The 65,034-nt window shown below is 36.0% G+C and overlaps 3 protein-coding genes and 1 pseudogene across 4 annotated transcripts; 2 read left to right on the forward strand and 2 right to left on the reverse strand.

The window, feature by feature from the left end:
* The first annotated feature begins 36,369 nt into the window (after positions 1-36,369).
* Positions 36,370-43,531, forward strand: LOC114285416 (enoyl-CoA hydratase 2, peroxisomal). Its single transcript, XM_028228456.2, has 11 exons — positions 36,370-36,558; positions 37,528-37,550; positions 37,885-37,990; positions 38,406-38,476; positions 38,688-38,760; positions 39,250-39,289; positions 39,752-39,824; positions 39,898-40,048; positions 41,394-41,464; positions 42,895-43,068; positions 43,185-43,531. The coding sequence occupies exons 1-11, from the start codon at positions 36,499-36,501 to the stop codon at positions 43,270-43,272; spliced, it is 930 nt and encodes a 309-aa protein (XP_028084257.2). The 5' UTR covers positions 36,370-36,498; the 3' UTR covers positions 43,273-43,531.
* A 6,495-nt stretch (positions 43,532-50,026) lies between these two features.
* Positions 50,027-52,138, forward strand: LOC114285405 (uncharacterized). The gene is made up of 4 exons (XM_028228441.2): positions 50,027-50,217; positions 51,252-51,407; positions 51,559-51,698; positions 51,817-52,138. The coding sequence occupies exons 1-3, from the start codon at positions 50,065-50,067 to the stop codon at positions 51,631-51,633; spliced, it is 384 nt and encodes a 127-aa protein (XP_028084242.2). The 5' UTR covers positions 50,027-50,064; the 3' UTR covers positions 51,634-51,698; positions 51,817-52,138.
* Positions 52,139-54,769: 2,631 nt separating this feature from the next.
* On the reverse strand, positions 54,770-55,575 carry LOC114285415 (uncharacterized). Its single transcript, XM_082920600.1, has 2 exons — positions 55,383-55,575; positions 54,770-55,192 (listed from the first exon to the last, which is right to left on the reverse strand). The coding sequence occupies exons 1-2, from the start codon at positions 55,429-55,431 to the stop codon at positions 54,978-54,980; spliced, it is 264 nt and encodes an 87-aa protein (XP_082776726.1). The 5' UTR covers positions 55,432-55,575; the 3' UTR covers positions 54,770-54,977.
* Positions 55,576-55,952: 377 nt separating this feature from the next.
* On the reverse strand, positions 55,953-60,620 carry LOC114285414 (uncharacterized; annotated as a pseudogene). Its single transcript, XR_014364441.1, has 6 exons — positions 60,392-60,620; positions 60,020-60,239; positions 58,631-58,829; positions 58,414-58,484; positions 57,555-57,717; positions 55,953-56,398 (listed from the first exon to the last, which is right to left on the reverse strand). The product of XR_014364441.1 is annotated as an uncharacterized LOC114285414 (transcript).
* Between the last annotated feature and the right edge of the window lie 4,414 nt (positions 60,621-65,034).

Raw genomic sequence — 65,034 nt, forward strand, 5'->3', positions numbered from 1 at the left:
AGCATCTCACTGGTATGGCAGCTGCGCTCAACCGGTTCATAAGCAGGTCATCAGACAGACTACGACCATTCTTCCAAGCTTTAAAGGCCAAGTTTGAGTGGGATGAAGAATGCGACCGAGCTCTGGAAAGCTTGAAGGAATACATGTCTTCCCCACCACTACTTGTTACTCCAGTACCTGGTGAATAACTCTTTTTGTACCTGGCAGTCTCTCAACACGCAGTCAGCGCAGTGTTGGTTCGTGCAGAAGGAATACAACACTTGCCCATCTTTTATGTCAGAAAGACAATGTTGGGAGCCGAAACAAGGTACTTGCCCTTGGAGAAACTAGCATTAGCATTAATGATGGCATCTAGAAAATTGGCGCACTACTTTCACGCCCACACCATAGTCATCCTCACAGCCTTTCCACTAAAAGCTCTGTTTGAAAGGGCGAACTTTAGCGGGCGAATTTTGAAGTGGGCAGTAGAGTTGGGACAATTCGACATCAAGTTCCAACCCAAGACCGCAATAAAAGCCCAATCTTTGGCAGACTTCGTCGCAGAGTTTACTCCTGGAAGTCATCATATCTGCCCAGTCGACCTAACCGACACAACCGAACTAGGGGCGGAAGTTGACGCCGGAATAACGCAACCCCTAGTGGAAGGTAGTCAATCAAGCACCAAGGCAGACCATACTAAGGACAACAAGGAAGAGACAAACAAAGGCTCACCAGCAGTTCAAACAGAGGACGAAGGGCAGACAGCCAACATGGACCTTGAAGAAAACACCATTCTTGACCCCGCGACATCATCTGATCCTTCCACTTGCTGGAAGCTATTCGTTGGAGAGATGTGGAAGCTCTTTGTCGATGGAGCATCCAACCGACATGGTGCAGGGCTTGGCATAGTCCTCATCTCTCCAGACGGCCTGGTTGTAGAGCAAGCAATCAACCTTGGCTTCCCAGCATCCAACAATGAAGCGGAATATGAGGCGCTTCTCGCAGGACTTAAGTCGGCATACTACATGAAGGCCACCGAACTAATGGTATACAGTGACTCTCTGCTGGTGGTAAACCAAATTTCTGGTGAATACGAAGCAAATGACGACAGAATGGCCAAGTACCAAGAGTTAGTCAGAACAGAGATCAAGAAATTTGATGTAGTAAGGATAGAACAAATTGGCAGGGAGGAAAACAGCCGAGCGGACGAACTAGCAGGCCTTGCCTCAATGGCAGATACATCCATCCCTCATCCATTACTCATCGACTTCTTACCAAGACCAAGCATAGAGGACCCCGAAGTAGAAGAAGTATGTTGCACAGAATTAGGCCCTTCATGGATGGATCCCATCATCCTGTTCCTAAAAGACGGCATCCTACCAGAAGAGAAAAAAGAAGCCAACAGAATAAGAGCAAAGTCGTAGCGATTTTGGCTATCTCCATCTTTGACACTTTACAAGAAGTCATTCTCTGGGCCTTACCTAAAATGTGTTCATCCCAGCAAAGTAGAAGCATTCTTGTTCGAAATACACGAAGGGGTGTGTGGAAGCCATCAAGGGGGAAGGTCGCTCGCTTACAGGGCTATTTCGCAAGGATATTGGTGGCCCTATATGCAAGCAGACTCAGAAAAATATGTGAAGAGATGTGAGAAATGCCAAAAATTCGCACACCAAATACATCAACCAGCAAGAGAACTCATACCATTAACTAGCCCATGGCCTTTCGCAATGTGGGGCTTGGACATAGTAGGACCACTTCCAACAGCACCCGGCGGCAGAAAATTCTTTCTCGCAGCAACAGACTACTTCACAAAGTGGGTGGAAGCAGAAGCATTGGCATCAATCAAAGAAAAAGACGTGAAGAAGTTTGTTTGGCAGAATATCATCACTCGGTTTGGCATACCAAAAGCACTGATCTCAGACAATGGAACTCAGTTCGACGGCAGAATCTTTAGAAGCTTTTGTGAAGAGTACAAGATAGAGTTCTACAATTCTACACCGGCATATCCTCAAGCAAATGGGCAAGCTGAAGCATCAAATAAAGTCATCTTGGATGGACTAAAGAAAAGGCTAGAGAAAGCAAAAGGCAAGTGGGCAGATGAACTTCCTCACGTCTTATGGGCTTACCGCACCATGCCTCGGCGATCAACTGGAGAAACACCATTCTCCTTAGCCTATGGAATGGAAGCAGTGATCCCACTAGAAGTTGGCCTCCCCACAATTCGAAGCGAAAATTTTGATCCAAACTTAAATGGAGAAGCCATAACCTTAGAACTCGACCTTGCAGAAGAAAGAAGAGAAAGAGCACTAGTCCACATCGCCTCATACCAACGAGAGTTAATTAGAAAATACAGCAAAAAGGTTCATCCAAGACAATTCAAGATTGGGGATTGGGTACTACGCAAAGTAATGGGAAACACCTTGATCCCAGGAGATGGCAAGTTAGGCCCAAATTGGGAAGGTCCTTATAAGGTGGTTGGGTTAGCAGGCAAAGGGGCATACCACCTAGAAGACAAGGATGGCAAGGCAATCCCTAGGCCATGGAATACAGCCAATCTCAAGTTATTTTACTTTTAGCTTTTCTTTTTCAAACATATGTAATTTTTTCTTCCTTCAATAAAATAAGAAATTCTTTTTAGCAGAAGTTGTCCCTTGTAGAAGTTAGCTTTAGTAAAGATTAGGCGCATTGCAAGCATTTTATTCTAAGTTAGCCGGAAAAACTAACTTAGGGGTTGGCTGGAATAAACCAACTCTTGTTACTCTTCAGCCGAAGTAAGTGCATGGCTGAAGAGTGGTTGGCTGGAATAAACCAACACTTGTTGCTCTTCAGCCGAGGTAAGTGCATGGCTGAAGAGTGGTTGGCTGGAATAAACCAACACTTATTACTCTTCAGCCGAAGTAAGTGCATGGCTGAAGAGTGGTTGGCTGGAATAAACCAACACTTATTACTCTTCAGCCGAAGTAAGCGCAAGGCTGAAGAGTGGTTGGCTGGAATAAACCAACACTTGTTGCTCTTCAGCCGAGGTAAGTGCAAGGCTAAAGAGTGGTTGGCTGGAATAAACCAACACTTGTTTCTCTTCAGCCGAAGTAAGTGTATGGCTGAAGAGTGGTTGGCTGGAATAAACCAACCTGTTACTCTTCAGCCGAAGTAAGTGCAAGGCTGAAGAGTGGTTGGCTGGAATAAACCAACTCCTGTTACTCTTCAGCCGAAGTAAGTGCAAGGCTGAAGAGTGGTTGGCTGGAATAAACCAACTCTTACTCTTCAGCCGAAGTAAGTGCAAGGCTGAAGAGTGGTTGGCTGGAATAAACCAACTCTTACTCTTCAGCCGAAGTAAGTGCATGGCTGAAGAGTGGTTGGCTGGAATAAACCAACTCTTACTCTTCAGCCGAAGTAAGTGCATGGCTGAAGAGTGGTTGGCTGGAATAAACCAACACTTGTTACTCTTCAGTCGAAGTAAGTGCATGACTGAAGAGTGGTTGGCTGGAATAAACAACCACTTGTTACTCTTCAGCCGAAGTAAGTGTAAGGCTGAAGAGTGGTTGGCTGGAATAAACCAACACTTGTTACCCTTCAGCCATAGTAAGGGTATGGCTGAAACCTGATTGGCTGGATTAAACACTTTGTACTCCTTAGCCGAAGTGATTGTATCGGCTAAGGAGTGGTTGGCTAGTAAGCATAGTTTAACCAGCCAAAACCGAAATAACAGTTGGAGTAAATAGAAGACATTACAAATACAAGCATACACATCAAAACCGGAGTAAGAGTTGCGTAAAATTTTCATTCAAAGAAAAGTCATTACAAAGGGGCATAGTTCGGCTACAAAGAAAAAAAGTACAAAATCAGGAAAAAAGTTCTTCAATATCAGCATCAAAACCTGCATCACCACCAACTTAAAGACCGGTTTCTTGAGGGAGCTCATTTACAATGGGGAGAGTCGCTTCAGCTGGAACCATGGTTTCACTGGGAAGATCAACTGTTAGGTCTTCCACAGTGGGCACCGACCGAACTGGCTGGTCCACATTATCGACCGGAGTATCTTCAGAAGAGGAGTCATCGGATTCTGACTCTTCCAGAAACTCTTGTTGCAGAGTATTGGCGTAGTCCGCAAGAGAGCTCGGTATAAAATAGGCTGGAGGGTTGAAAACCTCGGTCTGTGGATCGAGACCGAGCTTCTCAACAGCCGCCCTCCAGCCGCACTTGAAGAACAACTCCTTGGCAGCATCGCACTGTTTCACATAGGCTTCCTCTGCCTTCTTGTAGCCCTGCTTGTAACCCTGCTTTTCGGCTCCCTCCACACTCTTTTTTAGTTGGCTTATTTCGGTATCTTTTCTCTTTTCTAGCTTTACCAGCTCACGCAGATATTTATCTTTCATTGCAATGGCCGCTTTCTGTCTTTCTGCCTCGGCCGAACTAACCAGATCGGCAAGACGGCCGTTCTCCGCTTGTAGCTCGGCCATTCTCTTTTTGGCTTCTTCTAGCTCGGCCGCTTTTGCTTCGGCTTCAGCCATTGCCTGCCTTGTGGCTTTTTGGAGTTCTTGGACTTTCTTGTATGTGATGTTGTTCTTCTGTAAGGCCTGACAAAACAAAGACTTCTCTTAAGCCGAAGTAAAAGTTGGAAAATTCAAACAAGAAAAAATGGACAGAGTTACTTACCAAAATCATGGACTTGGATGCAGACCGAATTGACTTCATTTCGGTGTTCAATTGCTTTAAGTGGTGCTCCATGTCCTTGGGGAGGCACACACTTTTGGCCAGGTTAAAGGCCAATTGGTGATCTTTTTCAGCCACGACCGAGTCAGTAGCTTTGATGTCTCGGTCGTTGAAGGTCATCGGCGGAGCCCACTTCGGAGATTCAGCTCGGTCAGCTTGCTCCGGTTGGGGGGAAGGTTGAGGACTTTGGGGGATGGATTCAACCTCATCAACAAGTTGCTGTTCGGTCGATGTAGATCGGGCGCGTTTGGAAGGGCGAGATGAAGAAGGCCGTTGAGAGGGGAGGGCCACAACGGCAGGCTGCGCCTCAATAGTTGGTGGTACTTCGGCTCTGGTTGTTGCGGTAAGAAGGGCCCTAACTCTGCTTTTCTTTTCCATCTCTTCTTCAGCAGTTAATGGGACAAGTCGTATTTCGGGTAAGGTTGGGTCCGGTTCTGGTGCTTCCTCAAGAAGGAAATCGGTTACTCTTGCTTTTCGGCGACCGCTATACCGATAGGTCGGCTCAAAGTTTAGAAGCTTAGCCCAACTCCTTTCTTGACACCGTAGTGTGGCTCACAAAATCGCAAGGTTGGGATAGCTATATAGGGAACGGAGGTGGGCGAAATCTGCAAAAGGAGAACTGTTAGTTCGGTTAATTGACTAAAAAAACCGAAATAAAATACAAGGAAGAAGACCGAAGTCATATTACCGGGCTCCCCTTTTTTCCAATTTATTGGCCGACCAGGAATTTGGGCTTGAAAATCCTCAAAGTTCCTAGAGACCCAGAAAAAATCATCATCATTAAGGTCTTTGTTCGGTGTGTGTTTAACTATCTTCTCTCGGCGGCGGCGAATCCTAAGGTAATAGACCCACCCAGCATCTTTTGAGCCGATGGAGTATTGGTGGAAAATTTCGGCCAGACCAAGGTTTAGTCCGGTTTGATGGTTTAGTGCGGCTATTCCCATAATAATGCGGTATGTATTGGTGGACAGTTGGGTGGGGCATAACCTAGTCTGCCTAAGAAATTCACAGATCAGCGGTTGGACAGGAAACCGTAGTCCAGTTTCTATTATGGATTGAAGGGTAAAAGGGACGTAGCCTTTTTTTTCCCAGGGAATAACATCTTTTTCGGCTAACATCAGATGGACGTCTTCGGGAATATGGTAATCCTTCCTAAATTCGGCCATGCCACCAGGTGTCTCAACTAGATACCTACACTTACCCATCTGATGTATAATTTACTTATAATTTATATCGGTGCAAAAATCATGCTCAGTAGCTCGGTTGAGCGCACGCAGGAGTGCCTGGGTAACCTAAGTCTGCAAAGTAGAAAACAGAGGGGGTTAAAGCACTGATCGTTGGACCGTGCTACAATTTAAAAGCAAGGTATAAGAGCCCTACTTCGGCCTCAAAAACTGGTTCTATCTCGGTTCATCAAAAGGTTTGGTAGCTCGGTTTGGGCAGGTTGCTCGGTAGACCGGTTTAACGTCTATGGGCAACTTTCTGAGTTCGGTCTAAAAAAACTAAGAAAGCTGGTTTAGCCCCAAGGCCTAAATCGGTTGCAGTGTGAATAAAGTTATTTCGGTTAAGCCTCTAGGGGCAGCTTTCTGAGTTCGGTTTAGAAACTAAGAAAGCTGGCTTGGCCCCAGAAGCTTAGTTCGGTTGAAAACCGAGGTTCCTAGTTTGATATGTTCGAAACTCGGTGATCTTATTTCGGCTAAAGTGAGTCAGGCGTTGGTGACTCTTTGAGACTTTCCAGTTCTAAGTTCGGTTATTAACTACGGTGATCTACCGATATTGGACAAACAGTATCCTAGTTCGGTTGCTATGTGATTTTGGATCTAAGACTGGTTTTCTCCATAATAGTTCATACACACATGAAGTTCTACTGGTTTTTTCATAAAAATACAGAAGCAAAAGCAACAAATGAAAGAAAGTATTTGCAAATAGCATACAAAACAAAACTATACAAATGATGAAGCAGACAAAGAGAAAGAAGGATAGGCTTGCTTACCCGAATAAGAAGGAAGCCTGGTAATGAAGGCAGTAGCAGCGATGGAGGCACGAACACAGCAAGCTCAAAACTCAGGTGCTCAAGGAACAAGGGGGAGAAGAATGTGAATGTTCAAGAATGAGAAGAATGTTTTGTGAAAGAGGAGAGAGAAAAAAGCGGCAAAAAAGGGCGGGACTGTTCAAAAAGTTCGAAGTACGAAGGCGGCGTGATAACCGCTCACGGCCTATCAGAGCCCGCCACGTGGCAAGGGAAAGGGAAGCGTTACAGTCGTGGTTGAAGAGACGTTTTTGACCGGACGAGGTAAATCCGAAGTAAAATTAGCTCGGTCGGAGAGCTCGAGGGTTTTTTCGCTCGGCTGGAGAGGCTAAAGGGTTTTTAGCTCGGCCGGAAAGGCTTAATAAACTCTAGCTCGGCCAGTAGACTGGTAATCCCAATCATGATTACACAGATGGGATTAAGGGGCAATTGAGAGGGTAATTTTTGGGAAGAATTGGGCCGAGCTGCGTGATTGGGCTTTGAGGCCCAAAGTGTGAAGGACTCAGTAAAAGGCCGCAATGATATTCCGGTCCAGAAGAAGCATAGTTACTCCGGCCCAGGAGAGGTATGGTTACTCCGGTTTAGGAGAGGTGTAATTGCTTCGGCCCTAGATGGTATAAAGCTACTCCGGTCTGGAGGTAACTTGATGTTAGTCCGGCCTCACGGTTAGTTCATAACTAGAGTTAGTCCGGTCTCGGGGTTAATCCGGTCGCAGTGTATGGTGGTTAGATCGGCCAGAGCTTGCTACTCAGAAGCTTGGTCTAAACGTATCATGGTTGAACGGGGGAAAGCCGAGATAAGGAGTTGGAGGAGAAAACCGAGCTAAGGATAGTTTGGTCTTCTCTGTGGCTCAGCATAGCCAGTGTTACTTCGGTCAAATGGTGATTCGGCCATGGAAAAAACCATCCTACTTGGTTTAAGCAGTGGGGGAGGGTGTAAAAGGATAAGCATTATCCTTAGGAGTATGAATCCTAGGAGGACTCTGCATGAAGAAATACAAGTCCTACTAGGATTGTGCCACGGGAAACTTATAAAAGCTCACAAACACCACCTTGGAGGAGGTAAATTGAACACAATTTTTTCTGAGAACATAGAGTTTTGTCTATTTGTCAAGTTTTCTGACTTAGGCATCGGAGAGGTTTCCGGCACACACCCGCCGGCTAGCTCACGTTTGTGTTTTCAGGTGACAAAGCGACGTCGTACGGAGGAGCGTGAATTTAGTCAACAGAATTATACGAGGAGAATTATTTCCTCCCCGTACACATCATCTAATATCCTACCCTTCTTATCTCTATAGTTATGTTTCCACTCTATGTAGTAGCTATTAATGATGTCGTTGTTAAGATTTAGCACGATGGATATAAACACACACTCGAAACAGTTGTTATTTGTCATGTCCAAATTGACCTATTTCGATAATTAAGAAGGAAAAAAAAAAAAAACCAATTTATTGATTTATTAACTTATTTAGATCACATTATCTCTTTATTTTTTTACATATTTTAAAAAAAAACCAAAAAAAACTAATAAATTAATTTTTTTATACTTCACAAAATAAGTAAGCACCATAAATGTTTAACAATTGAACTTTTTAAAATATGTTGTTCTAAAACATGTTATATGATGTATATTTTTGCCATATAAATTCAATTATATTAAAATTTTTATTTTTTTAAAACTAGCCGTCATATTGAAATAATTTTAATTCAAAATATAATTTGAAGGCATTCTACCATAAAATACTAATCATCTAATTTTATTTATTAATATTAGTTTAAATTAAGTTAATGAGTTGAATTTTTAAAAATTAATTATTGGATTACAATTATTTTAATTTAAAGATCGACAATGCTACGTAGCTCAAATTTTGTGGCTTAAATGGTCAAAACGACGTCGTTTTGAGTACAGAACAACATAAAAATGGTCAAAACGACGTCGTTTTGGTCATTTGAGCTACTTTTGAGTAACAAAATTTGAGCTACGAGACATTTTCCTTTAAAGATAGTGTGAATACTTATATTTAGGTACGTATGATGACACCGTGCGATAAAAATTGAATAATCCTATAATATACTAAAATATAATATTAACAAAATTGAAATAAGATAATACGCTGGTGATGGTCCAAGTGTATCAGTGTTGTGATGGCTCCAATAAGTAATCCCACACCACATGATGGGATACTTCAGGCTATCATGCAAATTAAAGTCTTGTTTGGTATTCTTTAAAAAAGTTAAAAAGTCAAAAAATCACTGTCCTATTTAAGTCACGTCATCTTATTTAAGTCACATCACTTCTCTACCGCATCACTTTAAACTCAACCCATATCCAACTCATATTTCATAAAAAGTCAAAAGTGTACTTATTTAGAACATTCCAAACAATCCTTAAATTTTTTTTTTTGGGGGGCGGAGAAAATTATAAATTAGTAGTATTTTGGGGCTAATTATTGCAAATCCATGGGGAAAAAAATATTTAAACCAAATTATACTTGTACTATTACTTTGATCATTATATTTTTCATTTATTTAATTTTGACTCCGGATTTTTTTATTTTAGAAAAAATTATACACGTGTTCTTTGCAATTTGTTTTATTAGTTGTGTCAATTTCATTTCTTTAGTTTCAATTGTATTAATTTTGGCATTTCTCACTTTATCAGTAGTTCAATTGAAAATAAGGTTAATTACACGAATACCCCTCAACTATTAGTGAATGTTAACTTGAAGTAGTTCAATTGAAAATAAGGTTAATTACACGAATACCCCTCAACTATTAGTGAATGTTAACTTAACTACTTCATCTATGAACTTGTACATTGTGAACCTTTGAACTATAAAAATGTATCACTTTCACTTCTTATTGACCACCTTTAAAATGGCGTATTTGTATGCTTTTGTTGTTGAAGGATCAATAGGTACGAGTTCAAAAATTAGAGAGGATAATGTGATTTTCGCTAATAATTAAAAGGATCTTGATATAATTAACCCTTGAAAATATCAGTTACGAATTTGAACAAAAAAATGAAGGCACAATGAATGGTTCATTCAAAAGAGAATGGATGATTCCAAATTAGACACCAACCTGCTCAATAAATTTAAGAAGAGTGAGTAGACTATTTGTCCCCTAAGTTCAGTGCAATTTCTAAATAGGCATTACCAATTAGATTTAAAAAAAAATATGTGAAAATTTGAAGTATAAAATTAATGTCATTAGAATTACAAAGATGAAATTGACACAAGAATTAAACTATAAGAACTATGGATATATTTTCCCTTTATTTTACCTCACTTTGGTTCAATCGTGTGAGAGAATTGCCACCACTATCTATTTCCCATTTGTATTGCATTTCATTCTTAAAGCTAGTTTAATTTTATGGTTGTGTTCTGATTTCCTATTGAACGACACATTTAAAACATGTGTAGACCTACTATATGGACATGCTTTCAAAATTCATTTTAGTTTTAGATAATCTTATTAGGAGAATTTGCCAACTTCTATGCGAGAATTGTTTAGGTTTTATTTAATTGTTTTCTATCTCAAATTTGTGCTACCATATTTTCTATGTTTCATGTTAACATTCTCTTCTTATAGCTTATGCCTGAATGTGCTTTGTGCATAAAGTCAGATGTTTTTTTTTCTTCACCGAGTGCGATTTGTTTGATGTGAGTTTTTCATGGTACCTGTTTCATTTCTTCAGGTTATCGAATGGCTGCTGAGTGCGCTCGCAATGGTTTGCTGCAGAAGGTGATGGACAATAAAGAGGATGCAGGTATCTTTTATTGATGTTGACTATCAAATACCATTGTTTCTTGGTTTATCCCTTGTAGCTTTTCATAGTTGATAAATTCTTATTATGAACCATTTTAGACATTGATAGTGGAACATATGGGTTGGATTAGTTTTTGTCTGTTGGAAGTTTATTTTAAATGGGATGACAGTTTCTTACCATCAAGGCCCTGCTTTTCATTTTCCGTTATTTTTCTGCATTTTAGTCCAAAACCATGTTAGGGCATTTTGGATGTCAGAGGGTGAAGTGTTTCAGGGCCAAACCATTGGTGGGTAAAATGGATTTTGCCATTGTTTTGGTTTGGTAGGTAATTTCACCCTGCATTCGCACATCGAATGAGTTTCTTAGCATCATGGCCCTGTTTTGATTTTGCCAATTTTTTTTTTTTTTTTGGTCTTTCTGGTCTTGGTAGGTAATTTTTCCTGCATTTGCACATCTAACATCACTTTAATTTTCTGTAATTCTGGTGATATCTTATTTGCTTTACATTGTTGGATAATGCAGAGAAATTCAAGGAAGACTTGATGAAGATTGCAATGACTACTTTGAGTTCTAAAATACTCTCCCAAGACGAGGAACATTTTGCAAACCTGGCTGTTGATGCTGTTATGAGGCTACAGGTGAGTAATTCATACACATTTAGTTGTTTTAGTTGGAGGATGTAAGTTGCATTGTATGACGAGGTTGGATAGTTTCTGTCCTTGTTTGTAACCTGTAATTGATCATTAATTAAAAAAATCCATTCATTGCATTGTTTATTTTTGTTGACAATTAGCCTCATGAGGAGGATCTAAATTCGAAGTATGACCCATGGCTCCACTTCCCAACTTTCACCAATACAAGATTCTGGCTCTGCCTATGGTTGGCTTTTAAATCTTTTTATTTCTTACTGCATATGCCCATATGGTTAGGGCTTTATGTGGAATTCTGTCCCTCATTTGCAGATGCATTGAACTCCTTAGCCTTAATTTCTTTGAAAGAGCAATTTGTGTCCCTTTTCTCCTTTTCTTGATGTTTTGTGTGTCCTCCATGTATTTCAAAAAGGATCTCATTTGTATCAAGCAATGTGTAGTTTGTTTCTCTACTATTCTTCTTTCTTTTTCACTTTGATTAGTAATTTACAATCTCCTTTGTACATTCAGACAGCTCCTGTTGTTGTACACTGCTGGTCATATGAAATATTATTTTATCCTTTGTTGTTGTGCTTATCATTTTCATGGAAATGGCAGGGCAGCACAAACTTGGAGGCCATTAAGATTATTAAGAAGCCTGGAGGATCACTAAAGGATTCATTTTTAGATGAGGGGTGGGTATCTTAACTTGTGAAATTCATTTGATGTGATTTAGCTAGCATTGCTTTCATACCTAATATAGAGGGGGTCTTGCTTTTACCAGACTTTTGGCTGATGAGTTCCTTCCTGTATGTTTATGCTTTCTTTGACATTTCTAAAACTCTTAGTCCTTGTATTATTCTTTTGACATGTCTACAAACTGCATAGACAGCTTTACCCAAATCTTTTTTTGGTTTCTGAGAAAAGCTAGGGATTATTTTGAATGTTAAAATTTGCATTTTTTGAGGTTTCGGCACATAGAAACGTCTGCTCAACTCAGTCTCACGTTGGCTTTGTTGAGTTGGTTATCTTTTGCTGCGGCTACTAGTTAGTATGACTTTTATACCTCAAAAAGAAAATAAAAAAATCCAGTTAGTATAATTTTCATCTAGAAAAATGAGTGTTGAATTCACCCCATGTGAAGGGGAAATTGTCTTGTGAACACACCTTGGTTGGTCAACAAGGAAGTAGGCTACCAACCATGTCAAAGAAGGAGGCTGCCGAAGTCAAGCATGGAGGCTACCCAATGGCACTCCCACCTACTCCAAGGTGTATAAAATGGAATGGTGATGGTGAGTTGTAGACAGGGCAAATGGCAAAACACATTGCTGAGAGAAAGGCACAAAACAGAGAGAGCTAGTGAGAGCTTTTTTTCTGTTTGTCAGAGAGTGTGAGTGAGTGTGTTATATAGAGAGACAGTGAGTTGAGAGTGTGTAATCTCCTCCATTTGTTGATATATAACAACATCGCTCCCGTGGACGTAGGCCGGTTTGCCGAACCACGTTAAAACTCTTGTGTTTTTGCTTGTGAGTGTCCCCTGGTGTGCCCACGATCCGCAACAATTGGTATCAGAGCCCGGGTGGAGAAAAATCGAGTTTTTTCCGAAAGTGTCCAGATTTCGAAGTGGTCGAAATCCACTTTTGAGCATACCAGGAGGAAGGCCAGGAGGAGAGGAGTCCAAAACTTCAAACCACAGGCCAATCGGAGGTGTAACGCGCCGCCACGCGCCACCTGAATATCGCGAGTGAAGACCACTCGCACACACGCGCCCCACGCGCCGACGAAGGAAGAAGACGAGTGGGGGCGCGCGTGAAGCTGACGTCAGGCTGACGTCATCCTGCGCCGAGCCGAGCCGAGCCGTCGAGCCGTTGACCGCGCCGCTGACCTGGCCGAGCCGTGCCGGAGCCGCGCCGCCAGCCAAGCCGCGCCGCTGAGCCGCCGTTGACCGCGCTGCTGCGCCGTTGACCGAGCCGTTGACCTGCCAATCCGGAGGAATTATCTGGTGCTTCTCAGGCGCACCAGATTCAGCAAATCTGAACCGTTGAATCTGTTCTGGCTAGATCTAGGCCATTCGGAGTCCGTTTTTGGCGATCCAATAGTGAGTTCCAACTATTTGGAGTATTCCGGACACATCCGTACGGTTAGTTTTTGAATCGGAGGCATTCAAACTCTTTTGGCTAGATCTAGGCCATTCGGAGTCCGTTTTTGGCGACCCAATAGTGCGTTCCAACTATTTGAAATATTCCGGACCCATCCGTACGGTCAGATTCTTACATCGAAATTTCTTTAAAAAGGGAAGAAATTTACAATGGCAGGAAAAGGCGCAAGTTTCATGATTGAGCCTTTTAATGGTAGTAATGACTTTACCCTGTGGCAGCAAAGGGTGAAAAACATTTTAACACGAGAAGGTCTGGTGAAAGCTCTTCTCAAAAAGTCCAACAAACCGGAAGACATAAAGGATGACAAGTGGGAGGAGTTGAGGGAATTGGCAAACAGTACAATTCAGTTGTATCTCGGGAACAACACACTCCGGGAAGTCATCAGTGAAGTAGATCCGGCGGAGCTATGGGCAAAGTTAGAGATGAGGTACAAGTCAAAATCTTTGACAAACCGGTTATCTCTAAAGAGGCAGCTATATACACTTAGAATGCCAGAAGGTGCGAACCTCACAGAACATCTGGACGAGTTCAATAGGATCACAATGGAATTGGACACCATTGGAGACAAGACCCAGGAGGAAGATAGGGCTATGATCTTGCTGGTCTCTCTACCTGCATCATATGAGCATCTCAGGACAACTCTATTGTACGGGAAGGATGCTCTTGGACTGGATGAGGTGATTGCTACGCTCATTTCTCATGAGTCGATGAAGAAACAGGAAGGTAGCAGTAGCAAACACCCAGAAGGAAATGCCATGGTTGCCTCAGAAAATGAGCAAGGCAGAGGTAGGTCCAATGATAGACGGGGTAGATCCAAATCAAGAGGACGTTCGCAATCAAGGTCAGGCTTCAGGAGAAAGTGTTATTACTGTGATCAGGAGGATCACCTCATAAAAGACTGTGCAAAGCTCAAGGAGGACAAAGCACAAAAGGAACAGGCGAGCTCATCAAATGTCGCTGCTGCAGTAAATGCTAAGGATGAGTATGCATTTACAGTTTCGTCGAGTATGACGAAACCTGACTGGATCTTAGATTCCGGAAGCACATATCATATATGCATGGATAAGAAACTTTTTTCTACCTACCAAGCCAAGGATGGAGGTATTGTTCGAGTGGCTAACAACACTGTGAGTAAGATTGTTGGCATGGGAACAGTACGGCTGAGAATGGAAGATGGAAAAATTTTCACGTTGGATGGAGTCTGACACGTGCCAAGACTGAAGAAGAATCTAATTTCCTTAAGTATGCTAGACATGAAAGGTTATAGCTTCACATCTAGCAAAGGAAATCTCAAAGTCATCCATGGAGATACGGTGATGCTACATGGACGACTGGAGGGGAATCTGTACAGGCTTGTGGAGAAGGTTGTGACAGACGGAGCTACTGTCACTTACCGGGCAAGACGTACAAGACATGCACAGAAGAGACATAGGGCCCAGCAGACATGGCAACCAAAGTGTACAAGAACGCATGGAGGCAGTTCGGAGGTGCACAAGACGGAGCCATTGCGGCCAATTTTAAAGACAGCTCAGAGCAAAGAGACCAAGACAGCAAAGCATGTCCCAGGAAAGAAAGTTTCTTTTGCTCCTGAATTAGAGACATATTGGGATCTCTCCAAGACTGGATGGAAGGGAGAGATGCCATCTCAAAGAGTTGCAAAGTAAAGCTTTGCATGGCACCCCAGTGAGGGGGTGCCGGGCACTCCAGGCAAGGGGGTGCAAGCATCTCAGTGAAGAGATGCAGACTTTGTTGAATTTGGGCGTGACAAGATTAGCAGCAGTGTGTGCAGTGGATCACCTCACATGGGTTGAGGGGGTGATTTGTTGAATTCACCCCATGTGAAGGGGAAATTGTCTTGTGAACACACCTTGGTTGGTCAACAAGGAAGTAGGCTACCAACCATGTCAAAGAAGGAGGCTGCCGAAGTCAAGCATGGAGGCTACCCAATGGCACTCCCACCTACTCCAAGGTGTATAAAATGGAATGGTGATGGTGAGTTGTAGACAGGGCAAATGGCAAAACACATTGCTGAGAGAAAGGCACAAAACAGAGAGAGCTAGTGAGAGCTTTTTTTCTGTTTGTCAGAGAGTGTGAGTGAGTGTGTTATATAGAGAGACAGTGAGTTGAGAGTGTGTAATCTCCTCCATTTGTTGATATATAACAACATCGCTCCCGTGGACGTAGGCCGGTTTGCCGAACCACGTTAAAACTCTTGTGTTTTTGCTTGTGAGTGTCCCCTGGTGTGCCCACGATCCGCAACAATAAGAATATTAAGCATGTTCCCACTCAGAGGGTAGCAGGCTGAAACCCTCTGTGTGTGTGTGTGTGTGTGTGTGTGTGTGTGTGCGCGTGCACGTGCGCGCGTGTGTGTGTGTGTGCGTGTGGGGTGTCACGCACCAAAAATGAATTTTATTTCAACATAACTGACAGGGTTCTGTGTTTGTGGAGAAATTGCCAAGAAGGTCCAGCATCCTCTCAAGCTTTGTGCCACGAAGTTCACTTTTTGTGAATACACAAGGAAAAAAAACAATTCCAGAGTTCAAATTGCATTTGCCTTTCCTTCTCTTTTTGTTAGCAACCAAAAGAAGGTTCAGTTATCCTTCACTTCATCTTATTTTCTTCTACATGATATTTTGAGCTTGTTCTGCTTAATGTTTTCTAGTGTAATTGGTATTTTGTTCTCTGACAGATTCATTCTAGACAAGAAAATAGGTATTGGACCGAAACACATTGAAAATGCGAAGATCTTGGTGGCAAATACTGCAATGGACGTAGATAAAGTAAAAATTTATGGTGCCCGTGTTCGCGTTGATTCAATGTCTAGAGTTGCTGAGATTGAAGGGGCTGAGAAGGAAAAGATAAGGGAGAAGGTGCAAAAGATTATAGCTCTTGGGATAAACTGCTTTGTTAACCGACAGTTAATCTACAATTTTCCAGAGGAACTCTTGCCGATGCAGGAATACTTGCAATTGAACATGCTGATTTCGATGGGATTGAGCACCTGGCACTAGTTACCAGTGGTGAGATTGCATCAACCTTTGCAAGCTCATTGAGGAAATTTTGATTGGTGAGGACAAATTGATCCACTTTTCTGGCGTGGAAATGGGTCAAGCATGCACAATAGTATTGCGAGGTGCGAGGTGCGAGGTACATTATTTGGCAGCTTTATGTGATTCTCTTTGGTTTTTCCTGTACTGTTGTGATCATTTCACACTCTTGCCATCTCTTAACTTAAATGATAATATGAGAGAGAGTGCAATTTTGTGATTCTACTTGTGTTGTTAGTTACTTCGGTTTAAAGATTGAACTTCACAAACATATTTAAATGTTAACTAAACTAATTTCTCAGCTGACTGTCATTTCACTTTAATGATTGGGCATGTGGGAGCACTAGACTTGGGCTAAGATAACATGGGTTTTCTTGACAATGTATCTTTTGTTGCTTTTGGGGAATTTAGAATACCGGTGATTTATCACTGATGTCGGTGTTAGATTTTGATGTTTGTGTTTTTCACTAATTTTGGCGGTAATCACGTCCTTGATGAAGCTAAAAGGTCTCTGCACGATGCCTTGTGTGTGTTGTCTCAGACGGTAAATGACAGCAGAGTTTTGCATGGTGGTGGATGGCCTGAGATGGTCATGGCAAAGGCAGTAGACGAACTGGCCCGGAAGACTCTTGGGAAGAAATCTCATGCTATTGAAGCTTTCTCACGGGCACTCGTAGCCATTCCAACAATCATTGCTGACAATGCTGGTTTGGACAGTGCTGTGTTGGTTGCCCAGCTCCGAGCAGAGCACCACAAGGAAGGAAGCAATACAGGGATTGATGTTATTTCTAGATCTGTAAGTAATACAGTTTAAATTATAGAATAGATGAATGCATTATGCATGCGCAATCTCTCATGCTTTAGCTTCTCGGCTAAGAAGCACGAACAGTTCTGGAGAGGCCTACTTTTTCATTATGTCTTAATTAAAAAATCAAATTCATGTCGGTCACTTCATTGACACCCTCTGTATACGTCTTATATGATAAACAGTACTGATTCAGTACTCTAATTTGGTAGTACTAATGCCAGCTCTAATGAATTGGTAGTGCAAAAAAAACAAAAAAAGCAAAGGCTAAATTATCACCAAAAATGTTTGATAGCTCTAAACTGAAAACTCTAAACCAAGAGCTCTAAAGGAGCTTTAATGAGTGGGATCCACCATTGATATGATGTTTTGGCCGTTTTCTTTTTTTTTTTTTTTTTTTCTCATTGCCACAGAGGTACAACCTACTTTTATGCTGTGTTTGGTTGGGGGATTTGGGAAGGGAAATGGAAAGGGAAATGGAAATGAAAGGAAAAGGAGAAAGAATTAATAGAATTCCAAATCCCAACTATGTTTGGTTGTGTTGGTTATAAAATAGAATTGATGTCCTAAAAGGTATCCTATTTCTTTATTTATTTCTCACCTCCTTTCTTTTCCCATATATTTTTTATTATAACCAAACATAAATAGGATTACATTTCTCATTCCTTTTCCAAATCCCACCTCAAAAACTCCAACCAAACACAGCATTAGAGTTCTCTATCACCATTCAATTATCACATCAATAATGGGATTCACAGGATACCATGTCATTAGTGATCAATTAATGATCTTTAATTGGTGGTCTAAAACATTTTTCATATGATAAATTCCTTCATATCTTTGACATGTGGGGTGTCTGTCTGTTTGAGCTACATTTATCTTTTCCAGGCAGCTATCATAATTTTTTGGCCATTTGGTGGCATGTGACATTGGGGGGGTTATTTATTTTTAGAGGTAGGAGATATGGAGGAACTTGGGATATGCGAAGCATTCAAAGTGAAGTAGGCAGTGTTGCTGTCAGCCACGGAGGCTGCTGAGATGATTCTGAGAGTGGATGAATTCATAACATGTGCCCCTCGGAGGAGAGAAGATAGAATGTGAAGTCAATACACATTTTTTTGTTATTGGTTTTTATTTGGAATAAGACTAATGATGATGTAAAAGGTTTTTATTTGATTCGTGGGAGATTTTTTGGATTTTTGTTTTTAATGGTGACAAAAATTAGGAATGTAACAATCTTTATAACACTATTTTTAATAGTTACGTGCAAAACATTGCATTTGTATATAAAATTATTGATAACTGTGGAGAATAGGTTTTTTGGGATAAGAACTGTGGAGAATAGTTTGATAAACACGAGGTTTGGATGGAGGGAGGGAAGGGGGTGGGACAATTTTGACGCATAGTATTAGAGCATCTCCAATGGTAGTAGGTATTTTACCTATCTAAATATTACTATAAAGTATATATTTTATTTTGCCTATCAACTGTTTTATGTTTTTACTCCAACCATACTCTTTATTTTAGCTATTTATTCAAATACTATTAATTTTATAGAATGCCACGTCAAGAGGGGAAGAGAGATAGAGAGAGAGACGACGGGTAAGGACGATAATAATTTTAATAATTTTTTTTTTGTTTTTTTGACTTTACGTAATATACATATACATTATATTATTAGCACACTTAGGGGTTATTTGGGATGACCTAAATAAGTGTATTTTTTGTCTTTTTACGAAAAGAGGTACAAAAAAGTAAAGAGGTAATGTGATGGAAAAAAGATAAAAAGATGGGTTATTTTGATGTTGCCAAACTTGGCCTTATTAACTCTCTAAATTTTATTTTTTATATAAAATTATATCTTATTTTTATCTTTTTGTTTTTAGCTAAAAATATTTAATATAAATTTAACTACAATGTTAAAAGTGTTTATTTTTATCTTTTTGCTTTTCTTTTTTCAAAATAGACCTTATATTAATATGCTCACTGTGCTACTAGCATATTTCTAGGGTGGTACAGCAGGCCAAGTTTGACTATCCTAAATAAGTACACATTTTTTATCTTTTTTTCATCACATCATCTCTCTACTTTTCTGCACATCTTTTCGTAAAAAGACAAAAAGTGTACTTATTTAGGTCATCCCAAACAACCCAAGTAAAATCATACCAAAAGAAAAGAGGGGATATGAAATAATCATAACAGATGCATCGGAGGGATGTCAAGGGATTGATATTATCCCTTAAGGACTAGAAGTTTTCAGAAGGCGAATCCATCAAATTTGATCAACCATTAATGAGTAATCTTAATGTGGGTAAATTTGGTTGGGGAGATGCAGAAATAGGTGATGGACGCTATAACAGGTATCACGTGGGTGTGCTAGAAGCTTCTATGCTGCTGTCAGTAGATTTGGGCCTTTTTGTCGACTAGGTTAAAAGTCGACTTTTTAATTTTTTTTGAGTCACATTATCTCTCTATTTTTTTTTACACTTTATTTTAAAGATAAATTACAAACACACCTCTTGAGATTTACTTAAATTACAAATTATCCCCTATAGCTTTAGAAATTACATTATGTCCCCTAAGGTTTTTGATTTCATAACAAATAGGTTCTTTTATTAATAAATCATCAAGTTAGTTAACCGTTTTTAATAAAGTTAAAATTTTATTTCAATTAATAATTCAGATAATTTTATTATTGTATAGATGAACAGTTTGAAATTTTACTCTTTTAATTAATTTTGTTAAATAAAAAATTATGACAGGGAGATATTTGTATTTTTCAAACCACATGGGGCAATTCGTATTTTAAGCAAACCTCAAGGAGTGTATTTGTAATTTATCTTCTTTTTTTAAAAAATAAAAAATAAAAATTAACCTTTAACTTACTTTTCAAAATAGGCCTAATCTGTAAATTAACTCGAAACAAACTATAAATTGATTATAAATATTAATTATTATACTTCTATATTATAACTAAATAGTATAATAATGAAGGGAGATTGATTAATAAGCGCTGTATTTTGGACTTGTAATCCATATAGTCCTATATTTTTTTTTGTAATTCATTTAGTCATTTTGGATGTGTAATGACTCAGTTGCCCACTAAATGGAAGTATCATATTTGAAAAAGTATACTAACGAGTTTTTTCACGTCATATCATACCCATTACGTTAAAGTGTCACATTTAAAAAAAGTACACTAAATTTTTTTTTATTTTTTTTGAGTGCCACATCATGCTCGTCACGTTGAAGTGTCACATGTCACGTTTAAGAAAAGTACATTAAAGAGTTTTTAATTTTTTTTTAGAGTATCACATCATACTCGCCACGTTGTCACGTTTGATAAAGGTACACTAAAGAGTTTTTTTTTTTTTAAGTGTCACATCATACCTATCACGTTGTCACATTTGGAAAAAGTAAACTAAGGAGTTTTTTTTTTTTTTTTGAGAATAAAAGTTTTAGAGTGTCATATCATACTCGCCACGTTGTCACATTTACAAAAAGTACACTAAGAAATTTTTAATTTTTTTTAGAATGTCACATCGTTTAGAGTGTTATGTTAATACCTACATTATTCAAAAATCACATCATATCTGTCACATTAATAAAAAGGTATAGCTATCCACCAAAACACTACCAAAATAAAAAATAGGACCACACGAATCAATAAGACTTAACAGATTAATAAAAAAAAACTTAAGACTAATTAGAGTACTTGTTTGTGAGATAGAATTTATTGATAAATATCTCAATAAGAAAATGCTAACAAGTGTCGTGAAATACTTGTTAGCATTAAAAATTTGAGAAAATTATAATTTAATATATTATTTAAAAAAGAATTACATATTTATTAAAAAAATTATGCCTGTCATATTAATTATATTAACTGTATTTAATAGTTTTTATTTTTAATATATTGTTTATAATTTAACAAATTTTAAAATTCATCAAATAAAAAAATTATTTATTTATTAAAGCATGACCCTTTATAACATTTTCTTGTGCTACAAGAACATCCCCATCAACCTACTTAAACTATCAATTTCACCAAAATAGCTAGTCAAACTAAGTCAAAATCTCTCCAACAAACTAGTAAAAAAACTAGTCAAGATTGGGAGCTCGTTTGAGAATCAATTATTTTAATAAATTTTTAAATTTTTATTAAAAGACTTATAAGAAATAATAACTAATTACTTCAATCGAGAGCTCCTTTGAAAATAAACTATTTTAAGCATTATTTGGCATAAATTAAATAGGTGCACTTATTTAGATCATATTACTTGTCTACTTTTCTGTATATTTTCATAAAAAGTCAAAAAATATATTTATTTATATCCTCCCAAACAACCTCTTAGTAAATTTTTGAATTTTTACTAAAAAACATGCAAAATAGTAGAGAGTTTTTGCTAACTTATATTGCCTTTTTAGGTTGTTTTGGGTATAAATATATAATTTTATTTTTTTACTTATTATAAAAAGACGTTCGGAAAAAGAAAAAGATAATATAACCCAAATAAATCAATAAACTAATCAACTGACTTTTTTTAGTTTATCTAAATAGACCTTAATGTTGCCAAATAGCCCGAGTCACCATTTTACTTCCTTTTTCATTCATTTTATCTCACGATTACATTAAATGAATATTTTTTTAAAATATAATTAAACTAAACAAAATTGTTAGTGTATATTAAAAAATATGTATATTTTGATTAGATATTAGTAATAGGGATGCTTTGAAAATATTGGCAAGCAAGAGCAAAAATTTTAGGATAAATTATTAATGAATGATCAAAAAATTATTACAAATTCATGAAAAAATCATAATTTATAATTGTTAATATTTATAAAATGGGTAAGGACACATGTTAAAAATGTAATTAATGAGTTTAAACTACCTCCATTTATATGAAAAATGTAAAACATAAATAAAAATAAATATGATAATTTTTAAAAACTATATATATTTCAACATGGACAAAAATGCCCTCACTTTTAGAATATTGAAATTCACTTATTTATAAAAATATAAAAAAATAAAATACTATTATCCTCTTGAATAAAAAATAAAAAAAAATTAAAACATTATAAATAAAAAATAGATTTATTAATCACATAAAATAATAGTACTTTTTTTTTAATTTAGAAGCTCATTTAAGTTGAAACAATTTCTTCAAATGAATTGATTAATTTCACTTACAATTTGATATTCATCCATTAATACTGTATTAGGACCCCCCCCCCTCCCCAAAAAAAAAAAATTCATTGATGTTATAATATTACAACAAAAAATAAAAATAAAATGCATTTCAATTTATTTCAAATAATAATAAACTAAATAAATAAAAATGTTTTTATTTAGAATTATATAATCATTGTATATGTTACAACTTTAAATATATATATACTAGCGTATGCCCGTGCCTGAAGGTACGGTGTAAATAATGATGAATAGCTATCATTGGTGCAATTTCCCTTTTACTGAATTACTAAAATTCTATGGCACTACCTTTGTTTACAACAATTAATTTCTTCATTAATCCATCATGGAGATCTGCAAATAATGGATCAAAAATAGTGCATATATTAAGCACTCAGTACAATAAGGCAAACTTATTAGAAAAGAGCTGCAGATCTAATATAAATTATATAGCCTACGTTTGGGAAGTTGCATTTGAGGACTTAGCAAAAGAAGCCAAAGAAGCTAAAAATGTTGGGTTTGAGGACTTAGCAAAAGAAGCCAAAAATGTTTTTCAAGTTTCAAAATTATATAATAGTAAATACTGCAAGATAAAAGTCAAACCAGTGATGCACTTCAATGCAATAATCAAACAGCATAAAATATAATCATCAAGCCTAATTCATACTATTTCTTCTAGTCTATCAACTGGGGGTTGGATTATATATATAAAGCTTAAACAGTCAAATGGGAGGTCAGACAAAACAACCTGTGTTCACCTTTCCTTTCTTAAAAATTAGGAAGAAACTTCAATTGGTTGGAGCCCAAGTGTGCCAACAGGAGAAGTAAAAACTTACTTGATTCAGTACATGTGGAAAAAGGGCATAATCAACAAATGCAATTAACTGCCCTGTAAGTTTTCATAATCAACAATGGAAAAAGGGCATTAAACTTGAAAGAACAATAGACGGGTAATATAATCCTGCTGAGTTGTAGGGCATTAAACTTGAAAGAACAATTGAAGTTTGGGTTTTAACATAAATAATAAAAGCATGCCACCATCCATTTCCTAATATAGACATTTTCAAAAACTTTCATGCTTTATTATATAGATACTCATCCATTTCCTAATACTTTAATAATAATGTAGCTCAAAGAATTCCCAGAATTTAATTAATTGAGTTTAATCAATGGCAGAATATGACATACTTGCACCAAATAGCATTTTCAGTTGCAGTAAGCCACCAATTGTGAACTAATAGCTCAGAGTTTAATCAATGGCAGAATATGACATACTTGCACCAAATAGCATTTTCAGCATCATAAAATATTGAGATTAAAGAAAACGACACTACCATCGGAGATAATTTTCAGCATCGTAACAATTAAGACAGAACCATAATTTTCAGCATCATAACAGTTAAAACAAAACCACTTAAAAATTTGAAATGTGATTCAAACCCAAGAATGAACAAAATCTCACAAACCATAAGAGGTAAATTTGTATTTAGATAAACCAACGGTTTCCAAAAACAAACCCTTCTGTCAAACTAATAAATAGACAAATACCATTGTATATGAGGCAATATGCAAAAACACTTTGATGAACACTATGATATTGTTTTTTGCACATAAATTGCTTCATACTGACAACATAAATACTCCACTAAAACAGCGAATAGAACTCACTTGAGAACATGGGATGCCATCAGCAACTCATGCTCTCCACCCCATACATAAGGTTGTCGAATTATTTCCACATACGCTTCAATGAACCTAAAACCCACGAAGAGAATGAATAAACACTTCCATTCCGATTTAACCATGTGCAATGACACTAACTAATGTACTTCAAAAAAATAAAAATCACACTAACTAATGTACTTCAAAAAAATTAAAATCAAGTTAAACCATACCTACTGTTTTCAATGTGTTTGATGAAGGAAGTCTTGAATTGCAGCAAGGGAAAAGGTTTATTTAAAGGATTGATTTGATGAACTCACCTATTCATCTCAAGCAGCTGGCAGTTACCAGAACCAGGTGGTCTGCCCGTGCCTAAAGGCACGGTGTAAATAATGATGGAAAAGGAGGTGAGAAAGAAAAACTTGGTGGTGGTGGTGATATAGATGGTAGTCTCAAGTTACCATCTAAGTCATACTTTATTGGCCTCCCTCTCTTCTTCACCAACAAACCACCACCACCACCAACCACACCATCACCACCTGTGGTGGTGATCTATAGGCTTCTCTCCATGCTCATGTTCATCACTTCAATAATTAATCACTTCAATAACAAATTGTGTTAGTATTAAAATAAAAAAAGAGAACAAATAGAACAAATAAGTCCTGAATTTAGACTTGGACATCAAATCAAAAGGAAAAAAAAAAAAAAAAAAAAGCCCTGTCATTAACTAATGTACTTCAAGAAAATAAAAATAAAAAAGCGCACCAACTAATAGGAAAAAAAAGAAATAACAAAATCTAAATCAACAACCAAATTGAACTCATCTTGGTAATGAAAAAAAGAAAAGAAACAGAGAATAACATTCAGATTAAAAAGTAACAAAGAATAACACTCAATGGTGTATTAAGCATGCTAGATGATCTTCAACCATATATGTATTAAGCATACTACACTACCAGTTTTCTAATCATTAACCATACCTACTATAAGGGAATGTGTTTGATGTTTAACCAAATCTATATAGATAAATTACAATCAATAAAGATAAATTACCTCCGCAAATGGGCAATCCTTGAGATCAACTCTAACCAGTGATGTTTAACCAAATATAAAAGCCCATCTCACAATTTGAACACGCACATACTCTATACTTTGCCACTTGCTGACTGAAAGTCGAGTCAATGCAAATAACCACCTGTATACCCGTGCCTAAAGGCACGATGAATATATTATTGAAATGAAAATGTAATTGGAATAATTTTAAGTTTTTAAACAAACAATAAAATGCAAGTCTCACAACACAGAAACATATAATAAAAATCAGACGAAATATGCCAGCCAATGCTCTGCAATAGAAAAAATAAATTAATTAATTAAGCACGCCAGTTCGTGCTATGCAATACAAAGAAAATGCCAAATAACAAATTAAGCACATCAACCAATATTCTACAATACAAAAAAAAAAGATATATAACAAATTAAGCACGCCAATCAATGCTCCACAATAGAAAAAAATAACAAATAAATAAAGCACACCAGCCGTGCTTTGCTATTCAAAAAAAAAAAATGACAAAAATTGTGCAATGAACAATTATTTTAAAAGATTAATATGTACACAATCCAATCCTATATTAAAAGCTAATATATAAGAAAGCAAAAATTCAAATTCAACCAAAAAAAAAAATGATTAGTTTTCTTTAAGCTAATTCAAGAGCACATTAGGAAGAAAAAAGAAAAAAAAAGACTATATGACCAAGTGAATAATTCAAATGAATATTATATGACATACATCTAAACTTAGTTATAAATTGCACATGGATGAAAGGCTTTACAAAACTAAAATTCACATTGATAGGAAACTTTACGAAATCTAGATCGTATCTAGCATATGTACGGTTTTCACAAAAATAAATATGATTTTCAAACTTGTTCTTTCTTAGAATTTGTAGGAGCGCCTCATCACTTTCCAAAAAGTCTTTGTATCAACTTCTATGTATCCCCAATGAGGAGCATGCACAACAATCTAGTAATTTATGAAAATAAAAAAGTTAGTATATTTTTAGTAGAAGAAAATCTATATAAATATCAAAACACTCTTAGCATTTCTTTCTTGAAGAAATTGAAACTATAAATACAAAAGAATTAGAGGTAAAAAAAAAATTAAAATGTATGCATGTAAGAAAATGAGTAAAAAGAGTCAATATTACAGTTTGACATAGGTCTTCATTCATCAGAAAAGAGCATTTTGTTATCAAGAAATTAGATAAAAAATAATGAAAAGAAAAGAAAATTGACTTCAACTTATAAGAAAGGTGTATTTTTGTTTCAAATAAATTAAAAAGAAAACAACTTACGTGACCAAAAATGGTAATGTGTCCATAATTAGAGGTTAAAGGTCAATGGTGTCTCAATCTGAAAGTGTCTGGTTATGTAAATTAGACAAAAATAACTGTAAGAAGGCAGAATGAGGTTTAATAATGTAGTTAACAACCTACTTTAAGAAGTTCATTTGTGCATGAATATGACAACTGGAGAAATTGAACTACCTAAAGGCACGGTGTAAATTATTTTAATATCAAAATGTAGTTGTAATTTATACGCATCATGTTGAAATTTGTAGAGTCTAGCATTTTTTGATTTTTGATAAAAATACTGAAAAAATATAAAGAAATATTATTCTTCGTAAAGAACTTTTAACAATTTTAGTAGCAAATTGGATAATAAAATATAAAAATTAATTTCAAAGAGAGGGTTACAATAAAGATGAGAAGAGCAAGTACATAAACAAAATAAAAAGGGAAGAATAAGAGGTATGTAAAGTACAGAATAAAAAGTATACTCATGCGTAATGACACGATGTAGTTGAATACAAATGTAATTTATCAATATGTAGTTGAATACAAATGTAATTTATTGAAAAACATACCAAAAACTTAAGACATTGGGAAATTATGAATTGCAAATTTATTGTGTGTGAACCAGTAAAAAAAGTATAGTTGAATACAAACTTTAGATATTGTAAAATTATAAATTGCAAATTTATTGTGTGTGAACCAGTAAAAAAAGTATGTTTTAGATGAAGTTTAATCTCGGATTTTTTCTTTTTTCTTTTTGTGTGTGTGTGTGTAAATTTCATTGAAACATTTTAACAAACATTTAATAAGCAAGGAAGATAGAATGGTTATCAAACATTTTAGTAACAACCAAACGATAATAAGGGCACAACAACCATTCAATAGAGTAACTTAATATAATAGTCCCACAAATTCCTACTCAATCAAAGTAAATGGGTTTCGTGGAACCCAACTAACTCTTCATATATGTGTGTATATATACATATATACATAGAAAAATCAACAAAACCCATAAAACTATACCCAAAATCCTACACGCATCTAGAAAAAAAACAAAGGGAAAATCCTCACAGTTTGATTTTGGAAAAAAAAAATTGTAATCAACATATATACACACAATAACCCCCATTTTATTTGATTTGATAGAGAGTGAGACTTTGTTGGTGATGGTGGGGATGATGGGATGAAAAAAAAAAAAAAAAAAAAAACAGAGTATCCAAATTTGTAGGGTCACCCATAAGTTAATTAGTGATTCTATTCACAAATAAATTAAGCACTAACAAAGTATCCTAATTTCTAAAATTTTGGGCTGAGATCTAAGTACCGAAAATTGGAAAAGAAATTTTAAATCACGATGAGGAAAAGGAATGAGAATTGGTAATTATGATCAATGAGATTGCAAAAATAAAAAATGAATGAGAATGACTTTATCTCTATCCAAATTGTCATTTTTCACAATTGCTTTTCATGTACAAAAAGCCTAAGTTCAAGTTTAATTTGTTTTTATATAATTTATTTGTTTAAGGTTTCAATCTTGTTCTGATTTTTTTTTTTAATGCATTCTCTCAGCTAAATTAATAATGTCCACTCTTAAAAGGATGCACATCATATTAATAAAATTTGTTTATTTATCAAAAAAAAAAAAAAAAAAAAGGATGCACATCATTGGACAATTATGAATTTTTATGATGAAAATTACCAATGTTTGTGGTGTGTTAAAGTCAATTTGTGGTAAAATTATAAATTACAAATTTATTGTGTGTGCACCAGTAGAAAAAAAATTATATTTATGACAAAGTATGTTTTAGATAAAGTTTAATCTCAGTTTTTTTTTTTATTCTTTTTTTGTGTGTGTAAATTCCATTGAAACATTTTAACAAACACTTGATAAGCAAGGAAGATAGAATGGTTATCAAACATTTTAGTAGCAACCAAACGATAATAAGGGCACACCAACCATTCAATAGAGTAACTCAATACAATAGTCCCACATATTCCTACTAAATCAAAGTAAATGGGTTTCGTGGAATCCTACTAACTCTTCATATATGTGTGTATGTATAGATAATATATATGCATAAGAAAAATCAACAAAACCCATAAAAATACTATCAATTTAACTGAATTGAATAGGACATTGTTTTCCTATGCATTTTGTTAGTTTCTTTAGACCAAGAAATCAATCAAAACCATACACATATGCAGATGCCAAACTAATAATATAAAATTTAAGCTAACGATGCACTATTTTATGTCAATATCAATAACCTACCAATCAATAATACCAAGAACAAAAAGAGATTAGATTCCACAATAAACATAGTTAAATCATTACACTATGAAAAAAATAGAATTTGGAAATCAAATTAAAAGCAGGCTAACAAATACCAGGTCAATCATTAACACAAAGAAGTCATGAATTTGAAATCTTAGTAAATAAAAACTCCAACTTCTATAAGTATAAAACAAATTAAGTCATGAATTTACCTTTTATATCTATACATTGGTAAAGCTTCGAATTCCATGGAAATTGAATACATTTGTACCAATTAAACAAAACCAAAATTTTATTTAGATTTAACTGAGATAGCGGATGAGAGTGAGTGGGAATCATTCCATTATGAATCTTCAGCCTCAAACAAAATCCAAACACATGTGGGCTCAACTGGTGGTGTATGATGAGATTACAAATGTACATTAAATATTATATTGGGGGGGAAAAAACAAAGGTGAGAAAGGTTCAAATGAAAACCTCTTTATCGATACTAATATACCAATAAAAGCACGAAATAACAAACCATTCACGCGAAAAATATATCTAAAAATCTAAGTTTGGGTGCTCACCACGAAAAAGTTATTGAATCCATTAAATATAAATCTTGAGAGAGAGAGAGAGAGAGAGAGAGAATTAAAAAAAGGAAATAAATAAATAAATAAATAAAAACGAAAGAAAGAAAGAGAAGCAATTGACACATGAGGAGCCTCTATTTACAATTAATAGATATTAATATAAATTTTGACGAACTTCCACAGGCAGTCACATGTACGTTTTTGTTACATTGTTTAATTTAAGTTAGCTGGTTGAATTTCTAGCAAGAAAATATCATTCCCAATTGTTGTAACTTATTTCCCATGTAGACTGTTCTTCTCTGAGATCCCTAAGTGTTTCTTAAGCCTGCAATAGTTTCTTTAAAAAATTTCTCTACATTTCCAAACCTTCAGCATAGTTTCTGATTATTATTTCTTTTTTTTTTGGTGCCACTGTCAACATTGACAATAAAGCATAATGTGCAAGCCATCACGCTCTAAATAATACCAGCAACAAAAATAGACAAAACATTAAAAGTAGAAGAAAAGGTAGGACTGTAGCATACTTAGATGCTTCCTCATAGCTAAAGAACTTGACTGCTGAATTTGGGACAATGCGAGCACAATTCGTGCCATTGCCTTTAAATAATCCTCAGAGACCCTCAATTCTCCAAATATATTTCAAGCTCTGAACTGTTCCACTGTATTTTATACTATGAGGATTTTGAACCTGCATTTTTCGAGACCAAATAAACGCATGATGTTTTTTCCATGCAGAGTACAAAAATAACATAAGACAATGACAAACAACAGAGATTAAAGTATCTAACCTAGAATATTTCTGCAAATAGAATGCTCAGCATGGAATTTCTTCCTTTAACATGCCGAAAAACTGATGATAGGTATTGTCTTAAGGATGTGATGGAACAATAATAATCACTATGAATTTGCTTCATTTGTCATTGGTTCAATGATAAATCCTCAAGAAGGCATTAGACATTAAGAGATAAAATTGATTTTTGATATTCTTATAACTGAATCTCATGGAACTAAACTCTCAAACTTTGACCTTGGGTTTTTGATTTACACGTCATAGAACTTTTTGTGTTAGACAAAATAATCTTCGATAATGCAAGTTTTACAGAGACATGTAAAGAATAAAATAAAATGCATTTTGATTCCATATTGCTATTAGTGTGACAACGGTCAAAGTTAATATAAATGCATGGTCATCCGTATAGGCAATTTTCAGACCATAAGTGTTTTGATTAATTTTTAATTTGATTCATTAAACCCAGAATTTCATCCTTTGAACAATTGCAGTTGCAGTGACATACTGCTCACAAAACAACATAAGGAAGTTAGGAAGAATTAGGATTCCTTAATGTTGCTTCTAGTCCAAAAGCTATAGGAGAGGAAAGGAAAGGAAGAAATAAGATAGTTTTTGAATTGTAATCAATATATATACACACAAAAAAAAAAAAACATTACCCATAAAAGTCTGTAACAGAAAAAAAAAATCTGTAAAAATTTGTATAGATATATTATCTGTAACAGAAATCAGAAACAACCATTTAACTAAGAAACTTGTGGATTTTCAAAAATTTCTTCAAACCCACAAAATCAGGTGAAACTTAAAACCCACAAAATCAACAGTGGACAAAATCAAGTGAAACCCATTTAAGTCTGTAACAAAAATTTGTTAAATTTAAGCTGTTTTATAATGTCACTTAATTTGTAGCTCTGTTAACAAAACAGTGATTGATCATTAGAATATACACAAAAACAGAGCTACAAATGGAATAAATGGGTTTCATTAAATTTAATGTTCTTCACTGTTTTCCTTTCGTTCAATTGATTTTCCTATTATTCCATTTAAATAAGAAACTTAAATTTATACAAAAACAGAGCTACAAATGGAATAAATGGGTTCTTTTTTGTATATAGAATAAATGGGTTTCACTTGGTATTTCTTCACTGTTTTTCAATCACTATTTCATACACATGATCAATCACTGTTTTATCAGGTGAAATCAGGTTTCCTTTCATTCACTGTTTTATAAGGAAAATCCACAAATTTTTGTTACAGACTTAAATGGGTAATGTTTCGTCCACTTTTGATTTAATTTAACAAAATCAAGTGAAACCCACATTCTTCAAACCCACAAAATCAAGTAAAACCCATTTATACACTGGACTATACATACATGTATATATACACTGGACTATACAAAATCAAGTGAAACACTTTTCAAGTTTCGAGTCTAAATCAAGTGAAACCCATACATACATGTTTTCAGCAGAGAACAATGTCCAGATCCTCCTAGCCTTAATACAAATGAAACCCATTTCAGACCCAAAACTTTAAAAAAAAATTAAATTTAAATCCATTTAAGAAACAAAACTCAAAAATCAGAAACTCATTTAAGTTGGAAGATCAACCCACATGTCAGAAATCAGAAACAACCATTTAACTAAGAAACTTAAATTTAAGCTTTCAAAACTCATTTCTCATTTCAAGATCAACCCAACCAAACACCCACATGTCAGGAATCAGAAACAACCAAACCCACAAAAGTTGGAAGTTCTAGTTTACCTTGCAAGATGAGAGAGCCGAAAGAGGAGGGTGAGAGGAGAGGAGGCGGTCGGTGGTGTCGTCGAGAGAGGATGACACAAAGAGGAGAGGTGGTTGGTGGTCGTCGGCATCACGATGGTCTGTGGTCGTCGCACGGTAGAGAGAGAGAGAGAGAGAGAGAGAGAGAGAGAGAAAGAGTTCAAAAATTGAAATGAGAGAGAGAAAAGATGAGTACCTGTAACCTGTGACAGAGTGGAGAGAGAGATTTCCAACCGTTGATGCTCAAAGAGCATTTAGGCGGGAAATAAACACATCCTAACCATTGAAATTTAGATGAGGTAATTTAAACCATTGGATCAAAATATATCTCTAAGACATATTAGACATTTTCAAAAACTCTTCTCCCTTATTATATAGATATAACTATAATAAAATAAAATAATAGAAAGAAAATTAATGGGTGAAATTGAATAAAATACAAAGAGGGTATTTTGGTCTCTATATAATAAAGAAAAACTCTTTAGTAATGAGTGTTGCTATTAACACTCCATCAATTATTTTAGATTTTTCATTTTTTATTTTTTTTATTTTTATTATTATTATAATAATAATCTTAAATGAAATTACTAAAACGGATATCAATAATTTTGGGATACCACATCTCATAATTAAGTTTACACACCCAGCTCCTGCTTCTCTGCTCATCTTTTTGTTTATCAGCGCCGCAAAGCACTTCCGAGCTCGCCTGTCTCTAGCTCTATTGTCCCTCTGCTGTTTCTTTAGATCCTGCTCCTCCTACACACCGCTTTCCACAGCGAGACCGTCATCCTCCGAACTGGTATGGTTTTGGTAATACATGTTTTTTCCTTTCCTATCAGTCTTTTCTTTTTTGTCTTCATACATATTTTGAGCCCAGGTCCTACAAGGAAGCTTGTCATGATCCCAATTGGATTGCTGCCATGAATGACGAGTTAACTGCTTTGGCTAACACTCAGACTTGGGATTTGGTTCCATTACTTGCTGACAAGAATGTTGTAGGCTATAAATGGGTCTATAAGGTCAAAACCCTTTCTGATGGGTCTTTGGAATGGTACAAAGCTCGTTTGGTTGCCCAAAGCTTTTCTCAGGAGTATGAGATTGATAAATTTTGCCCCTGTTGCCAAGATGACTACTGTTCGCACTATTATTTCTGTTGTCACTGCGCATCACTGGCCTTTGTTTCAACTAGATGTCAAAAATGCTTTTCTGAATGGGCATCTTGCTGAAGAAGTGTATATGCGCCCTCCACCAGGTCTCTCTCACCCTCCTGGTGTTGTTTGTCATCTTCGTCGTGCTCTATATGGTCTCAAGCAATCTCCTTGTGCTTGGTATGGGCGATTTCACTCTGTTGCACTTTAGCTTGGTTTTCACCCTAGTCATCATGATTGTGCTCTCTTTGTTCGACGCACTTCTGTTGGCCTTGTTCTCTTTCTTTTATATGTAGATGATATGATCATCACTGGTTTTGATTCTAGTACTATTGAGGAGGCTAAGCATCAGTTGTTTCAGGAGTTCGAGATGAAGGATTTGGGGTCTCTTCGGTATTTTCTTGGTATTGAGGTTGTTACTTCTCCTATTGGATATCTTCTTTCTTAGACTAAATATGCCCGTGATATTCTTTCTAGTGCTAATCTCACTAATGACAAAATTGTCAACACTCCTCTTGAGTTGCATGCTAAGTTTTCTGCTTCTGATGGTGTTCCTCTTGAGGATCCCACTTTGTATCGTGAGTTGGTTGGGTGCCTTGTTTATCTCATCGTTACTCGCCTGGATATCTCTTATGTTATGCACATTCTCAGCCAGTTTGTTTCTGCTCCTCGTTTCACACACTGGGCTGCCTTACTTCATACTTTGCGCTACCTTCGTGGCACTTTGTTGCAATGTTTGCTGTTATTTGCTTCTTCGGACTTGACTCTTCGTGCCTATGCTGATGCTAATTGGGCAGGTGACATCTCTGATCGCAAATCCACTTGTGGTCTTTGTGTTTTCCTTGGCAATTCTCTTATATCCTAGAAGAGTAAGAAACAGTCTGTTGTTGCTCGTTCCACTGTTGAGGTCGAGTATCGTGCCATGGCTCATGCTACTTCCGAGATCGTTTGGCTTCAGTGGCTTCTTTCTGATATGGGTGTCTCTCTTTCTAATCCAACTCCGTTGTATTGTGATAATCAGAGTACTGTCCAAATTGCCCATAATTCAGTCTTCCATGAGCGGACCAAGCATGTTGAAATAGATTGTCGCTTTGTCAGACAGCATCTTCAGGCTGGCACTATTACTCTCCCTTTTGTTCCCTCTTCTCTTCAGTTGGCCGATTTTTCTATGAAGACTCATACTGTTGCTCGTTTTCGTTTTCTTCTTGGCAAACTTTCGATACTTTCTGCACTTGCATCCTCAATTTGAGGGGGGTGTGAATTGTAGTTTATATTTTTCATTAAGAATAATTTAGTCCTTTAGGTTGTTAGTGTTTCATTCTATTAGATTAGGATTTTATATATTTGTTCTTCGATGGATCATAAGGCAAGGTTTTCTTATCAATTATCAGAGTTAAGGTTTATGAACATACCCACCTCCATCACTAACCATCCATCTTTTCCAAATCTTACATTTAAACCTACCTACCATCAAAACCTTTAAAACTCTTTGGCGGCAATATTTCCAGTGGTAATGGTGATAACCATTTGATTACCTACACTTATCTGGCAATAGCAATGAGTGGAAATTTTTTCGACAACCACAACTCCATAAGACAAAAGGAGTATAACAATAAAAGCTCAGAGAAAATTCATAACTTTGATGGTGTTCTTGGCTCAAAGAAGATTGACATTGTAAGGGTAAGTTTCTTGAAAAAAATGACAAAAATAATAAAATATGTTCGTCATTTTTTTGGGACTGAATTCTAAAACATATGACTGAAATTCAGGAACACAGCACCGAACATTGTTTATTTGTTTGGAAAGAGGTAATCAAACATTTCTTATTTGTTCGGGAATAGATAACCGAACATTATTAATGAACTTTTTTCAAACTTTAAAATCACAAAACTCAGGTAAGATAAGAAATAAGAATTGAAACTATCAGAGAATTCAAAGAAACCCAACCGAGAGATCACAAATCTAAACTCACGGAGATCACATAACTTACAAAAGGAGAATTTTGAATCAACAACAAAAAATCTTACATTTATTTTCTCAGGTCATGAACAAGTATATGGAGATAAAATAGTAATCATCTTCATGGGTTTTGTTAAGATTTTTGAGAGAGAGGCTTTTTGGGGCGTGAGGGTGTACATTCAATTGAATGGGTGAAATATTGTCACAAAGATAATTTTGAAATTATTTGGGAGAAGAATTTTTTTTAAAGAGTTTTAGAATTTACAAGTGAGGATTCAAAAAAATGAAAGATCTAAAATAATTAATAAAGTGCTAATAACAGCACTCTTAATAATTGCTTTACAAACTTTTATTACTTTCTATACCTTTCTTAAATCATCTCAGGATACATATTAATAAATGGTGGTGTTATATATATCAATTAATGTATTTATTAATATACCAATATTAGTTATAATATTATTATTAATCTCACTCATTAAACAAATTATAAATATAAAAAACTTCTTAAATTATGTCACATTATCAATTAATACACTAATTGATACATATAATATTATTTATAAATAAAAGTTTATAAAATTTATCACTTATTTATAAATTTTATAAAAAAATTTACACCGAATTAAAAATTTTCTAACATTTTTTTGATACACTAGTCGGTCAACTACTTAATTTTTTTTTAAAATAATAATTTATTAGACTTTAATATTATATTTAATTAGAAAATTTGAATTTTTTTTAAAAAAAATTAGGATAAAATATACGTATATTTTATCTAATTTATTCACCTTTCTCATTTCTTTCCGGAAAATGAGTGAGAGTACTAATTAGTGCTACCATTAATGATGTGGCAGTGGGCCCTACCATGAATGATTTGATGTTTTGGCCTTGGTGTTGTATTTTTTTTTTATTGAGTGCCATGTCATTAGTGATCTTTTTAGAGTTCCAAAATTAGTGATCTCTATCATTGTTGTTTCTTTCCAAAGGGTGGGGCCCGCTAGGCGGCGGAGCGGATAGTGATGGTGATGATTATAAAAACACCTCGATGTTCGGAGTTGTACACAAATTTCTGGGATTTCGAAACGATCCGATTGGCGACAAAGAACAACCATCGATATTCTTCTTCTTCTTATTAGGGGCTATTTTAGGAAGTTGGCTTTTAATCACTTTTTTGGGTTTGTAGCAAAAACTAAAAATTAGCTTTTTTAGGTTATTTTTCATTTGGGAAGTTGGTTTTTAGCCAACGGTGAAATTACAATTTTATCCTCCTAAGTAAAAATGTATTGCATAGATGAAGTTGTAAATATTTTAAATAAATAGAGATAATTTGATCATTTTATTATGATTTGACATCATAAATAAACATTAATCAAACAATTCAAAAAGTCACTTTTTACTAACTTTTCAAATCATTTATCTAAAAAAATCAAAAACTTCATTAAAAGTAAAAAAAAAAAACTTTTTTACCGTCTTCCCAAAATAAGCCAGGTACGTATAATCATCCTGTCATATTTTCTTACTAGGGTTTTACGGTTACAATAATCAATCTATTCTCAAATTTCAATACTATCAGTTGCTTGTTATTCTTCCCAGAACTCGAGAAAAGGATTTCTGTAATCTATCAATGGCCGACTCTTCTTCATTGATTGATCCTGAGCTTGTAATTTCTCACAAGTTCCCTGAGGTATTCACTTGAAATTTGAAATTTGGAATCATATACTGCAGTGCAGTTAAAATTATGTATTCATGTATGAAATCGATCAAAACGAACTTCATATTACCGAACCTGGATCTAAACAACAACGAAAATCAGTTCAATTCAACTTCTAAGTCAATACAATTGAGTTCATTAGAGACACTAAATATAGATAGAAATTCGATCAATCATAATTTGGATCTTTTCCTTGTATGTGTTTTGATATAATTAGGGTTTCAAAATTGTAGACGGAGAACAAGGAGAGATGACTCTTCATCTTGGTAATCTGGTTCCAATATAGAGTGAGAGAGTGATTGTTATCTTTACAAACAAATTCACACACACACACACACATATTTACATATAAAGACAAAACTTGGAATGGGAATACTCTAAGTGTGTTCATGGTACAAAACTGTAAGGATTGAAATGTTGATGGAATATAGTATAGATGTGGTTCACACCAAATTAGGGTGTTCACGTTATATAATATAGTGTAGATGTCTGGAATGTTGTCTCTGCACATTTTTTTTGGAGTTTTGAAAAGAGTGATTTATTTCATAATTGTACCTCATTGAATATGGGCAAATTACGGTATGGCCTCCAGATCTTTGTAAGGAATGAAGGTTTTGTGCATAATGCATATTTAAAAAAAAAATTAAAAAAAATTTATGCTCTTTGTTAATAGACCTGTTTGTGAAACAAACTCTAGTAATCTATCATTTCTTGGTTTTACATGCTTATAAGGTTGACTATGTATTGCACCATTTCTGTGGTTTTGTGCATAATGCAAATTAAAAATAAAAAATAAAAAATGAAAGAACTGTGCTCAATAGACCTGTTTGTGAAACAAACATTGGCTATCTGTGTCCTTCCTTGGTTATGTATTGCACATTTTCTGAGACTGGTTGTAATTTATTTCCTTCTATGGTGCTGGATATTTGGGATGGATCACAGACGACACACACTTATACTGAAAGGTAAGAGCCCTCAACATATTGGCCTTTTGCAATATATATTCGTACATTGAACTACTTATAAAAACACAATTGTATTCTCTTCCGTATATTATAGTTGTTCTTTGTTAGTATTTAGTAGTACTTGGCTTTTTTGTTAGTAAAAAGTCAGTTTTTTGGCTTTTTTGGGTCACATAATTTCTTTACTTTTTTTACACAAAAAAGCCAAAAAGTCACAAAAAAGTCAAAAAAAACTAGCTTTTTACTAACTTCCCAAAACACCACGTAGTTATTATTATATTTATTACTTTATCTTTTGCTCCAGGCAATTAAAATGATGTTTCTGTTTTATTAATAGAGATGCAGCACTCTATGCTCTTGGTGTTGGAGCATGTGGACGGGATGCCTTGGATAAATATGAGCTCAAATATGTTTACCATGAAGATGGCCAGCAATCCATCCAGGTACTAGAAAATGGAAGTATTTCAGTTTACACGTACCATATTTTTTAAAGACAAATATAATATTTATTATTTGAGCTACTTTGTCTTTCTCTTTTCTGCTTTTTTCAGCATTCTCAAAATTTAAATAGAATCCGCTCAAGTCAGCTCCATGGCTTGGACATTTTTAGTAATCTAGTTTATCCCAAATGTTTGTGATTCACTTTCTTTTTGGTAATGCCTGTGGATTTATGTAAACTTCTTAAGTTGTTTTCCTTTTGATGGTCTACATATTCTTATGGCTTGCCATGCTACTTGAATCTGGAAAAGGGTAATGCCCTTGTGAATCTTTTTATTGATGGAATTGACTGCAATAGTGAAAACTCTCTCTCTCTCTCTCTCTCTCTCTCTCTCTCATGTCAAAATTTGCACTTTGTAGGTCCTGCCAACTTTTGGTGTTTTATTTGCTGTTGGATTTCTTTCACATCTTTCTCATGTACCAGGGTTGCAGTAAGTGTTTAATATTTATGAATCTGAAAACTGAGAGAAATTTTCTTTTTCACCTTTTTATATGTAAAAGCTAGCTTCTAGACCTTTTTATACGCTATATGCTTTAAGTAGCAAATGCTGGGTCTTAGATTATGCTCTCCATGTCTTTATGCTATGTGTTTGCCTTGTCAAATTGAACACTAATTGAAATTCTGTTTGTTACTGTCTCCAGATACGACCCGCGACTTGTATTACATGGACAGCAATACATAGAAATCTACAAGCCATTTCCTTCTAGTGGTTGTGTAAGGATCTTGACCAGAAGCTCTAGTTTGTAGTCTGATGAATGCCTGAAATCCTTCTAGTTTTTGCATATTATGTGGTTTTGTGCTTATGCCAATGAGTCTAATTGGAAAGGGCTATAATGTTGGTCTACCAACGTTAGAAATTGTTGAAAGCTTTGATCTGATTTATCAAGGAGAGAATCTGGAGTACCTTCCTTTTAGGCCCCTTGTCAGCATTGACTATTTCTATATAGCAAGATGCCTCAGCTACTACACCTAACCATTTGAATATAAAGAATGAAATTAATTTAGAGGTTACAAAAGCAACATCCATATAAGACACATTGGAAGTAATGTTGAGTGTTTTTTTTTTTTTGGGGGGAGGGGGGGTGGGTCTAAATTTCTCTCAGCCAACTGTATATGTGCTGAATTGATTGTTATTTATTTTTCATTTTTTGTGACTTAATTACCTATATCTTAATTTTATTTGCTTCAATTGTGTTGGTGCAGATGCAAAATAAAGCAAGCATCTCCGGATTGCATGATAAAGGTTCGTTTAGAAAGTGAAATAGCAGTATTTAACAATAAATATAATGCTTCATATCTTTTTACTGGAAGTTTTCCTACCAAAAATTAGTAATTGAAAAAAAAAAAAGAAAAGGAAGGGAAAATAAAAATATGGTACCGTGCGTCATCCATGATGAGTTTCACAGAAGCAAAGAGTGGTGGTTTTCTTTTGTTACATGCTTTCAAGCCATATTACCTTCTACAATTTGTGACGAAGATCTTGAATGATGCAATTTGGAAATCCATGTTTTAAAAAAGTAGGATTTCCGCAATGCATCACTTTCAAAGTTTACCTCTTTTATGCTCAAATTTTAGGAAGTTGGTAATAAAGTATGATTTCATGCTTCTTGATATCTTTGAAGATAGAAGATCATGTTATTAGTAATGATGTAGGTTTTATATCATCATTATTATTTCTTTTCTTTTTTGCCCCCTCCTTGTGCAGGTAAAGCAGCAATTCTTGAGGTAGAAATCATAAGTTATGAGAAAGAGTCCAGTGAACCAATCTGCTTGAACAGGTAAATTTTTGTTTTTGCAGTAGATGTAAAGATGTTTATTTGTAATTAACACTACAAGGACAATGCAATGCAGAATGACGGTCTATCTGAGGGGTGCCGGTGGCTTTTCAAAATCAGCTCACCCATACTCCTATAGCAAGAATTCAGCAAGCCAGAATTTAGCTGCTAAAATTCCAAATAGGCAACCATTTGCAGTTTATGAGGAATGCACTCAACCATCTCAGGCATGTAGCATTTACATTGTGCTGAAAATGATATTTGAAAATTACATTCTCTGTACTACATGTGCTTTATTGTAAATTGTAAATTGTAATTTTACACATAAATTTATATGCACTAGATAGGTACCACACACATGAACGTGTTGCAAGTGCATGTATATGATTTTATCCCTTGGGATAAGCAAGGAGGAGGAAGAGAGAAATGGGAATGTGAGTTAGTTGTAAGGAGTTCTGATATATTCAAAATCGCTTGAAAGTGTTTCAAATATATATATATATATATATATATTAAGGTCATTCGTGGAATGGCAAAGGAAGGATTGATCCAATATCCATCCCTCAAAAGTAGATGGGTGTTTTGCTTTCTATTGTAGTATAGAAGATCATGACACTTGGATATGAGAGAGGGACACAGAGATGAGGGGGAGGAGTGGGTGGACAGGCGGATGAGATTCATGATTGAGGGGGAAGGGGATGGTTGTCTGGATGCTCATTGAATTTCCTCTCTCAAGACAAGGCACGCTTAGACCAGTCTTAAAAAAAGAGGGGCCTTGACCAAGACATATGATACCTCAATGGTTGTATCATACCTACCCCTGAGCCATTCTCACAAAATCGAAAAGAACACATCATATCTACCAACTTTCCACATATGATGTGCCTCTAATTTGTGTAGCCAAGGGGTTGAGCCACTTGTCCCTAGCTGTGATGGCCTTCCCCTGGCTCACCACCCTATGTAAGGAGGTCTCCTATGCATGCAAAGAGCACCTTACACTCTCCATGGTACACACAACTCCTAACTGCCACCCTTTCTCTCTCATCAGGCTGCCTTGGTTCTCTCCTCACCTACCTACATTGGTCTCCAACCATTTGCTGACCATCTTCCTAAAGGGTACCCCTCTACCAACTCTCCACCTTCCATTCAGAGTTGCATAACTGGGTTGGGTCACCCCCCCTCACTCCTGCGGCCCAACCTGATTGGGTTTTACGCCCACTCCCCAAACCTGCTCCATTAGGGTCAGAGGGGAGTTTAGAAACCTGGCTTAACAAATCGAAGAGCTATATTAGCATTTTTAAAATTTCAGCACATTTTTTGAGGTCAAACAATGAAGGGATAATATTGGGAAAGTAATTATAGGAGTTAGGAGGTTGAGTGTGATTGCCTCAATAATCAATTGCATGTATGCCAAAATGAGCTTTTTCAAAGAGTCATTTTGAGATGGAAGGTGTGCTCTGTGTATTTCTGTTTGGTATATTAGTCTTCGAAGGATTCTGAACCTCTCTCTCTCTCTCTGTGCATTGTTGTTTATGTGAGACACGATTCTCAACCTTCATTGCTGTTATGCAGGCATTGCTGTATAGGCTATTCGGTGATTATAATCCATTGCATTCAGATCCTAAGGTTGCAGAAATTGCAGGGTTAGTGCACCAAATAATTCAAAACTGCATTCTCTTGCCATGTTATTTTATTTTTTTTTTACTCTCTATTAGATATGCTGCTATTGACTCCTAGATTCATGGATCAAGCCAACTGCATTGTTGGAGATATTAATTTTACCTGGGACTAAGCTTCATTTCCCATTGGCAAGTTTATGCTTTTTCAGCCAACATAATAAATAATCAATGATTATTGATGCATTCTTGGCTGTTTTAACTTCTTTAGAGCTTATTCACCCCAAAAAAACTTCTGTAGAGCTAAGCATCTAAACTGCATATGCTTTGTACAAAGGGGGGGGGGGGGGGGGGGGGGGGGGGAGATGGAGCTCACATTCAACTCTTGCCTATGACTGGAAAATAAAACAAAGAGAGAAGGAATAAAAATTACATTGGCAAGGGAAAATAGGTCTTGGATTGTGTAGTGTGGGTCATTTCCTTTAGCAACAGTGATTACATCTCTTTTCCTTTGAAGACATTTAATCAGATTACCTTCTCTCACACTGTTGCTTCAGGACCATATAACAACAGTTAACTTGAGTCCCTTTTCATTTGCTACATTATAGACTGCCGTTTTCCAGAAAACAGTTGAATAGACAAAAGGTACATGCACGGAGTACATGGTTTGCAAAAAGTGAAGTGCAAACTGCTTTTTTTTCATTTTATTTTTTTCCCCCTGTTTATATTTTGAGTTCCTGGGAGTATGAAATTACATCTCATAAATCTGTTTTTATTTTCCCTTGCATTTTCAAGGAATTAATATATATTGCACACTGATGATCATCTATAGAATTTCATGAGATGGCTTGTTTTTTTCTTTTTAAATTGTGAAATTACTACTGATAGTTTTCTGTGATGGATAATAAGTGGGGGGAATCAGGGATGGATGTATTCCTTTTAAATGGTTCGGTTATTTAAAATAGTATATATTTATATGATACGTGCATGCATTGGCGTGTCCCACGACCTGTCCTTTATTATTATTATTATCTTTGTTCTGTTTTATTTTAGTTGTTCTGTTTTTGTTTTAGTTTAGTGGAGTCTGTCGTGGGTTGTATAGTGTTCATGTCCCTAGAAAATGGGATGATGCACATATCACAAATCTGCTGGAACTATATCTATTTATAGAGTCATTGAGTCATGTATTGTTTTATGCTTGGAAATATATTCAGAAAAGGCTAATTACTAGTCAACTTGGAGATCCAGCCTATCTCGAACGAGGCTCCCTCTCTCTCTCTAAATTCTTTTTGTTTTCTTTTCTGTAACCAAAGCCCACAACGGGTCGAAAGACTCGAATTAGTTCTAAGGCGTTGCGAGCCGAGGAAGGTGATCGTGACATTATATTTGTTTTTATTATATTGGTCATGCATCTGCCCTCATAGTTTGCTCTATTTTGTTTTATCATTTTTCCAAAGATTTTCTCGGCCGATACAGCATGGGTTGTGCACAATGGGCTTTGTGGTCAGGGCTATCATCAAGTGTATCTGCAGGGGAGACCCAAACATGATCAAAAACATATCGGGACGATTTCTTTTACATGTCTACCCTGGTGAAACCTTGATCATGGAGATGTGGCTTGAAGGCTTGAGGTAGATCTTTCTGTTTCTTTTTTCTTTTATCTGGGCTCAATTTTTCTCTTCCTGAGTTGTGGTTTTTTGTTCGTGTTCGTGTGAAGAGAACTTTGATAAAATTAAAAACTGCGCAGGGTTGTATATCAGGTAAAGGTAAAAGAACGGAACAAGGCAGTGCTTTCTGGCGTCATTGATCTCACTCATTTGACTTCGTCTCTGTAAATTCTCATGGTGTGTATCATCCAAAATATAATAATAAGTTTATGTACTATGAATAACTATTTTTAGGGTTGTGGTCTGTTGAGAGAATCATCCCCAATATGTTTCAATAAATCATAGTGTATCTACTTTGTAACATCTGTTTGGCTTATTCATGGATGAATTTAATCCCAGTGCACATTTTGTAATTTTCCAAGTCAGATTGGTGAACTGACGTACTTTTTTGTATAAAAAATAAAATCTCTTTAATTTGAAAAGAAAATACTAGTGAATTGGTGTTTAATTTTTTGGGTGATTTATTTTCGGCTTTAATAATTTTTTTTTTAACTATTTCAAAAAGTTTAGTGTCAGTTTGATTTGATTTTTCAAAATTTATTTTTAAATGAGTTATCCTTTAGTTTTTATGATTTTTTTAATATTTTAATCAATTTTTTTTTTTGTTCTTTTTAGATGCATTTAATCGTGATAAAATAATTTGATTAAAATATTTTAATATTCAAAAAAGACAAATTTATGCCAAAAATTGTGAATTTTTTATTTTTTCAAAAAAAAAAAAACCATTATTTTTAAAATTCATATATACAAAACAAACTGAAAATTTAAAAAACCCACATAATTTGTTTACTTTTTTGGGTACGAAATATTTTTTAACAATTTCAAAAAATTTAGTGTCAGTTTGATTTGATTTTTCAACATTTATTTTTAAATGAGTTATTGTTTATTTTTTTTATGATTTTTTAAAATATTTTAATCAATTTTTTTTTTGTTCTTTTTAGATGCACTTAATCATGATAAAATAATTTGATTAAAATATTTAATATTCAAAATTTCAAAAAAAAATTCAAAAAAGACAAATTTAAGCCAAAAATAGTTAATTTTTTATTTTTTTAAAAAAAAAACATTATTTTTAAAATTCATATATACAAAACAAACTGAAAAGTAAAAAAATCCACATAATTTTTTTAAAAAGTTACTAAAGACAAAATCAGAAAAAGAATGGCTCAAGTATGTGTTTCCCAAACAGCATAAGCCACGTGAAAGCGATTCTTAACAACGCAAAAGAATGGTCAGTTTGATGCAGCAAGTGTTATGTCTCAGGTTCTTCATGGTCCTGCTATAAATGGTCTATTGGTAGGTTTCAGAGTAGACTGGTGTTGGTTCTTCTGATGCCTTGAGGAATATGTTGGAGCAATTTACCCAAAGTCCTGCTATGAGGAATACAGTAAATCAAATGGCTCAACAGTTTGATAACCAAGACCTTGGAAACATGCTTTCAGGGTGTTAATGTATTATATTAATATGTATGTATCATAATATTATATTATATTAGCATGTATATATTATACTAATGTAATGCATATATTAATCATACATAGTTATAGGATGCCAGAGCAGTGCCTCACTTTCGGCTGCTTTCGGCTACTTTATTTTATTTTATGCTCCACTTTCATCATAATGTTGTATCACACAACTCCTATAAATGGAGTCCCTTCTTACAACTTCAGATATTCAATATACAAGAGTTTCTCTTACTCTCTTAATATCACTCTTATTTCTTTTATGGTATCAGAGCACAGGTGTATTGCCTAGTCTCTTCTGCATCGCATTTTTATCTTGAGCAGATTGTTGCATATTTCGTCCTTATCTGAATTACAGATTGGACCACACCAAAACCTTCGTCTCCTCACGACAAATCCAACGCCACCAGATTCATCATCATCCGACGTTCCACGCGCCTCCACGCGCCGCCAGAACTTTCATCCACGCGCCTCCTCGCCTCTCAGACGCGCTCTACGTGCCTCACACTTGCCCTGTGCTATCGTGCGCCGCGGCCTCATCTGCTAACGTGAGCCGCGTGTTTTTTACGTCAGCTGACGTCAGCCCTGGCTGCTTCCGTGCGCCGCTTGCTTCCTCTGCTATCGTGCGCCGCGCCTGTCTGTGCTAACGTGCGCCGCGCCTGTGACACAGTAGTGACGTCATCTTGACCAGATTGTGACGTCATCTTTGACCAGAATTGTTGACCAACTTTGACCAGCCAATTTAGTGCCTTCTGGTCATCTTTTTTTTGGTCCGTTCACTCATTTCCCACTAATTTCGGCCCTCTGAATTCACTGGTAACCTCAGATTTTTCAGATTCGGCTTCGATAATACTGCTTTTTCCTCATGGATCGCTTGGACTCCTCCAACCACCCTATTTCCGTTGTTCTTGACGGAACTAACTATGTCTTATGGGCACAAGCTATGTCTGGGTTCCTCAAAGGCAAGAAACTTTGGCGCATCATCACTGGGGATGTGTGCAAACCCATCCCAGCCACCATAGAATCTGCTGCCACCACGGACTCCGTTGCCAAATATGCTGACCGTCTGGAGGATTGGGATAGCAAAAACTATCAGATCATCACTTGGCTCCGTAATACTTCTATTACTTCTATCAGCCTTCAGTTTGGTCGGTTCCAACTTGACTCTGCTTCCTCTCCAGCCAAAGCCATCTGGGATTTTTTACAAAAACGCTACCAGACTACTGGCCTTGCTCACCAATATCAGCTTCTGAGTCAACTTCACCGTATGCGCCAAGACACAACTCAAACCATTAATGATTTCCTCTCACAAATGTATTATGTTTGGGATCAGCTCGCTCTCTCTGAACCTCCCTGGGATTGTACTAAGGATGCTGCCTTGTTCACTACTTACCGTGACCAACAACGCTTGGTTCAGTTTCTCATGGCTCTCACTCCCCGTTTTGAGCCAGTCCGTGCATCTCTCCTTCATCGCACTCCTTTACCCACTCTTGAGCAAGCAATTTCTGAACTACTGTAAGAGGAAACCAGGTTTGGTACTCTCCATCCACACCCTGTGGACTCTGTTCTTGCTACTCCCCAGATTCGAAGTTCTCCTTCACCATCTTCCCCACAAAAGACACCTATCTGCAACTACTGTCAAAACCGCAGTCTTCCATCGACTCATCTTCTGGTTAATTGTCCAGTTCGTCTTTGTCGGTTTTGCAACAAGACTGGTCCTGGTCATCTCCAGCATGATTGCTTCCGCAACCCTGCCCGTGCCTCTCGCAATGGTCCCTCCCCCGGGCATTTTTCCCGCAACAACTCTCACCGTTCTGTGCCTCCGTCTAAACCAATGCCTGCTCCACGCACTGCTGCTACTGCCTCTGAGGATTTACCTGCCTCTGTCCCTATAGATCCTTCTACTCCAGTCTTCTCTCACACAGATGTCGACGCCATGTTTCACAATTGGCAGAATTTCGGTACTCCTCCATTTCCTGCTTTGTCTGTCACCGCAGGTAACACTTCCTGGTACTTTGACTCCGCTTGTTGTAATCACATGACCTTTGACCCTACTATTTTTACTCCTCTCTCTTCTACTTCTCCTGTTCCTTCTATCCATACTGCTGATGGGTCTCTTCTATCTGTAAGTCATGTTGGTTCTGTTTCTACCTCTCACTTATCTTTATCTCATGTCTATCTTATGTCTGCTCTCACTTTAAATCTTATATCCATTAGTCAATTATGTGAGCATGGTCTAACTATTACCTTTTCCCCTTCTGGTTGTTTGGTGCAGGACCCTCGGACGGGGCAAACTCTTGGGATCGGCCGTAAGCATGGACGTCTCTACGAACTTATCCATCTTCATGTTCCGGATTCCTCTCAGATCACAGCTCCTACCACTGCCACCACTGCTCCTCCTTTATCTCCTTTTCAGCTTTGGCACTGTCGTTTAGGCCAAATTTCTGTTAGTCGTTTAAAATCTTTAATTTCTCGTGGTCATTTAGGTCCTGTAAGTTCTGATGCTTTAGATTGTGTGTCCTGTCAACTTGCCAAACAACCTGCTTTGTCGTTTAATAAAAGTGACTCTGTTTCTCTTGCACCATTTGATCTCATCCATTCTGATATTTGGGGACCCTCTCCTACTCCCACTATGGGCGGCGCCCGCTATTTTGTTGTTTTTGTAGATGATTTTTCTCGTTTTACATGGTTGTTTCTTATGAAAAATCGATCTGAGCTCAAACAGCTTTATTACAATTTTTCTGCAATGGTTAAAACACAATTTTCTAAAACTATTAAACTTTTTCGTTCCGACAATGCCATGGAATATAAAGATTTTGACTTTCTTTCTTTTCTTCAGAGTCATGGTACTCAACCTCATCGATCCTGTCCCGGCACGTCTCAACAAAATGGACGTGCTGAACGGAAACATCGGCATATTCTCGACACTACTCGCGCTCTTCTTTTGTCTTCCTCTTGTCCGGAACATTTTTGGGGAGGGGCAGCTCTCACTGCTGCTTACACTATCAATTGTATCCCTACCCTTGTCATTCAAAATCACACTCCTTATGAGCGTCTGCATGGCATCCGTCCTCCCTACACCAACCTTAAAGTCTTTGGCTCTGCCTGTTTTGTTCTTCTCCAACCTCATGAACGTACCAAACTTGAACCTCGTTCCTGCCTTTGTTGCTTCTTGGGGTATGGTATTGAACATAAGGGGTATCGTTGTTGGGATCCTCTCTCCCAACGACTTCGTATCTCTCGACATGTGGTCTTTTGGGAACACAAAATGTTTTCCTCTCTCTCTCCCTTCCGTTTGTCCGTTCCCTCACCCTCTCTTTTTTTTACTGACCCTTCCACAGATCTTTTTTCTGATGACCTTTCTCCACCACCCTTGCCACCCTCTCTCGAGTTTTCTGATCCGTTTGCTCCACCGCCCCTGCCATCCTCTCTCGAGATCGCCTTGCCTACCGGTTTGTCCCCTGCACCTGCTCCCTCTGATGGTCCTGCTCTTGCTCCATCGGGATCCTCCTCTCCTGCTGAGTCTCTTCCTCTGGCTCCTCCTCCCTCTGCTCGACCACATCGGGTAACCCAACCTTCTACTCGTCTTCGTGACTTTATTGTTGGTTCTACTGCTTTTTCTACTTATGAACCGACCTCCTATCGTGAGGCTCGCTCTAATCCTCTTTGGCAGCAAGCCATGACTGATGAATTGCAGGCTTTAGACAAAACTCATACTTGGGACATTGTTGATCTTCCTCCTGGCAAGACTGCCATTGGCTGCAAATGGGTATACAAAATCAAGACTTGTTCTGATGGATCTATTGAGCGTTACAAAGCCCGCCTTGTTGCAAAAGGCTTCACTCAAGAATATGGTATTGATTATGAGGAGACCTTTGCTCCTGTTGCTCGTCTCACCTCTGTTCGCAGCTTGATTGCTGTTGCTACCGCTCGCCAATGGGATCTTTATCAACTGGACGTGAAAAATGCTTTTCTTAATGGTGTTCTTCTCGAGGAGGTCTACATGCAACCTCCCCCTGGGTCTGCTTATCTCCCGCATCAAGTCTGCAAACTTCGGCGTGCTTTATATGGTCTCAAACAAGCTCCCCGTGCTTGGTTTGCCAAGTTCAGCTCCACTATTCAGAAATGTGGTTTCACCTCCAGCTCTTATGATACTGCTCTTTTTATCCGAAAAACAGCTCAAGGGACCACCCTGCTTTTACTTTATGTAGATGACATGATTATCATCGGTGATGATATCGATGGTATTCTTCGCCTTAAACAGTTTCTTAGCCATCATTTCGAGATGAAAGATCTTGGTCCTCTCAGCTATTTCTTGGGTCTTGAAATCTTTCATGATTCTACCGGTTCTTTTCTCTCTCAGGCTAAGTATACCTCTGATCTTCTTACACGTGCTGGTCTTACGGATTGCAAGACTGCCTCTACTCCCCTGGAACCTCAGAGTCGTCTTACACCTCTTGATGGCACTCTTCTCTCTGATGCTACACTCTATCGTCAGCTGGTTGGCAGTCTTGTCTATCTCACAGTTACTCGTCCTGATATTGCCTATGCCGTTCATATTGTCAGCCAGTTTATGTCAGCTCCTCGTACCCCTCATTATGCTGCCTTGCTTCGTATCCTTCGGTATCTCAAAGGCACTCTGTTTCATGGTCTTCATTATTCCGCCCGCTCATCTCTTCAGCTTCGTGCTTTCTCAGATGCTGATTGGGCTGGCGATCCTACTGACCGGCGCTCTACTACTGGGTTCTGCTTTTTTCTGGGTGATTCTCTTATTTCTTGGCGCAGCAAGAAACAATCTCTTACTGCTCGTTCCAGTACCGAGGCCGAATACCGTGCTCTTGCTGATGCTACTCAAGAACTTCTCTGGCTTCGTTGGCTCCTCGCTGACATGGGTGTTACCCCCTCTGGTGCTACTGACCTCTTTTGTGACAATCACAGTGCTCTTCAAATTGCTCACAATGATGTTTTTCATGATCGCACCAAGCACATTGAGATTGACTGCCATTTTATTCGTCAACACGTCGCTCGTGGTACAGTCCATCTCCATCCGATTTCTTCTGTTGATCAACCTGCTGATATCTTCACCAAAGCTCATTCTCCTGGCCGCTTCGTTGAACTTGTCTCCAAACTCCAGTTGGTTGATGTTTGTCCTCCTTGAGTTTGAGGGGGGCTGTTAATGTATTATATTAATATGTATGTATCATAATATTATATTATATTAGCATGTATATATTATACTAATGTAATGCATATATTAATCATACATAGTTATAGGATGCCAGAGCAGTGCCTCACTTTCGGCTGCTTTCGGCTACTTTATTTTATTTTATGCTCCACTTTCATCATAATGTTGTATCACACAACTCCTATAAATGGAGTCCCTTCTTACAACTTCAGATATTCAATATACAAGAGTTTCTCTTACTCTCTTAATATCACTCTTATTTCTTTCACAGGGTTTGGTAGAGGCCAAGGTGGTGGCATTGATCTAACAAGTATGGTTCAACAGATGATGCCCATAGTTTCTCAAGCTCTCAGTGGTAGGTCTACAATCCCTCAACAGTTACCAGTTGTCAGGCCTGATCCCCAGCCGCAGTACAATGAAAGAAATTTGAGCGGTGTTGAGAAAGCAAATGATCAAGATACTCAGGTCTGTATCTAAGACATTGAAATCTCGATACCTATGAATGCAGTCCAGTGCTTTGCATCATATACACACACCTCTCTTGAACTTTAATTGATTAATGTACAGATTACTTGAAGCCAACAACTGGTTTCCATGTGTTACACAGTGACCTACATTCCTAACTATGTGGTATGAATCTTGTGTGGGTTATTTGTTTTTTGGAACACTTATTTGTTCATTTGTGTAAAAGCAACCTAAGTAGAGTTCAGTTAGTTCTCCTTCTGGCTGGGACCATAAGACGACGGTCAGTTTGGGCTTCATTTAGAAGTGCAGCTTTATCCCCATAGTTATATTGCAAGCTAAGAATATTGTGTGTTTGCATCATGACTGGAGCCTTAAGAGGATTCATGTTTGGAAGTTACTTCCTGGTGGACGATGATCCATCTGTCAGTCCCAAATTTGAAATTCTTGAAGGGAGGATTTTATCCACACAATTCGTTCTACCTGAGTATCATTTCATTCAATTCTTCACTTGTTGGAGTGTTGCATTTTGTTTAGAACAGTGTTGAGTTGGCTATTGAAAGTCTAGAAATTTTTTGGTTTTGGTTGTATACTTAGAAAGACCATTATAGTACATGATCATGAAAAATTTGTAATTCAACAGTCCACTTGTTTCATTCTTCACCCTTCTCTATTATTTTGGTAATTTATCTTGTAAGCTTTTCTGCAAGTATTGGATATGGCATATAGGCATTGTGCCAGCCTATAAGCCCAGTTGTTATGTGTTGGACGTGATTAGCCTTGGTGTGAAAATTGAGGAGTTTTTTAAACTATTTGGGTAGCTCTTGTTTCTTTTAGATTTGCAATTATTATCTATGCTAACTTGCTCAACTTCTAGAAATGTATTATTCCGCCGACTATTTTGCCCCAATTGGTATGAGGTGGAGCGTTTCACCCATGCAAGTACTCAAATATTTGACATCAAATATCATTGAGTTGATGGTTGCTTAATTTAAAAATCCGTTACCATTTCTTGTTGCATTGCTTCCTTTTTCTAGACTGAACTCCAAGAAATGGTTCAGAGAATCGAACACCAGACTCCACCTGAAGAAATTTTTCGTACTATAGCCGAAAGTGCTGCCCAAGTATATGACAGTGGCAGTGATGGAGAAGATCTTGTGAATGAATTGTGCCGTGAAGAGGGCCTCGCCAGTGTAATTATTTTGTCTTATGCCATTTCTCTACCTGTCACCATTTCAATTTCAAAACAATTGCTTGTAATTGCATGCAGTGCACTTTTATCTGCCTGTTGCATCACAGTCTGTAATTGCTTCTATTTCTCTTCCCCTTTTTGGGATCTTGCAGGAATTTATGGAGGTTCTTCGTCATGATCTTTGTCAGCGACTTCAGGGTGGAGACGGCTCTGCAGAGAAGCCATAATTATCCTGTATTGTCACGGATGGTTTCTGATATCATCATAATTGTTCTGGATGGCAGAGTTGCTGGTAATTATTGTGGAACATTGTGTCACTTCAAATTTGTTTTTCTGCAATTATTCCCGATCATTGTATAATAAGATTTTAGTTTATATGATTTTAATTATAGCTTATCTGCTTGTTTCAGATCATTTATTGTAATGTATCGAGATTCTAAGCAGTAATACATGACCAATGGAGAAGTTTCGCTTTCAAACAGTTACCGTGAACGACTGTTGATATTGCATCTCCTGTTGTGCTTTTCTTGACAACTTGAAAATCCAAAACCTAGGCTAGAAGGTTATTTTTCCTTGATTGTTGTGAAAGCATTATTGAAATGAAATACTTTGCAGGTGCTCAATTCTACATTGGTGTAGACTTGGATGTGTTTAGACATAACACATTTGGTTTGCAAGTCGCGGTGCAGCTGTGTTAATTGAGTTTTATATGTATGTTTTTCTTTTGCGCCATGTATTTCTTATATAACATTAATCATTATGCTTGAAGCCAACGAAAATGGTTTTCGTGCTTGGATTGCCTTTCCAACTGCGAATGAGTGTATGCAAACAAGGAATGAATTGAATGATTGCCCAGTATTTCTTCATCATATGACATTAATCACATGCTTGGATCTTGAATTTGTTGAAGGAAAATGGGGGAAACGGATTTTTTACCTCCTGCTTTTTTGGTTGGACTAAGAAAACAAAAATAAATAGGCATTTATGAGAAAATTATTTGTTTACTGATTTTTTACTAGATTTTATTCTCCCTTTGTTCTCTCTTCCCTCAAAATTTGAGATTTAAATGCAGTTCCTTGAGGAGTTCATGCATGACTTATTACTAGTATCGTTTAAAAAATTTATGGTGGTATTAGAATGATGGGAAATGGAATTGAATGATTAATGGGATGGCAACGGAATGGGGTGAGATTGGGGATTACACTCCCCGTCTTCGATCTCTGAAGCCATAAAATTCCCAGCCCCTGCCCCCTATCCCTGGTGGGAAACTCATCACTCCTCGCCCCTGCCCCCTAACAGGGATCAGGTTTCCCTGACCCCCATTTTTTTTTTTTGGTGTGTTGCTCGAAATTTTTTTGCTTGGTTATTGTATTTTCTTGGATTTTATTCCGATTGTATAAGGCAGTGGTCATGGGAAACTTATTGTCCTTGCCTTAGAATGAATGTAACAGTTTGGAAGTTAATGAATGAATGTAATATTTTGCATGTTGATGAATGAATGTATTCTTATTCGAGTTTGTAATGAAGGCATCTTGTATTTGCCTTGGCATGAAGGAAACAAATTCATATAATACCATTCACTGACATTAAGTTTTTTCAATAAAAACAACCTATTCCCATAAACTTAACAAAATAATTCCCTAAGCATAATTTTATAAGATCCATCCTTCATATCCACAATAACATAAAAGCAAACTGTAGCGTAACCATTTGCAACATCCACAAAAACATACTTTTATAACAATAAAACAACATTGTTTTTCCAAAAATCTGATATAACTAACTTTTATTGTCTCATTCAACTTGAATTCCTGTTAAATTATGGGAATGAGGCATAAATGCTTTTGTTGGCTATTGAATATTGATAAAGAAAACAATACATACACATTACCCCTCAAATACCGTACATACATGTAATAACCCTCACCACTGATTACTGATAACCCCACTGATTACTGCTAAACTGAGACTGATTATGATAAGTAATTGAATCGACTGAAATACTGAATTGATTGATTGGATGTACTAGTTTAAATGCATGTTTATCTGTTTGACTGTTTAATTATCTGTTTATGTTTTATGCTTTAAATTGCAAATTGAAGGCCTTATCAGCGGCCGAATCTGAAATTGATTGATGATTTATGATCATTAGAATTTATGTGATTTTATGGCATATTTAATTAAAATGTGATTTGGTATGTTTACATTAGATTAATTATTGATAAATTGCAAACTTGGACTTAATCACAACTTTGCCATTATAGTGGGCCATTACCTACACATTGTTTGGAGCCTTATCACACTTAGACAAAACATTTTCTTTAGCCATTCCTTGAGATCATAGCCGACTTCGAGAAGGGAGTGAGAGAATTGAGTTGTTCATCTTGAATTTTGCTTGGAAACTTGAAGAAATTGTAGAGGGTTTGTACAAATTGAGTTTCTACACTTGAATACAAGATTTAAGGTAGAACATCCACCTTCTTAAACTTGTTTTTGAATTGATTCATGCATGGTTCTTGTGTCCTTAGTGATCTAAGCCTAGATTGAGCCTTATTATGTTGAATTGAAGCTCATTCCATGCATGCATGCCTATATTGATGAGTTTGAAGTTGTTTTCATGGAAGATTGTTACTTGCATGTTCATATTAGAGTTCTAGTGCATGAATTTATCATGTTTTGTAAAGATTGGCTCATTAGAGCAATTATTGAAGCTTGAAAGTTGTTTAAAGTCTTGCATGTTCAATTGAAGTTATGTTCTTGAAATTTGGTTTGAAATTGAGTTGAATTGATCTTCCTTTGGGGCTTTGGTTTTACAATTGACCTTTGAAACATGTTGTTCTATGAGTTTACAAATGTTTTCTAGCAAATTAGCCCAAGAGGATCAAAATTCATGTTTTAAAACTTGGTTTTGAGCATGAGGTTCAAATCTGGGAATTCTAGATTTTGAACTCACGCTCGAGCGGGGTGATTGGCGCTCGAGCGTGAAATTCCTGCTCCCAGCACTTTGCACTGTTTTGAAGTCCGCTCGAGCGGAAGAATTGACGCTCGAGCGGGATATTGTGTCTTACGCTCGAGCGGGTGTCGAGCGCCCAATCGAGCGTGAGTTTTACCTATCCAGCACTTTTGACTGTTTTGAAGTACACTCGAGCGGGTAAGTCTGAGCTTGAGCGGAAACCTTTGTCTGCATGTCCGCTCGAGCGGAGTAATCGACGCTCGAGCGGGACCCTTGTTTTCTGAAAATCCTAAAAATGCTTTTAAAGTGCATCTTTGCATTCTCATCCCATCCTAGGCATTCTTAGGCATAGTTTAAGACATCTTAATGAGGATATTGATGTAGAACCACACCGAGTCAAGATAGGCATCTTTTTCTTCCTTTTTTCAACACACATTGAGGGGGAGGCATGCTGTGCAGCAAGGCAAAATGGTGATAAGGCCTGAGTTAATTAAAACTGGAGCAAAAGGAAACATCTAGAATAGTAGCATGACCACCATGACTGAAAATTAATGCCCACATATGTTCCTATCACCCAAAATGAGACTAAAATTCCAAACTAAAACAAAAGAAAATTTATTAAAAGATAACCAAATGTTCTCCTACAACTAAAGTGCTGACCTGATTAACATCGAATGCTGTACGATCAAATCCAGGAACAACAATTTCTCGGAATATCTTCATATTTGGAACACCAGTGTCCAATTTGCACTGGTATATAACACCTGGAGTAAGGAAGCTAGTAAACCCAATAAAAATTGTACTGTCTTCACGCCTAGCAGAAATCTCAGAAACTGAGCCAATGTCAATGGGTAAATCTTAGTTGCAGGAATCGTCCTAACAGGTGACGAATCTTCCTAAGAAACGCGATTCCGCGCTTCCTAGAAAGAAACGTGTAGGAATCGCGTTTCTATGGAGAGAGAAACGCAATCCAGTCCAAGATGGGATCGCAAGGGGGAGAGAGAGAGAGAGAGAGAGAGAAACCTGAACTCGCTGTCGCTTCTCCTTCAACATCGATGTCGACCTTCGACATCGCCTGGACCTTCGATCTGCTCCTGGACCTTCGATCTGCTCTCGCGATCTGCCTCGCCTTCGATCATCGCCATCGCCATTTATGTTCTGCTCTCTCCCCCCTCCCCTCTCTCTCTCTCTCTCTCTCCCTTCTTCGATTTATGTTCTGTTCGTCGAGTATAATAAATATAATAAATAATATAATTTGTTATATAAATATAAATATAATAAATAATATAATTTTTTAATAAAAAATATCAAATCAAATCTATAAAATAAATATCTAATTTTTAACTTTTATTTACTTTAACATACTTTATTATTCTTTATTTGTTATATTTTTTATTTATAATATACATCAATTAAAAATAAAAATAATTATATAAATAAATTAAAAATATTATCAATAAAAATAATACCAAGATAAAAATAATAAATATATTTAAAAATAACTATTTAAATCACCTTTATATAATAAACATATTTTAAAAATAACTATTAAAATATATATATATATATATATATTACCGTTCCCCGAGACGCTCCCAACCTAAGAAACTTCTATCGGCTCACGCTCCCCCGCTCCCGCTCCCGCTCCCGCTTCGTGCAACTAAGGGGTAAATGGTGTAGAATGGACCCCGTTTTCAAGTCTCTGAGCTGCAGAACATACTTCACATCACTCAAGTAACTCAATAGAATTTGATTACCATTAACAGCAACAGCTGATTCAAGCACATCCTTTTCAGCTTCTTGAGATCTACTCGAACTAGCTTATATTTTGGAGCATCCTTATTAGTTCGAAAGGTAAAGATGGTATTGTCATTTGCAATGGTGCCATACTCTGCATCAAAATTGTCAATAAGCTTAACAAAGGGAAGCAGGTCCTTTCTTCCCCTGTAACCTTCAAGTCCATTAGCAAGTGCAGACATGTCACAGTAATAAACTTTATTGACTGGTTCACAAGTCTCCGCAGTGTACAGAAGAAGATACTGCAGAAAAGTAAATATCGAACCAAAAAATGACTGAATGTTCATTTTAATACATAGATTCAGTTGAAGAACACATGCATGTTGAGAATTTTCCAAGAGGTTAATGTAATTTTTTTTTTGTCAAAGACAAATGCAAATCCTGCAACATGAATTTGTGCTGCCTTCTACTTCCCTGGATTTTTATTAATCTTTGTAGTTCTACTTCTCTACTGTTATCTGTAGTCAAAGGTGTGCTCATCTTTTTCCCATTATTTTAATAATTTGAGCAGCCCAAACCAACTAAACTGCACCGAACTGAACTGGTTCAATGCACAACAGTTTGGTTCGGTTGACAAAGCTGCTTGGTCTGTTTTGGTGTATGCCAATAGAAAACCGAAAGGTTCAGTTTGGTGGCAGATTCTCCCTAAACATTGACTGAACCAAACTGATTATACCCCTAATTTTGAAGAGTGCCTACATGATCAATGCACTTGAAATAAAAATGTTAAATTGAATAGCCATAATTAAGCTACATGGAAGAGAAACTACATTTTGAAACTTTAATAGACTCGGTAGGACCCTAATCTAGCAAGTCTCCTGGCCATCCACATGGTTCAAATGATGAAGGTGAGGAGAGACGATAAGATAAAATTTCACTACGCTTACATTGCTTGAGGAAAATAAGAATGGTGTTACCATCAAAGTCTCTCAAACATCTATACAAAGTTGACTTGTACTAAAGAGCAATTTCCAAAATTAGAGCTATGACAATAAATTTCCATATTTTTCCTTCAAAGAATTCACCTGACCTGATATAAATACAAAATCTTGACATACATTAACAACAATAGGGAAAAACAAAAACCGAAAGTCCAAAAGCTATACAAGAATCTCAATTACTGCAGCTTCTACTAGCTGAAAATAGTTTTTCTGACAATCAAAGAATAGTTCCGATTATGTTTAATCTAGTGATTTTTTGGGGCAGTAGAGTGGCAGTTTTATTTATGCAAAATGCAAAAAAAAATACATACCATTTAGTTCCAATCTATGAGATTTTCACATTACTTCAACAAAAGCACCATAAGAAAATGGAAACTAAAACTTGCACCAGAATATCAGAACTACTCCCCACCTAACTGTACAAACTACAAAATGTTCCAAGTAGAAAGCATTTTACCTTCCCATCATCTGTTACACTAGTGCCAAATGAGTACTTTGGGTTTTCAGAATCTCTCCAACACAAAATATCTTCAGATTGATCGGTACCCAAGAAATGATAGTACACCTCATGATTCAAGTTGACATTTGTCTCAGTTCCAGCATCCAAATTTTCACGCTCTCTGCAAACATCACACTTTCCATCGTTGTCTTTGGGTTGTCAAATTCACGATTTACAGATGATTTTTATCCTGTAAACTAAACTATTTTTCTCAGGCAGAATTGCTAAGATTACATGTGAAGATTAAGGGAACCAATTACAAAAGTATTCTAAATAAACCGAAAGAAACTTGACCATAATTCATTCCGTGCATGTTAAAACCACATATAATCCAACATCTTCCCCAAACATTCAAAATTTTAAAAACTGCAAGGGATTTATCTACTTAAATGAGCAAAAAACAAATGTCTTAGCTTTGGTCCCCGTCCCAGCATCCGATTTTTCTGTCCTTGCAACACAAAACTATTGCCATCACTGTTATTTTTTCTTTACTTTCCCAAATATCATTCTTTTTCCTTTTTCAAAATTCTTTTTCTCAGGCCAGATTTTCTGAGACTACAGGTGAAAATTTCACAAATCAATCCATATAGCAGCATCCTAACTAAACCTCATGTGACTCAGACCATATCTCATTGATCACTGTTACAATGACACACATACACTTCAACAGGCCAAACATCAGGAATTTAAAATTAAAAAATTGCTAAAAATGAAAAAAGAAAAAGAAAGGACCAAACTTATCAAACTTTTTCACACCCTAGTACTAATGTGAGACATCCAAGTGAATATTACTTTTCATGTCCATTATTTTACTTACTTGGGAGCTGGGTAGCGGCTATAGAAAAAACCTTTGTTATCATGGGTCCAGCTAACACTTGAAAACTTAACCTGTAACATAATAGACAAAAATGGAGACACGTCTTATGTATATATATATATATATAAACGCAAAAAAGTGCTTACCGTTCAATATATTGATTTCACCGTTCATTTTTATGTTGTATTGAAAAGTTGAGGGAAGTTGTAATACTCACCCAGGACAAAGTATCAGCCTCGACCTTCTTATCCTCAACCCGCATAATTAATAGTGACCCAATCACTTCCACTTGAACTTAGCCCATATCCCAAGTACTTAGCATTTTTGCTAACATCATAAATGTTCAGTGAAACTGTTCCATCCTCACTGAGTCCATTTGGATCAAGCAAAACCTGTGGTTCTCCATCCAAGCTATCCTGAAAGAAAATTCAAGGAAAGACAAGGGAACCAATGAATCTATAACCAAAATTTAACTTATTATGAAACAAAACACCACTATATTGTGCAAATAATTGCAAAAACGCGGCACATATTGCGTTTTCTTTTTTTTCTTCTAATCTCATGATTGTATCATATCGTGTATCATAAGATTTTTAAACATATTTAGAACTATGAAGAAAAATAAGTATAAACATAGAAAACATGCATATCTTGCAAGAGCAAATCACTATGCAATGTAAAATTAATAACATGACAAAAAGTATCGCTCTTAAAAACAAAGTTTTAAAGGGCTTTTGAGGCCTGCCTCTAAGTGAGGTTAATGAAAAACACATCAAGGCTTTGATTTTTAGGCAAAATTGGCACAAGTTTGTGCATCACAGTCTGAGAAGTGTGCCTTATGAGCCTTTTGCACATAGGCATATTACAAGTACGCATATGGAGAGCTTGTCTTGAGCTTTTGTTAAACTTAGCATATTATTAAAAAATAAATAAATAAATAAAAGAAGAAAAAAAAAAAAAGCTCTTTCGGAACAATATTACATTAAAAAAAAAATAAAGTAAATGATCAACCAAGAAAAAATACAAAGCTAAGGCTCAAGTGAGAAGCTCGATAACTAAAGTTAGAAATGTCAATTTCAGCTTGAATGACGGCAAGCCCCTTTTCATATAGTAAAATGTTCGACACATTGAGGAGAAACATATTTACATCCTAATATAAAAATTCAAGATGCTTACACCTCAACAACTTGACGCTTACGCCTCATACGCATTTGCTCTTAAAAACTTTGCTTAAAAGGAAGAAACATGCATGCATCAAAGCTCAATTCAAGAAACTGAAGAGTGAATATAAAATTTAACAACAGATATAGCACTTTATTGACTAAGATAGAAATAAATACCATGTTTTAGTCCGTAGTGCCGACATCAAATATTCAAAAACTCTATTACAAAGCAAAAGTACAGTTACTAACTAGGGAGTGACCTAACAAATTTTCAAGTTAGTCCCAGCACCAATATAGAATGAAAGCAAACAAGAATTATTTCTATGTATAACCACTAAGCAGACTACAATATGTTTATTGTGATGTGTTCATGCACCATTTAGATTTCAATTTGTAGTTTACAAATTCCAAATATGCATTCTATGAAGTACGATTGTGAAAACCTGCATGTAGAGGACATCCTGAGCTTGAAGACCAGTGTTATGAAAGTAAAAGTACTTGTCCCCTCGTCTGAAAGGCGCATTATAACGAGGATAATCGAAAAGCTCTGTGATCTTCTCACGAAGCTTTTCTCTCGTATCACACTTCTGAAGCAACGACTCTGTCAATTTCACTTGCTTTTCTACAAAATCTTTAACCTCCTCGGCGTCTGGATCTTCCAGCCTGCACAAAATATACAAAAATTAACATTTCTAGAGGAAATTCTATTCAATAATTGCTAAACAAACGGAGATTAACTCAATGAGATTTGATTTTGACTTTGACTTTGATTTTGATTTTGATTTTGATTTTGATTTTGATTTTTATTACGATACCATCGATAAGGATCTGAGATGAGAACACCGTGATAGTTGTCGACGACGGACTCGTCTCTGCTAATGTGTGGATATTGCATTGGCTCGTCAATGGCAAGAGCGCACCCATTCTAAGGTTTGAGCACAGAGATTCTTGGGGTTGGTTGCTTCGTTTGTAAGTAGGGAAGCTAAGACTTGAGCGGAGACCCAAGTTCGTGAGCCGACGAGTGATTTGGGTATAAATAGATGACTAGGAATGGCAATGGGGGCAATGGGGAATATTAATTCCCCATCCCCATTCCCCGTATGATAAATTTTCTTCATTCTCCATTCTTCATGGGTATCACCCTCTCCATTTTTTAATGGGTATGAATTTTCCTCAACCCACTTTAATCTCCATTTTTATTTTTTATATTTAATGTTAACAACCACTTTTTTTTTTTTTTTTTTTTTTTTTTTTTTTTTTTTTTTTTTAAGGTTCACAACAAAAACTAAATATACCTTCAATCTTTTTTCTTTCTTTTTAAATATATTTAATGTTAACAATTTTTTTTTATTTTTTTTTAAATTTTTTTTAAGGTTCACAACAAAAGTTAAATATATCTTCAATCTTTTTTTTTTCTTTTTTAATATATTTAATGTTAACAATTTTTATTTATTTATTTATTTTTTATTTATTTATTTATTTATTTTTTTAAGGTTCACAACAAAAGTTAAATATACCTTCAATCTTTTTTCTTTCTTTTTTAATATATTTAATGTTAACAATTTTTTATTTTTTTTATTTAAGGTTCACAACAAAAGTTAAATATACCTTCAATCTTTTTTCTTTCTTTTTTAATATATTTAATGTTAACAACCTTCTTGTTTTTCTTTTGTCTTTTTTTTATAAAGGTTTTAGCTAAATATACCTTCAATCTTTTTTCTTTCTTTTTAAATATATTTAATGTTAACAACTTATTTTTTTATTTTATTTTTTATTTTTTTAAGGTTCACAACAAAAGCTAAATATACATTCAATCTTATTTTATTTTATTTGGTTCAACAACAAAATCAAATACACATTAATTAATTAATTAAAAAGTTTGTTTTATAATAATCAAATATATAATTTTGAGAAAATCAAAAAGTTTGTTTGAAGAAAGTGTTATAAGACTCATATTAAATTGCATCAGGGCATAAACAAGGAATTGTTAGCCACGGACAATTTAGACATTAAACCATCTTTCTCTTAGCAAATTTGAACAATTCATTTTAATTTATCCAAAATCTAATTATACCTTAACAAATCTGAACCACTCATTTTAAGATATCTATGCATTACCACACCCAATCCATCCTCCATCTTCTTCCTTTAGTCCCCCACGAATTTTGTTGTTTGTTACTTTTAAAAAACAAAAAATATTTTTTCAATTAAATTTTTACTAATTTCACAACACCATCACCACTATTCTCACTTTCACTGTCACACTACCATCACCATAGCCACTACCATCATCACTGCCGCCATCACCCCACCACTATGTAACAATTTCTACTTTCACCTTCGTTCCATCACCACCACCACCAAATATAAAAAAATATATTTTGAATTTTTTTTATAAAAAATATTTTTCATTAAAAAATATTTTCTATCTAAATAAATGAAGCATAACATTGGAAAACAAGCTGATTTCAGTTAAATCTGTTCATAACTAAAAAAAATTCTTTTAATTTAAAAAAAATTATTTAGTATGACTTTGTATCCCCTTTCTGTTTTTCTAGCAAATAAATCATGTACCCATCATTTCTAACCAATCACAACTCATGCTTGTTTTGATTCTCTACAATTTTCTTATTTTCAAATACATTCATATATATATATATATATATATATATATGTTGTATAAATTGTGTGATAACATAAAACAAATAGATTCCTACTCATTAATTGAAATTTCAGAACAAGCAAACCATTCTGAAAATTACAATACACAACAAAATAAAATAACATAGAAAAGCAAACCGAAACCTACACTAGACAATGTCCTTAATTTTTTTTAAATAAATTAAAAAAATTCTAGATATGCATAAAATTTGACAAGAATAATGTGACAATGTTAATTAATGTGTATTTGATTTTATTGTTGAGCCAAATAAAATAAAATAAGATTGAATGTATAGCTTTGGTTGTGAATCTTAAAAAAAAAAAATGGTTGTGAACCTTAAAAAAAAAAATTTTAAAAAAAGAAAAAAAAATTAAATATATATTTAGCTTTGGTTGTGAATCTTAAAAAAAAAATAAAAAAAATGGTTGTGAACCTTAAAAAAAATTAAAAAAAGGAAAAAAATTAAATGTATATTTAGGTTTTGTTGTGAATCTTAAAAATTAAAAAAAAAATGGTTGTGAACCTTAAAAATAAAATAAAAAAAGATTGGAGGTATATTTAGCTTTCGTTGTGGATCTTAAAAAAAAAAAAAATTGGTTGTGAACCTGAAAAAATAAATAAATAAAAAAAAGAAAAAAGATTGAATGTATATTTAGTTTTAGTTGTGAATCTTAAAAAAAAAAAAAAAAAAACATATGGGGAAATTAGTGGGTACCCATCCCCAACCCATCCCCTGTGGATATTTAAAGAATATCACCTACCCTACCCAATGGATAAGAAAAAGAGGGGAAAACCCATGTATTTGGGTTGGGTCTCCATGGATACCCATAGGGTAGGTTATCCATTGCCATCCCTATAGATGACTAGGGGGGAAAGAGAGTAGCGCACGCGTAGCGGGCGCTGGAGAACATGGTTACCTGACAGATAAGTGGCCTTTCAATGAAGAAATTATTCATCGCTCCAGGAGCACCACGTCAGATGTGACAGGTGGTATCCACAACTCAAGATTTTCTCCTTACCATTTTTTACTTGTAAGGTCATTGAGCTCATTTTTAGGTTCAATTTTAATAATTCGAATCGTTCATATTTTAAGATTTATTTAGTATATTATACTTGTAAAATATTAAGTTGATCAGATATCAGAAAGTATATGTTCGGAAAACTGTTTATTAAATTTAAAAAAAAATAGTTTTTAGTTCGATTTTTTCGAACACATGCTTTCTGATATTCGATCAATTTGATTTTTTTACAGGTATGATATACTGAAACAAATCTTAAAATATGAACGGTTTGGATTATCAAAATTGGACCTAAAAATGGGCCCAATAGCCCTGCATGTAGGAAATGATGCAAGGAGGGGATCCTTGCTTTGGTACCTACACCAATCAAAATTGAGTTCGGATCCCCTCCTTGATAACCCTCCTCCACATCCTACTTGCAACGGCTGAGATCAGCCGTTGCACATCCAACGGCTGAGATTAAAAAAAAAAAAAAAGAAATGAAATTTTGGTCCATTCCCGCCCAAACAAAACACAGCTTTGTGACTATACATTCACTCTCACTCTCACTTTCACTTTCACTTTCACTCAGCCGCTTGTCCACCGAACCCATCCTCACTGGCAAACTGGCGATCACTCCCGACAGCGACCCGTCCCGATGGCGACCCAGATGGCGAACCTACTCGTAACCCCGCGACGACCATAGCTCCACCGCTCCAGCCCTAATATGCTACGCTTCGTGAACCATAGCTCCACCGCGACGACCACCATCGGTTGCGCAAAGAAATTCTTCACGAACCAGGTTGGTCTTCAAACGTTTGAAATTATTACGTCAAGAATTGTGTGATTGAGATTTGGGTTTGGAATTGAGATTAAGAAGTTAGGGTTCTGTGAACATCTAAAAAAATTTAGGGCTTTTAGATTTGAAATTTCAAAATTAGGGCTTTGAATAGCAAACATCAAGTGAAAGAGACGAAAGAGAAGTTTGCTGATGGAATTTCAAAATTAGGGCTTGAAATTTTAGTTGAAAGACCCAAGTGAGCAAACATGTTAGTTGATGAATCAGTAGATTTGGAATTTCAAAATTAGGGCTTTTAGATGAATCAATAGCCAATTTTTTTTTTTTTAGCTCATTACTTAATTGCCTCAAATTTGAACAATCTGAATAGCACTGGAACAGTGTTCATGTTTACTACTCAAGTTGACAATGTGGACCAATGGACTTGAGGTTGGATCACCACATCATAAAAAAAAAAAAAAAAAAAAAACAGGGAACAATGAACATTGGAACAATGTGGACCAATGAACATCATTCCATAGTTCATTCATTTTGTGTTAGTATGGAGCACTGGAACAATGATGTTCATAGGTCATAGGTCATAGTTCATTCCATAGTTCATTCATTCTGTTTTTTTTTATGAACATCATTGTTTTCATTCATTCTTTGTTAGTATGGAGCATTGTTTTCATTTTGTGTTAGTATGGAGCACTGGAACAATGTGGACGAATAAACATCATTCCATAGTTCATTCATTCTATGTTAGTATGGAGCACCGGAACAATGATGTTCATAGTTCATAGTTCATTCCATAGTTTATTCATTCTGTTTTTTTTTATGAATGTACAGGAAAGAAATAATTCTCCTCGTATAATCCTGTTGACTAAGTCCACGCTCCTCCGTACGACGTCGCTTTGTCACCTGAAAACACAAATGTGAGCTAGCCGGCGGGTGTGTGCCAGAAACCTCTCCGATGCCTAAGTCAGCAAACTTGACAAATAGACAAAGCTCAATGTATTC

The sequence above is a fragment of the Camellia sinensis genome, chromosome 3 (genome assembly GCF_055761805.1).
Source record: "Camellia sinensis isolate YWXY chromosome 3, ASM5576180v1, whole genome shotgun sequence".
Taxonomy (NCBI): Eukaryota; Viridiplantae; Streptophyta; class Magnoliopsida; order Ericales; family Theaceae; genus Camellia; species Camellia sinensis.

What these genes read in the sequence shown, in the direction of transcription:
- LOC114285415 (XM_082920600.1), bottom strand. Translation starts at nt 55,431, where the DNA reads ATGTCGAAGGTCGACATCGATGTTGAAGGAGAAGCGACAGCGAGTTCA. An exon ending in AGAAGCGACAGCGAGTTCAG is followed by an intron (nt 55,193 to 55,382) that starts GTTTCTCTCTCT and finishes ACATTGGCTCAG; the next exon opens with TTTCTGAGATTTCTGCTAGG.
- LOC114285416 (XM_028228456.2), top strand. Translation starts at nt 36,499, where the DNA reads ATGGCCGACTCTTCTTCATTGATTGATCCTGAGCTTGTAATTTCTCAC. An exon ending in CATTTCCTTCTAGTGGTTGT is followed by an intron (nt 38,761 to 39,249) that starts GTAAGGATCTTG and finishes GTGTTGGTGCAG; the next exon opens with ATGCAAAATAAAGCAAGCAT. An exon ending in AATGCACTCAACCATCTCAG is followed by an intron (nt 40,049 to 41,393) that starts GCATGTAGCATT and finishes GCTGTTATGCAG; the next exon opens with GCATTGCTGTATAGGCTATT.
- LOC114285405 (XM_028228441.2), top strand. Translation starts at nt 50,065, where the DNA reads ATGGTTCAACAGATGATGCCCATAGTTTCTCAAGCTCTCAGTGGTAGG. An exon ending in CAAATGATCAAGATACTCAG is followed by an intron (nt 50,218 to 51,251) that starts GTCTGTATCTAA and finishes TCCTTTTTCTAG; the next exon opens with ACTGAACTCCAAGAAATGGT. An exon ending in GTGAAGAGGGCCTCGCCAGT is followed by an intron (nt 51,408 to 51,558) that starts GTAATTATTTTG and finishes GGGATCTTGCAG; the next exon opens with GAATTTATGGAGGTTCTTCG.